A 72089-nucleotide genomic window follows, 5' to 3' on the forward strand; every position below is an offset into this window, starting at 1 on the left:
CTAGGATTCAAACTCCTAAAAATAGGATAGAGTTCTACTATGATTTAAACTCCTAAAGATAGGATCCACAAGCACTATAAATAGCCATTGTAACTCACTATTGTAACACGATTTACAGACAAAATACAGAGGAAAGCACGGAAAATACAAAGGCAAAGCTATTGTAAACGATTCGAAAAGAAATAAAAGGTAGCATTTTTTTAATTCGTTCATTTCTCGCATGTGCATGTTATTTTTCTTGAGATTTGGTTTGAATAACCCAAAACGTGGGTTGCGCCGATGACCAAAAATGGGTGGGGTTCCATTGTTACACAATTGTGTTACTTCGGAGTCGTATGCTTATTTGATTGAGATGGTTAAGACTAAATTGTTTGAATGGGCAGCCAAGAACTTGGTGGGTCGCATTATGTTAGCTAAAGCAGCCTTGGTTGCTCTCTCGATTTACACCATGCAAACGACGGTACTGCATTGGAAAACTTGTACGGAATTGGAGCGTTTGATTAAACGTTTTGTGTGGGATATTTCTCAAGATGGGAAGGATGTGTAATTGATGCGTTGGGAGGATCTATGTATGCCGATTTCTCAAGGTAGGCTTGGATTCTGTAGTTTAAGTACTCTAAACGAATATTTTTTTTAATGAAATTGACATTCAATCTTGTATGAAATAAATATGGCTTGTGGGTCCAGTTCCTTCGAGCGAAATATAAGTGTCAGGAATTAATGTCTGATAAGCTTGGTACGCATAATTGCTCATGGTTATGACAAGGTATTTGCATGGCTTGGAATGACATTTGTGAGAATGTTTTTCATTGCATTGGTGAAAGGCGTGACTGGTGGATAGTTGAACTTGATCCGTTGATTTCTTATGTTCTCGATAGGTTGGCTCAACGTGTAAGGAGTGCTACAGTGTCAAGCATGGGAGATGATACATGAAATTGGCTTTGGGATCGTTTTAACCAGCTTCTACCAACGAACGTTTTGCTACGAATTACTGCAACAAAGGGTCCTCTTTCAGTACTGACAAGCGATATGGTTGGGTGGCAAGCGATGTGGACCGACAATGGAAGTTTATGACCGATTGTGGAAGGTGATTCATAGATTTAAAGGAGTTCAAAAGGTTAAATTTTTTTATGACTTGTGTGTGCTAAAAAAATCATGACGAATGAGCAAAGGGTTATGAGACATTTGGCTACTGATGGCCAATGTCCTATGTGCTTTGCAGCAATTGAGGATTTAAACCATGTTTTCCGTGGATGTTCGAAGGCTTTAATGATTTGGGCTCTCTTTGTTCGAACTGATAGGTTAAATGAGTTTATTGTGATGGAATTTAATGAGTAGCTATTGGTTAATCTTACCAACATTTCCTAGTTTGTGTATAATACAAAGGATTGGGATATCCTTTTTGGATCGCTTTTATGGTATATTTAACTTGATTGAAATGAGAGGGTCTTTAATAACCCTTTAGACCAGTTTGGTTCTATTCTCGAAAGGAGTTCAAGGTTGCAGTCGCTGTGTAGAGAAGCTCGACATGAAATCATACATGGTCGTAGTTCCCAAACAAATTGCACCAGTATGGCTACTATACCCGTTGTATGGCGTCGTTCCAATGCTGGGTGGGTTAAACTGAACTTTGATGGAGCACACAATCTTAATGATGGCCATGCCGCCTGTGGGGGAGTCATCCGTGACAGTGCAGGCCAGTGGATAATTGGTTTTTATAAGTTTATTGGCATATGTTCGATAGTGAAAGCTGAGTTTTGGGGTGTTTTCATCGGCCTATCGTGTGCAATAGAGAGGGGGCTTTGTAATGTTGAGATTGAATTGGACTGTCAAAAAGCGGTTCGTCTTCAATTTAATGGAGTCCGTCGAGTTATTATTTTCATTCTCACATTCAAGTTCTTGTCCAAAGGGACTGGTTTGTTATCTTCCGACATGTTCTTCTCATAGGTAATCAAGTGAAAAATTACTTGGTTAAACTGGCTAGTGATGTTGGCTTTGAAATTCATCACGTGGATTATCGTCAGAGGGAGTAGTTGCTTTACTGCTTGGACCCTTTAGGGAGTTGGTTTCATTGAATTTTTTTTCAATTGTTATGTGTGATTTTTTTCTCGACATAGGTTTATGTAGGTTTTTAATGAGTCACGCACGATACTACTTAGGACTGTTCATGGACGGTTAATTGTACCGTTTAACCTAAACAATCGGTTAACCGTTATAATTGTTATGTTTTTTCTAATCATGACTAACTGTTATTAACGATTCAATTATAGATTAACCTATTACAATTCATATTACAAAATATAAATAAATTTAACACATGCTTACACCGATATAAATGAATAATATAAAAAAGTGTAGCACTTAAAACATACTTACACCGGTGTAAGTGAATAAAATAAAAAAATGTAATACTTAGCACATACTTACACCAATGCAAGTATGTACATCTCTAAATATTTTAGTACATAACAAAAAACACATAATTATATCAGTGCAAGTATGTTTTTATATTTTAAAGAAATAAAAACTTAAAAATAATAAAAATATATATTAAATTAGTTGTACACAAATTTTATTAAATGTATAAAAATTATAAATAATAAAAAATTATATTAAATTATTTGTGTAAAAATATAATAAATTAAAAATACAATTATAAATTTAATTTATTAGTTATTAATTATTGATTAACCGTTTATCAAAAATCGTAACCGTAACCTTAACCGTTAATCATCATTTTTAACGGTTTGGTTAACCGAAACCGTTAAGTATTAATGATTTAATTACTTAACCATATCAGTTAACGATTACAATTAACGATTCCGAATTTTTGAACACCCTAATACTATCCCTGTATGATTAGTCCTTATAATCCTACATTCTTCAAAAATAAAAAATAGAAACATTATCAAAATAATATATAATGACTTTTAATAATATTAATTTCGATTAATTAATAATAGTTTAGTCACACTTTTTAAATATATAAAAATAAAAATTATATTTTATAGACAAAAATAATTTTTATGAGTTAATAACAATAAAAAATGACCATAATTAAGTAAATAGATTTGTAAGGCAAATATGAGTCATCAGACTCGGGTTAAAAAGAAAAGAAGAAAAAATACGGAAAAGCAACCCGATAAAGACGGTCCAAGCGGTGAAGAATTCACCATCCTGGAAGCTATTATATTCCTTTTTCTTTTTCCTAAAAAATATATATTATTTTAATCATAATATTTCTTTGCTAATGCACATTAGAAAAACATATATAAATATCTAAACAGCCTCCGCCTCGTTATTCCTTCTTCACTTCAGGGTTTCAGGATTCTCGGCCTTTTAACCTCTACCCCTCACAAATTCACCCTCAATTGATCATCGAAATCTGATTTCTTTAATCAAACTAAGATTAAGGCCTGGTTTCCTTGATCGTTTATTACAGGGTGTTCACTTTTATCCGAATTGTGATTTGCTTTAATCTCATTTCTAGGGTTTCGAATTTGGTTTTCTTTCGATGCAGGTAGCAATCGGATCAGGAATCGCTTGATCTTGTTGCGGTGACCTTCCGATTAACACAGGGGCGGTGGTCCCCTTTGTATGGAAACTCGGAACCGGAAGTGGGTGGAGGCCTCCTCAGCTGCCCCTTCATCTTCTCCCTCTGGACCAACCACTCGTTCTAACAAGCGCGCACGTCTTTCTTCCTCTTCTATCGCTGTAACTACCGCCACGACTCGCCCTCCCTCTTCCCGCGCTGCTGTTACTTTAATGGACTCCACCACCACTGAATCTTCTTCTGGTTCTCGCCGCGATCGCCGTTCCAGCAAAGCTAATCAGACCACAACAAGTGACAGTCCGAATCTCGCCTCCGATAGGGGCAAAGAGAAGGAGCATGATCCTAGTGTTCGTGACAGAGATAGAAATAGGGATAATAGAGACAATAACAATTCTAACGACCCTGACAGAAATTTAGGGTTGATTATGGATACCTCCGGAGGCGATGACGATGATAATGATAGCGAAGGAGGTGTAGGTATTTTGCACCAGAATCTGACGTCAGCAAGCAGCGCGTTACAAGGCTTGTTGAGAAAGCTTGGTGCCGGGCTTGATGATTTGCTTCCGTCATCGGGTATGGGTTCTGCGTCTTCATCTCATCAAAGCGGGAGGTTGAAGAAGATTCTCTCCGGGTTGCGTGCTGATGGGGAGGAGGGGAAACAAGTGGAGGCGTTGACGCAGCTGTGTGAGATGCTTTCGATTGGGACTGAGGAGTCCTTGAGCACATTTTCTGTGGATGCATTTGCTCCCGTGCTCGTTGGGTTGCTTAATCATGAGAATAACCCTGATATCATGCTTCTTGCGGCAAGGGCACTGACTCATTTATGTGATGTTTTGCCTTCCTCCTGTGCTGCTGTGGTGCACTATGGTGCAGTTTCTTGTTTTTGTGCTAGGTTGCTCACTATAGAATATATGGACTTGGCTGAACAGGTTGGTTTTTGTTTGGTTACTTTCAAAATTATTGATTATTAGATAATGAGGAATATTTTTTGTGATAAACATGAGCTTCCTTTAGTGAATGATATCTTGTATTTCATTGCAAACTAGAGTGTAGCAAGCTAATTGTACTAGAAATTAGGTTCAATTGGTATGAATGGAGATAAATTTGAGATGTTTAAGCATTTTGCTGAGGGCCTGTGTCATGTAAAATTGGCTTGTTTCTAATTAACCAAACCATTAAAATTATCTGCTTTCTGGTTTTCTAATAACAAAGAGTTTACTACATTGTTCATAGCTGTAAACTCGAATTAGAAAGTAGAATATTGTAGATTTGCTTTAGTCCACATTCTTATTTTTCTGGTTGAAATGCTGGAAACAGTCTCTCCAAGCTTTGAAGAAGATATCTCAAGAGCACCCAACCGCCTGTTTACAAGCTGGTGCTCTCATGGCTGTGCTTTCGTACTTGGATTTCTTCTCCACTGGGGTTCAGGTAATTAATTTGGAAAAGTTTTGACTGTTAATTTATAAAGAGAAATTCTGGCAAATTTGAATCTGTTTGATCTGTTTCTTATGTTTAATACCATGTTCCAGCGAGTGGCACTATCTACTGCTGCAAATATGTGCAAGAAACTCCCTTCAGATGCATCTGATTATGTCATGGAAGCTGTACCTTTATTAACAAATCTTTTGCAGTACCATGATTCGAAGGTGACTTGGACGTGCATATTTGACGATTCTTTTGTTGTAAATTATGTTTCCTTTTCATCTTGTACACATTTATTATGTATATAGGTTCTGGAGCATGCTTCTGTTTGTTTGACTCGCATTGCTGATGCCTTTGCATCTTCCCCGGATAAATTAGATGAGCTATGCAATCATGGCCTGGTTACTCAAGCTGCATCTCTCATTTCTGCAAGTACTTCTGGAGGTGGGCAGGCTTCTTTGAGCACGCCGACATTCACAGTGAGTTGTTTTCATTTGCTTATTCATATGCCAATGCATTTTATGAGCAACATCATGAAAGTTGGGGTTTTTGAATTTAGGGCTTAATTCGACTGCTTTCAACATGTGCAAGTGGGTCTCCTTTAGGAGCAAAAACTTTACTACTTCTTGGGATCAGTGGCATACTTAAAGATATACTATCAGGTTCTGGGGTTTCTAATAACTCATCAGTTCCACCAGCATTAAGCAGACCAGCAGAGCAGGTAACAAATTTAATTCAAGGTGATAACATGGTAGTTGTCATCGCTTTGTTGTTTACCGTGAACATGTGGTGTGTGACGTGTGCAATTTTATATTAAAACTTAATTAAAATATAGGTATATCACATAAATTTCATAACTCGTACCTTCTTGACAATTGTCCAAAACACTTTCTGATATATATCTTAGAAATCTCATGTAAAGCCAATACCCAAAACCATTCAATCAATAATATTGCATTAAAACCCTAATCTATCACAAGTAAAGCCACAATCATTTTTCTAGAGGTAAATCACTAAAGTTTTAAAAAAGAAGAAGATTTGTTACCAAATTAGGGAGAACTTGAGTACCTATCTTGTAACAATTCTAAATAGAGTTGAATAAGAGAAATTTAGGACAGATGTGATGAATGCTGAAAAAAATAAAAATATTGGGGATTTTAAAAATGTTTAGTGGGTGAAGAGAGACTAATTTATTTTTTTATAAATTAATTTTTTTATGAATTATCTTTTAAAATGTGGCGTCTAAATTGAATACTTATATAAAGTAATTTCCACTGTTTTGTGGTTTCAATTGGTGTAACCGTTAATACGCATGGTATCAAGTCATAGTTTTAGATCTGTTAATATGAGTCTTAATGTAGGTTCTTTATTTATTTATTTGTCGAAGTCAGGGGCATGGCCATCTAAAGCAGGCAGGGGCCTTGGTCCCCTGGCTAAACAGTGCATTGCAGTTTTAACCCCTCTTAAACATGAAATATTTTATTTAGTCCTTTTTAAACCTTAAATAAATGGAAAAAGATTGCATTTTGGCTCCTCCCAGAAATAAATGGTTCAATTTAAGTCACTTTTAACACAATCTTTTGCTTTGCCTCGGTAAACATAAGATTATTGGGTTTTCCTCTGGTATATAAGTTACTTGTTTTGAATATATTGCCTATTTCTTGGGTTTTATATTATTGCGAGGACTTAGTAAGTTTATAATAGCTTATGCATATTATGCCCATCCGTTTGATGGTCATGTAATTCTTATTTTACTGTGTAGATTTTTGAAATTGTCAATTTGGCAAATGAACTTCTTCCTCCGACACCACAAGGAACCATTTCCATCCCTGCCAGCTCTAGTATATTTGTCAAAGGATCTATTGTGATGAAGTCTCCTGCTAGCAGCTCTAAAAGCAAGTAAATACTGATGAAAATGCTCCTGAAATTTCAGCCCGAGAGAAATTATTGAGAGATGAGCCCGAACGTCTTCAGCAGTTTGGAGTGGATCTTCTTCCTGTTCTCATAGAGGTGAGTTTTCTTTGTTTGAGCCTTGTCTTGCTTATCTCTTGATTATTGGTACTTATCCCATGTCTTTACCATGATTTTCTCTTGTTTTCCTGGTATTTATGGTCTTATCTTTTTTCCCATTAGATCTATGGTTCCAGCGTCAGTAACCCTGTTCGCCACAAATGTCTCTCAGTTATTGGAAAACTAATGTACTTCAGCAGTGCAGAGATGATTCAGAATTTATTGAGTGTGACAAATATATCAAGGTGTCCACCTTAAGCAAAAGATAGCAATTTACATATTTGTGTATGTTTGGTTACGGGAACTTACTGTTTGCTTGATGTTGTAGCTTCTTGGCTGGTGTTTTAGCATGGAAAGATCCACATGTTTTGGTTCCTTCCCTCCAAATAGCTGAGATCCTCATGGAAAAACTTCCTGGAACCTTCTCCAAAATGTTCGTCAGAGAGGGTGTGGTTCATGCCGTGGATCAGCTCATCTTAATTGGTAATCAAACTGCCGCTCCTGCCCAATTATCTCCCCCTGAGAAGGATAATGATTCTGCATCTGGAACATCATCACGCTCGAGGCGCTACAGACGACGCAGTGGTAACTCTAAACCTGAAGGAGGTTCTCTGGAGGAGTCCAAGAATCAAGCATCTTTAAATATTGGTTCACCTCCTAGTACAGTTGAAATTCCTACAGCCAATTCCAATCTTCGTACTAAAGTTAGTGCATGTGCTAAAACATTTAAAGATAAGTATTTCCCCTCAGATCCTGGAGCTGTTGAAGTTGGTGTAACGGATGATCTTATACACTTAAAAAGTCTTTGCATGAAATTAAATGCTGGTGTTGACGATCAAAAGATTAATGCAAAAGGAAAATCCAAAGCTTTAGGGTCTCGTTTGGCTGACTTTTCTTCTGGCAAAGAGGAGTATTTGATTGATGTAATTTCTGAGATGCTAGCAGAACTGAGCAAGGGGGATGGGGTATCCACATTTGAGTTTATTGGTAGTGGTGTTGTTTGGCCTTGTTAAACTATTTTTCTTGTGGGTACTTCTCCCAGGAGAGGATTTCAGATGCAAACCTGCCTATGCTTCGACACCAAGCTCTTAAAAGATTAAAATCATTTATTGATGTTGCACTTCCTTCAATTGTTGATCAAGGAAGTATCGCTCCTATGACTGTCCTGGTTCGGAAGCTTCAAAATGCTTTATCATCTGTAGAGCGTTTCCCTGTAGTTCTCAGCCATTCATCGAGGTCTTATGGTGGGGGTGCACGCCTCTCTTCTGGATTAAGTGCATTATCTCAGCCTTATAAGTTGCGGCTCTGTCGAGCCCAAGGAGAGAAGTCTCTCCGTGATTATTCTTCGAATATTGTGTTGATTGACCCATTAGCAAGTTTAGCAGCTGTAGAAGAATTTCTTTGGCCACGTATTCAACGAAGTGACACTGCTCAAAAACCCTCTGCATCTGTAGGAAATTCGACTCTGGGAACACACCTAGTGAGGCTGGGGCTTCTTCACCATCTACCTCAACTCCTGCTTCAGCCACTCGTCGTCATTCTTCAATGTCAAGATCATCTGTTAATATAGGAGTTGTTACCAAAAAGGAAACATCACAGGAGAAAAGCACAAGTTCATCAAAGGACAAAGGTAAGGCTGTTTTGAAGCCTTCTCAAGAGGAGTCTAGAGGACCTCAAACAAGAAATGCTGCTGTTCGTAGAAGGGCTGCTCTCGATAACGATTCTCCAATTAGACCTGAAAATGGTGACTCCACTTCTGAGGTATGTGTTTTGATTATTATATATGGTAGCATGATGTGATTGAGTTATTTGTAATTTATAAGCTTACGTGACAAATTTAGTTTAAATTTATGATCCTTTGTTAAGAACCCTTTTATATGTCGTATTTCTCTCGTCTTATGTTTGTATGTAACTATGAACTCCACCCCCTGTTTGAAAATGGTGATGTGCTGCTTTTTTTGGTAGGATGAAGAATTGGATATGTCTCCTGTGGAGATTGACGATGCTTTGGTGATTGAAGATGATGGTATTTCTGATGATGATGATCATGAAGATGTAAGTCATATTGTGCCTCTTCAAATGGGAAGCTATTTTGTGTTTAATAAACTTCATTTGACCATTGGTTGATGGAACTATCATTCTTTTCCAGGTGCTCAGAGATGATTCTCTTCCTGTTTGCATGCCAGATAAAGTACATGATGTTAAATTGAGTGATTCAGCTGAAGATGGAACACCTGCGGCAGCAGCAGCAGCAGCAGTGATAACCAAACTAATGCTGCTTCTGGATCTAGCAGCAGAGCTGCCGCTGTTAGCGGTTCAGACTCTGCTGATTTTAGGAGTGGCTGTGGCTCAAGGGGTGCAATGTCGTTTGCTGCTGCTGCCATGGCTGGGTTTGGATCTGCTAATGGTAGAGGTATTAGGGGAGGTAGAGATCGACAAGGACGACCTCCATTTGGTAGTTCTCATGAGCCTCCAAAGTTAATTTTTACTGTTGGCAGTAAGCAGTTGAACAGGCAGTTGACCATCTATCAGGCCATTCAAAGACAGCTTTTGTTGGACGAGGATGATCATGAAAGGTATGGTGGTAGTGATTTCACATCTAGTGATGGAAGAGGGATGTGGAGTGGTATCTACACAATAACATATCAGAGGGCAGAGAGCCAATCTGACCGAACATCAGTAGGGGGTTCAGGTTCTTCTACAGCGCCTGAGTCTGCTAAATCTTGTTCTCACGATTCCAGTTCAGAACCCTCGACTCAGAGGATGTCACTGTTAGATAGCATCTTGCAAGGGAAACTTCCTTGTGATCTTGAAAGATCTAATCCTACTTTCTCTATCCTGACACTGTTGTATGTGTTGGAGGGGTTGAATCAGCTGGCATCTCGTCTGAGAGCTCAGATAGCTTCTGATAATTTTGCTGAAGGAAAAAATTTAAATCTGGATGAGTTGAGTACCCCCAGTTATAGAGTGCCTTATGAGGAATTTATTAACGGTAAGCTCACTCCAAAACTTGCTCGACAATTACAGGATGCCCTTGCTCTATGTAGTGGAAGCCTTCCTTCCTGGTGTTATCAGTTGACGAAGGCTTGCCCCTTTTTATTTCCTTTTGAGACACGAAGGCAGTATTTCTATTCAACTGCCTTTGGGTTGTCTCGTGCATTATATCGTCTGCAGCAGCAGCAGGGTGCTGATGGCCATGGATCAACTAATGAAAGAGAGGTGAGGGTTGGGAGATTACAGCGGCAGAAAGTTCGTGTCTCTCGAAACCGCATTTTGGACTCTGCTGCAAAAGTAATGGAGATGTATTCTAGCCAAAAAGCCGTGCTTGAAGTTGAATATTTTGGAGAAGTTGGCACTGGATTAGGTCCAACCTTGGAGTTCTATACACTATTAAGTCATGATTTGCAAAAGGTTTGTCTTGGAATGTGGAGGTCTAATTCTACATGGGATAAGTCAACAAAGGTAATTGATGGAGATGAAGAGAAAAATGAAAAAACTGCCGGTTCTGTTATTATTGGGGGAGATTTAATCCAAGCTCCTCTGGGGTTGTTCCCTCAACCTTGGCCACCAAATGCTGATGCTTGTGAAGGAAGCCAGTTTTCTAAAGTAATTGAATATTTCCGGCTACTTGGACGCTTGATGGCTAAAGCTCTTCAGGATGGAAGACTTCTAGACCTGCCTTTATCAACACCATTTTATAAACTTGTGCTTGGTCAAGTGAGCTGATTGCATTGTTTTAACTTGTAGAATAACTTGAATCTTATTTAAGCTTAGATTGTATATTTGTACGCTTATAACATTTCCACTATTGTGTCATTTATTACTTTTTATATAATATTGCAGGAGCTTGATTTGTATGATATTCTGTCTATTGACGCCGAGTTTGGGAAAATTTTGCAAGAACTGCATTTCCTTCTTTGTCGAAAGCAATACTTGGAATCAACTGGTGGTGAAAATAGTTCTGCAATTGCCGATATACGCTTACGTGGGGCCTCAATTGAAGATCTCTGTTTGGATTTTACACTTCCAGGCTTTCCAGATTACATACTGAAACCAGGGGATGAAACTGTATGTCTTTAACTTTTCTTTCTAGTCCTTTTTTTATTCCTTTTTCAGTAGACAATTCCAACATCCTGTTAAATGCATCAGGTGGATATCAATAACTTAGACGACTACATATCCTTGGTGGTTGATGCAACTGTCAAGGCTGGAATTATTCGGCAAATGGAAGCATTTCGGGCTGGATTTAATCAGGTACAGTTGCTTTATTTGTTCCGAGTTTTCTCAACTGATCTCAACTTGATTTTTTTTTTTGGATTTCCTTGTTAATTATCGGCATATGAGGAGGTGTTTCTGAGATTCATTGCAATGTTAATATATGCTTTGTATAACAAGCAGGTTTTTGATATTGCATCATTGCAAATATTTACCCCACAAGAGTTGGATTATTTGCTGTGTGGTCGCAGAGAGCTGTGGGAGGTAATTTGACACTTAATGTGATAAGATTGCTAATTTCTTTGGTTAGAACTGGTTTTCTGTTTTGATTTTGATGTAACTTAATGCTGCAGGCTGAGACACTTGCTGATCACATAAAATTCGATCATGGATATACTGCAAAGAGCCCTGCTATTCTTAATGTATGTTTGTTTCATGACACTTCTTTTAAGTATCTTGAAATCTATATTCTACTCATGAGAATGTTTGGTTTTGTGATTTTGCAGTTACTTGAAATTATGGAAGAATTTACAACAGAGCAGCAGCAGGCATTCTGCCAATTTGTTACCGGTGCACCTAGACTTCCACCAGGCGGTCTGGCAGTGCTGAATCCAAAGCTTACAATTGTTAGAAAGGTAACTGGCTTTACATTGGAACTTTAATATCAATGTTTATTCTCTTCTATATTGTTGTCGACATATAACACCACAACCGACTTTGAAAATTAAGATCAAAGTCCGGCTGAAAGAAGCGTTACATATTAATTTGTTTATGCCAATTATTTAAGTGCTCAAGGAAATGGCTTTCATTATTTTGAAGTTGCCCCTCAAGGGAGAGTACACATTAGAAAATGGATGCATAGGTATAATCTTCCAAATGTAAACTATATGAGAAACAAAATTAAGCATGCTGCACACTCGTTGCCACATTGACATCTCGAAGTTCGAGTAACAGATATTCACGAGTATTGTTGTCTTAACAGGAAATGTTTCATTCAGGTGTACATTAAGCTGGGTTCTTGTTTGCGGTTCTAATGTTGTATTTGTCTGAAATATGGTTGCAGCATTCCTCTTCTGCAGTTGCTGCTACTTCCAATGGAAGTGGAACCTCAGAAACAGCAGATGATGACTTGCCCAGCGTCATGACTTGCGCTAATTACTTGAAGCTTCCTCCATATTCAACCAAGGTATTATTAATGGTACCATTTTATCTATATATTCATTCGCAAATGATTTTCGTACCACATTATTTCCTCATCGACCACTGCTGCCGCCTTAACAGGAAGTCATGTACAAGAAATTGCTTTATGCAATCAATGAGGGGCAAGGATCTTTTGATTTGTCGTGATCCCCCGGTATTAGCAACAGAAGTGTAGTATATTTCCGAACAACCACAAAGTGGGTCTACTTTTCTCACCTGCTGCTGTCATTTTTGACGTTATGAAGTAGCGTATTAATTATCCTCAAACAATAATGGCTTATCTCTACACTGGTGTTCCGTACAATTAGTGGCATTGGCAAAGCTCGGTTTCTACATCAATGGTGGATGATAAATTTGCATCCTTAGCCATTCCTAATTCTGGGTAATTAACTGAGCATGATTTTCTGTGTTAAATGTATTTTTTCTTCAGGTGTTGCAATGAATAATTTTTTCCCCAGATGAATGGACAGGGAAATAAATGGAGAATCTGATGCACAGCAGCCGGCTTTGCTAAAACTTTTGTATATAAATAGGATGTTTATGTTTCTTTTTGTTGGTTTGACAATTTATTTACATATATATCATTGCATCGGCGTAAATGGTTTAAGGAAAGTAAATAAATGATTATAGTTATAGTTTTACAAAATTCAAATGACCCTTAAAACTCTCCATTTTCTCCTGTTTATTTATGCTTTTACGCAAAATTAGCGTTTTACCTTTAGTATATAATGTTTCAGTCTAAAATTATATTTTGTATAAGTGTTAATGACGTTAATGTATGATAATGAAAATATCTGGTATGCATATATGTATGAGATAAAAGTGTATGATATGTATAATGATCGATACAGATGAAACTAGAAAACATGTTAGTTTTATTAACTTGATTATATGAATATGTTTTGTTTGACAGGTTGATAATGTTATCGTGTAATGTTCAAGTTAAATGATGTGCCAAATATTTTTGCCGTGTAATCCTGTTTGTATATATAATATTATTGAAATATGATTTATATAATAAAGTGATTATATGTATATATTTGGTATGTTTATAAGTTTGAATGAATAAAATGATCACAGATATAAATTTTTTTGAAATTAAATACTTCAAGAATAATTAAATTTGGTTGTCTTATGTTTTAAATTATATGATTGCGATTATATGGCAAATTGATATTTTGTCTTTAAGGTATATAACGTATTAAAAAATAGAGAAAATAACTCTAGTGACTAAAAATGTCTTATAATATATGATTTTAATCAACTTTTTTTGGATTTGCCAAAATGACCAACTAAATCGCAATGCGATCGATAATTCGCAACGCGATCTCCGATATCGCAAATCAGTTTCCAGATTCGCAACACGAACTTCGACTATCGCATTGTGATTTACATATTTGCATTGCGATAGTCCAAGTTCGCGTTGCGATTTATTCCAAATTCATTACGACTGGTGGTATTGTATTTGTTTTTTAAGAATTTTCTCTAAAAAGATAGTATTCACGCGGACGTGTCGAAGACACGTATTACCACGACCACGGCCACGGACGAGACGAGACGGACGACGGCTGCAGCGGCGCGCGAGAGTCACCCTTGTTCTCTATCACTCAACAAGGAAGTGGGAAAGCCAAGCCTTAAATACCATTCCCAATAGTGTTTCCAATACTATGTGAGATTGAGCATTACCAACACTTGTTTCCAATACTATATGATTATTCAGGAAACAATTAACAATCATGCACCTTAAAACAACTGAATCAGCAACCAATTGCATTAGTATTATACGATTAAATATGTCATAATTAAAAGTCAATCTACAATCAATCGCGATTATTGTAATTTTAAGCAAAACATTCAAAAAAAATTGCATCACTCGCGAGAATAAAAAAAATTGTTATCGTGCAATTACAATAAATTGAAAATAAATTAGAATTGCATGAAAACTAAACGAACCACAAATACTTTTCATACAAATACTAAAGTCATTAACTATAATTCACAAATAATATCACTATTTAAGGCTCAATCCCACATAGTATTGGGAACAAGTGTTGGTAATGCTCAATCCCACATAGTATTGGAAACACTATTGGGAATGGTATTTAAGGCTTGACTTTCCCACTTCCTTGTTGAGTGATAGAGAACAAGGGGGACTCTCGCGTGCCGCCGCCGCCGCCGTCTGTCTCGTCTCGGGTCGGGGTCGGGGTCGTGGTCGTGGTCGTGGTCGTGGTCGTGGTAATACGTGTCTTCAACACGTCTGTGCGAATACTATCTTTTTAGAGAAAATTCTTAAGAAACAAATGCAATACCTCCAGTCTTTGCGATTTTGGACTATCGCAACGAATTTGGAATAAATCGCAACGCGAACTTGGACTATCGCAACGCGAACTTGGACTATCACAACGAATTTGGAATAAATCGCAACGCGAACTTCGACTATCGCAACGAACTTGGACTATTTTGCAACGCGAACTTGGACTATCGCAACGAATTTGGAATAAATCGCAACGCGAACTTCGACTATCGCAACGAATTTGGAAAATCGCATTGCGGTAGTCGATGTTCGCGTTGTGAATCTGGAAACTGATTTGCGATACCGGAGATCGCGTTGCGAATTATCGATCGCATTGCGATTTAGTTGGTCATTTTGGCAAATCCAAAAAAAGTTGGTTAAAATCGTATATTATAAGGCATTTTTGGTCACTGAGGTTATTTTTTCTAAAAAATATTACCAGTATTATATTTTTTGATTGAAAATATAATTCATAAGTATATATCATAGTAATGAGTGATGGTTGAAGATTTTTCTGTTCAAATTTTTAATACTACTAATACTTTAATTTTATTTTTAATATTTATTTTTTAACATTTTAATATTTTATTTAAAAAATAATAAACATAAAAACAACAATATTAAATTTAAGGGAAACAATGGTGGCGTTTGGTTCGTAATAATCCATTAGAATTAGGGGAAATTAAAATCCAATTCTACCACTTTCCCATGTTTGGTTCAAGTTTTCAAAGGGAATTGGAATCCCTAATGACTTCAACTTTCCATCAAATGAGGGAAAATGAATTCCATCATTTTTATGATAGAATTCAATTCCCTTGTTGGAGGGAATTGAAATTTGACCATACTACCCTCATCAATCTTTTGGTAACTTATTCATATATTGAATAAAAATATTTTTTTATTATTTCGGGTCGGGTCGGGTTTCTAATTCATATATTCGGGTCGGGTCGGGTGAAACTTTATTTTGGTCGGGTCGGGTCGAGTTCGGGTTTAGGGTGAAAAATACCCGACCCGAATATATATATAATTTTACCTTATATATTTAGGAATAATTACAATAATACCCCTCTCTATATAATTTTTTTCAATTAAGTCACTGTTTTTATTGAATAAAAATAATTTTTTTATTATTTCGGGTCGGGTCGGGTCAGGTTTCTAATTCATATATTCGGGTCGGGTCGGGCCGGGTGAAACTTTTTTTAAGTATCGATACTATCTTGAATATCAATACCAAAATTGCCTTTGATGCTTTGAAAATACCTCGGTATCAATACCCCTATGGGGAGTATCTGTACTCTACCCTTGGTATTGATACTCCGTGAGTATCGATACTAAAACTACTTTCGATGTTTCTTGTCAAGGCCCGAGTATTGATACCACCTGAGAAGTATTGATACTTTTTGATGAGGCATCGATACTCTCCTCAAAAACCTTTGGAATTTTGCCTTTACACGACCAACAGTATCGGTACTGTAAGAACATTACCGATATCCTATGCATATAAACCTTTGTTTTAGTCGCCTAAAGTCCTTCAATTCTCTCCTAAAGTGTCCCCAAGACCCCTAAATGGTGTTTAAAGATTATTTAGTACTTAAGGAATATGAAAGGTCATTACTTTACACATGAATAACAAAAAAAAATCCTATTTTCATGCTTAAACTCCCCAAGTGCACACAAATGGCACACACACGCATACATACATCAAAACTGCACATGCTGATCTACAAGAAGTAGAGAAATGTTAGAAATGTGTTACCTTACACCTAGTAGTCTTAAGAACACCCTCAATCTCACCTAAGAACCTCATTATCCTTGCCTTTCACTTTTGAGCTTTCCCCCACTTCTCTTATTAGTTAAAAACAAATGAATGGATTACTAACTTGCTTGAAGGCTTAATAAGAGTAGAAACATGAGTCTAGATGTAATACCCCAAACATCATATCAGTGACTAAAATGTAAGAATTTAAAATTTAGTGGTTTAATTAGAATAAATTGAAAAGTTTAATGACTGATTTTGGAAATTTGTGTTTAGGATTTATTAGCAAAGATGGACAAATGGAAGGGCAAGAGGTCTTTTAAGATGAAGTGAATTTAAAATTCATTTCAAATGATATTTTAAGCATGTAGGTTTTGAGAAAGGGGAAAAGAAATATCTGAAAGCATTTACCTTCTCTTCCTCGTAACTTCATTTCCAAGGTAAGTTATGATTTCAAGTTGGTTGTTTCTTTAAATTTTGGTTTGGTTTTGAAGCCTTGAGTAGTATATAAGCTTAAGGATAAATAAAACTAAGAGTTTGGTGATTTAATGATAAATTGTGAAATAGGGTTTCAAGGGATTTGATGATATGGATTAGTATTTGAATTTCTAATGATATATTTGACTTGTCAAAGATCTAATTAAGAAGTTAGAAGCATTAGAAAGGATTAAGAACATTTTTGAATATTTGGTGTAATTTTTAGATCTAAGTGTTCTATGGAGAAATTGGATGTTATAAGAGAATTTATGGAGGTAAGTTAGTTAGGATAAGTGATAATAAGTTTGAGAGTACGAATAGAGTTAAAAGCTTAAGATTTAGGTAAGTGTGGGAAAATTTTGAAGTGAAAAAGGTAAAATCTGGGTTCGGGTATTGGTACTAGAAGAACAATACTGATACTATAGGATTAAATTGAAAGAAATTGTATGAATCAGATGAACAATATCGATACTGATTAAAGTAGTATTGATACTGATGTGGGCATCGATACCAAAGGTAAGGTATTGATACTGTAAGTAGAGATGAAATTACAGAATGCCAAAATGGTATCGATACTGATGTGGGTATCGATACCATATAAGAGAAGTATCAGTACTGTAGGAGGGTACTTATACTATTTAGCCTGAAATGTTGAATTAGGTGTTTCATTTCGTTTATGTAAGTGCAAATTGGTTATTCGTTAATGGAAAGTTGGTATTGATCTTAGATATATTGATGTGTAGATTTGGAACAAAATCGTACTGATTGAAGCAATATAGCAAGAGACTGAACAAAAGTGAAAAGGATTTTGTTTAAGGCTTATGTGAGGAAAAGGTGAGTGCAAGTTATTTATTTTATAATAGATATGAGGAAAACTTACGATAAGCCAACCTCGAAGTTTTCGATCGAAAACATTTTAATTATTTTATGAAATATTTATATGTTTTACATAAATTGTATTTATGAATGCATTGGCATGATGTTTACTAGTATGTGAAAATTATATATGTGAATATGTTTTATATGGAAATGTGTTAAGTGAAAATGTTCTACGTGAAAGTACCTTATGTGAATGCGCTCTATTTGGAATAAAACACATTGTGAATAATGAATTGAAAAATAATTATATGGTTAAAGCCTAAGGTATATGTATGAGAATTAAAGGTATAGTTGGCATGCCAAGAGTCGATGGTTCTACGCGGTCCTTGGGGACAAATCTATGTGGTCCTTTGGGAAAATTCTACGTGGTTCTTGGAGACAAATTCTACATGGCACTTCGGTGCAATTTATATGAGTAGTGGTGACTGCATTTTTGCACAACCTCAATGCACTCAAATACCTAGAGTTTTAGTAATATGCATTGGGCCATTAAACAAAGTGATATTAACTGAACAATGTATAAAAGTATATATTTTTTTCATGAAAGGTAAATTGGGTTCAATATGAAATGTTTTCTATGAGAAGAATAAGCAAATATTTTACAATGTTTTGTTATACTCGTATTTGCCTCACTAAGTTAATGACTTAGCGTGTGATTGCTTCACATATAGGTTCAAAGAGATCATAAGACTAAATCTAGGAAATGACAGCATACAGTTGTTGAAGATCATATCAGAACAATTTAAACTGTAGGTTTCTTGTTATTTTGTAAATTGTTGGCATGTATTACCAAGTTTTAAATTGTAATGCTCTGATCCATTTTGTAATTATACAAATTTACATTTATGTAAATTATGAAATGTTTATTTTTATTATAAATTTTCCATAGAAATTTTGTTATAAGGGTTTCACCACTTAAATATAAGTAAGACTTTTGATACTTTTTTACTCACTTTTAAAGAGTAAAAGTTTTGAAAAGGTAATGTGACACCTCAGATTTGTATCCGGGTTAGATATGGGTTGGAAGTGTTACATTTATTGGTATCAGAGCTATGGTTTAACCGATTTTAAGTTTAAAATAAAGCAGTTTTTGTTTTAAAAAGAGTACATGTCAACTAAAAGTTAAAAATCTCTAATATGATAAGGTAATTAGTATGTTGTCCTTATAGATAGAATATTGATTTTATCTTAATAGATGTCGGACGACGAGGGCTCCCGAAGTGAAGCGGGAGATGGACATGAGGGAAGTAGTAATTCACCTGCCTCATTAGGCATGGTGAAGAGCATGCGCATCAGGGAGTGCCTATGCAAGATCAAGGGATCTTTTTTCGGACATTGGACGCGATTCTAACGCGTTTCCAACCATCTACTCCCTCAACTCCTAGGATGAATGTGGATAAAGAGCTAAGAAGTTTTGAAACACCTGAATTTAAGGGAGAAGCTGAGAAATATCCTGTTTCTACGACTTATGGTTAAACGATGTGAAGATAATGCTAGATGGTCTTCATTGTTCCGAAATGGAGATACTAGATAGAGTAATCTCATTGTTACGAGGACAAGCACAGATATGGTGGACTAACGTGACGATGAGAGCTACTAGAGACCAAGTGACATGGTCGTTCTTTATTGAAGAGTTCAAGAAAAAATATATCGATGATCAGTTCATCCGCCAAATGTAGCAAGAATTCACGACTTTGAAGCAAGGGAATCGCATTGTGTATGAGTATGAGTGTGAATTTAATAAGTTGATCAGATTTGTAGTAGAATTGGTTCATATGAAAAAATTACTCATGTAACTGGTTCGTAGAGGGTTTGCACCCCAGATTGAAAGAACTATAATTAGCACTGAACCTTTCTACATTTCAAGAGGTGGTGAATTGAGCTAAAGCCATAGAGCGAGATCAGAATGAAAAATATGGGGAGCAGAAGATCCAGTGGTACAAGAGAGCTGGTGCCTCGTTAAGTGCATCACAATCAAAGAAAAGTCGAGGTTTGAGTTTTAGACCTCAGTCTAGATCAGAGTCAGTTGCATCCTTAGGTAGAGGATCCAATCCTATAAGAGCTAAGTAGACTCAATCAGTTGAATTAGGAGCGGGAAAGTCCACTCAATGTCAGAGTCGTGGAAAACATCATAGTGACATATGTTGAATGGTCTCCGGAGCATGTTTTAGATGTGCGGAGACATGACATTTTATCCGGGATTGCCCATTGATGACTGGAGAGCCTGCACAGTTTGAGAGATCTGCTACTGTACCTTAGAGATGTAGAGGATGAGGCCGAGGAAGGAATCAGTTTGAGTCAACCACTCAACCTGAAATGCACTCGACTGCTCGGGTCTATAATCTTAAGACATGAAGATTACGATGACCCGAAGATTATTACAGGTACTTTCTAGTTATTTGATAAACCTGTTTTGGTTTTAATTGACCCGGGATAAACCTATTCTTATATTAGTAGCAAATTGGTGAAAGATTTGATAATTAAATTATAAGCTATCAGTAGTGATGTGATTGTGACTAACCTATTAGGGCATAGTGCTCGGGTGAAACAGAATTGTCGAGGGTGTCCTATAAGGATTCATGGAATTGAATTCCCTACTAATCTAATGGAATTACCCTTTGACGAGTTCGAGGTTATCCTGGGAATGGATTAGTTGTATTATTATTATACCAATGTTGATTATCGATTGAAGCCAGTAGCTTTGATAAGTTTTAATGGATCAGAAGCAATAATGATTAGTGAAAGATTTAATCCATTAGTTAATATAATATCGGTATTGTTGGCTAAGAAGTTAATGTTGCAAGGATGTCAAGCTTTCATCGCCAATATGATCGATACTCGAGTCAAAGAGAGAAGATTGGAGGACATTATGACAGTTAGAGAATTTACATACGTATTTCCAACTGAGTTGTCAGGATTACATCCAGATAGTAAGGTCGAGTTTCAAATAATGCCTGGAACGATACCAATTTCGATGGCTCCTTATACAATGGCTTCGAAGGAACTAAGTGAGTTAAAGACTTAGTTGTAAGAGTTATTGAATAAAGGATTTATAAGACCTCGTGTGTCATCTTGGAGTGCTCCAGTGTTATTTGTAAAGAATAAAGATGGTTTGATGCATCTTTGTATTAATTATCGACAGCTAAACAAGGTGACAATAAAAAACAAGTATCCTCTCCCAAGAATCGATGATTTGTTTGATCAACTCAAGGGAGCTCGGTGTTTTCCAAGATTGATTTTGTTCTGGTTATCACCAGTTGAAGATTCAAGAAAATGACGTTCCCAAAACGGCTTTTAGGACTCGGTATGGGCATTTCAAATTCGTAGTAATGTCGTTTAGGTTAACTAATGCTCTGGCAGTATTTATGGACCTCATGAATAGAATGTTTCAATCGTACCTCGATCAATTTGTGGTTGTATTTATTGATGACATCTTGGTGTATTCAAAGACAAATGAGGACCATGACGCCCATCTTTGGGTGATTCTTCAAACACTACGAGACAAGAAGCTTTATGCTAAGTTTTCTAAGTGCGAGTTTTGGTTACCCGAAGTGGCATTCCTCAGACACATGGTTTATACAGAGGGGATTTAGGTAGATCCTCATAATATAAAAGCGATATTAGATGGAGAAGTCTCAAGAAATGTTTATGAAGTATGGAGTTTCTTAGGATTGGCGGGATATTATCGAAGGTTCGTAAAAGGCTTTTCAATGGTTTCCTTCCCTTTGACCAAACTGTTATAGAAAGATGTGACTTTTATATAGATGGAAAAATGTCAAGAGAGTTTTGAATCCTTAAAGAATGTACTAACGGAAGCTTCAGTGCTAGTGCAACCAGAATCGGGCAAGGATTACACGATTTATATGATGCTTCCCATAATGGTTTGGGATGTGTTTTAATGCAAGATGGAAAAGTAGTGGCCTATATTTCGAGACATCTTAAGCCACACGAGAAGAATTATCCGACACACGATCTTAAGTTAGTAGAGGTGATGTTTGCACTAAAGATTTGGCTCAACTATTTATATGGTGAGTGTTGTTACATTTATACGGATCATAAAAGTTTGGAATATTTGCTGACTAAAAAATAGCTACTTAAAGACTACGATCCAATCATAGATTATTACCCTGGGAAAGCTTACGTAGTAGTTGATGCACTTAGTTGAAAGACTTTTGCAGCTCTACGTATGTTAGATGCCCGACTTGCATTAAATGATAATGGTGCTTTAGTGGATGAATTAAAGTTAAAGCCGCTATTGATGGAGCGAATAAAGGAATCACAAAGGAGAGATGATAAGTGCTTAGTTAGATTCAAACAAGTAGAAAAATATGAAACTAAGGACTTTAAAGTAAAGTCAAACGGATGTTTATACCACCGAGATCGAGTTTGTGTTCCCAATGATGAATAGTGAAAAAAGGTATACTTTCTAAAGTGCATTGTAGTCTGCTGACTATGCATCCAGAAGGGAACAAGATGTATCAAGATTTAAAAGGAAGATATTGGTGGCCAGGAATGAAAAGAGCTATTATAGAGTTTGTTTCAAAGTATCTAAGTTGTCAACAAGTGAAAGCTGAACATCAAGTGCCTTCAGGACTTTTACAACCAATATCTATTCCTCAATGGAAATGGGAAAGAGTTACGATAGATTTCGTAACTAGGTTACCTTTGTCACCGAACAAAAAGAACTCAATATGGGTAATTGTGGATCGCTTGACAAAGACCGCGTATTTCATTCCTATTCGAACTAATTATTCAATGGATAAGTATAATGATCTTACATCAAGGAGATAGTTTGATTAGATGGAGTACTAGTTTCCATAGTTTCTGACAGAGATCCAAGATTCACTTCGAGATTTTAGAAATCTTTACATAGAGCATTGGGTACCCGATTGAAATTTAGCACATCTTTTCATCCACAGACTCATAGTCAATTGGAGCAGACGATTCAGGTTTTGGAAGATATTCTAAGATCATATGTGATTGATTTTCATGGATCTTGGGAGAAGTATATGTCGCTTGCAGAATTTACGTACAATAATAGTTATCAATCGAGCATTAAAATGGCACCGTAAGAAGTGTTATATGGAAGGAAATTCAGAACGCCACTTGATTGGTATGAATTAAAAGATCGGGACGTTCATGGTCCTGATTTGATTAAAGAAGTAGAAGAAAAGGTTTAGGTGATTCATCATAACAATAAAGTGGCAACAGACAGACAAAAGTCTTACGCATATTGGAAAAAAAAGATTGAGTATCAAGTAGGAGATAAAGTGTTTTTAAAAGTTTCTTCGTGGAAGAAAGTGCTTCATTATAGACGAAAAGGAAAGCTCAGTCCTAGATTCATTGGACCTTGTGAAATTATAAAGAGAATTGGACCAGTGGCATATCAATTAGCTTTGCCACCAAAATTGGAGAAGATACACGATACTTTCATGTTTCGATGCTAAGAACATATCGATCAGATCCTTCACACATAATAGCACCAGAATAAATAAAAGTCCAATCTGATCTGGCCTACGAAGAAGAACCAGTGTAGATTTTGGCATATGAAGTCAAACATCGAAGGAACAAGACAATTCCATTAGTTAAAGTTCTCTGGAGAAATCATAAAATAGAAGATGCGACATGGGAACGTGAAGAGGACATAAGAAGACAATTTCCTCATCTCTTTGTACAGTGGAAATTCGAGGATGAATTTTTTAAGGGGAGAATTGTAATATCCCAAACATCGGGTCAATGATTAAAATGTAAGAATTTAAAATTTAGTGGTTTAATTGAAATAAATTGAAAAGTTTAAGGACTGATTTTGTAAATTTGTGTTTAGGATTTATTAGAAAATATGGAATAATGGAAGGGCGAAGAGGTCTTTCAACAGGAAATGAATTTAAAATTCATTCAAAAGATATTTTAAGCATGTGGGTTTTGAGAAAGGGAAGAGAAATATCTGGAAGCATTTACCTTCTCTTTTCTTCTCTTCCCCGTAACTTCATTTCCAAGGTAAGTTATGATTTCAAGTTAGTTGGTTCTTTAAATTTTGGTTTGGTTTTGAAGCCTTGAGTGGTATAGAAGCTTAAGGAAAGCTTAAGGATAAATAAAACTAAAAGTTTGGTGATTTAATGATAAATTGGTGAAATAGGCTTTCAAGGGATTTGATGATATGGATTAGTATTTGAATTTATATATTTGACTTGTCAAGGGTCTAATTAAGAAGTTAGAAGTATTATAAAGGATTAAGAACATGTTTGAATATTTGGTGTGATTTTTCTTTCAAAGTGTTCTATGGAGAAATTGGATGTTATAAGGGGATTTATGGAGGTAAGTTAGTTAAGATAAGTAATAATAAGTTTGAGAGTACGAATGAAGTTAAAAGCTTGAGATTTAGGAGAAGTGTGGGAAAATTTCAAAGTAAAAAAGGTAAAATATGGGTTCGAGTATGGTACTGCAAGAATAATATCGATACTATAGGGTTAAATTGAAAGAAATTGTATGAATCAGATTAACAGTATCGATACTAATTAAAGTAGTATCGATCCTGATGTGGGTATCGATACCAAAGGTAAGGTATCGATACTGTAAGTAGAGATGAAATTTCATAATGCCAAAATGGTATCGATACTGATGTGGGTATCGGTACTGATGTGGGTATCGGTACCATAGAAGAGAAGTATCGGTACTGTAAGAGGGGTGCCGATACTATTCAGTCTGAAATATTGAATTAGGTGTTTCATTTCCTTTATGTAAGTGCAAATTGGTTATTCATTAATGGAAAGTTGGTATTAATCTTAGATATATTGATGTAGATTTGGATCAAAATCGTGCTGATCGAAGCGATATAGCAAGAAACTGAATGAAAGTGAAAAGGATTTCGTTTAAGACTTACGTGAGGCAAAGGTGAGTGCAAGTATTTATTTATAATAGATATGATGATGGCTTGCGATAAACCAACATCGAAGTTTTCGATCGAAAACAATTTATTTATTTTATGCAATATTTATATGTTTTGCATAAATTGTATATATGAATGAATTGGTGTGATGTTTACTAGTATGTGAAAATGAGATATGTGAATATGTTTTATATGGAAATGTGCTAAGTGAATGTTCTACGTGAAAGTACCTTACGTGAATTTGCTCTATTTAGAATAAAACACATTATGAATAATGAATTGAAAAATAATTATGTGGTTAAAGCCCAAGGTATATGTATAAGAATTAGAGGTATAATTGGCATGCAAAGAGTCGAGGGTTCTACGCGGTCCTTCGGGACAAATCTATGTGGTCCTTCGGGACAATTCTATGTGGTCCTTCGGGATAGATTCTACGCGGTCCTTTTGGACAAATTCTACGTGGCACTTCGGTGCAATTTATATGAGCAGTGGTGACTGCATTAGTGCACAACCTCAATGTACTTAAATACCTAGAGTTATCAGTAATATGCATTGGGCCATTAAAACAAAGTGATATTAACTGAACAATGTGTAAAAATATATATTTTTTTCATGAAAAGTAAATTGGGTTCAGTATGAAATGTTTTATATGAGAAGAATAAGCAAATATTTTACAATGTTTTGTTACACTCGTATTTGTCTCACTAAGTCAACGACTTAGCGTGTGATTGTTTTACACGTAGGTTCAAAGAGATCAGAGGACTAAAGCTAGGAAAGAATAACATAAGGTTGAATAAGATCAGATCAGAACAATTTAAACTGTAGGTTTCTTGTTATTTTGTAAATTGTTGGCATGTATTACCAAGTTTTAAATTGTAATGCTCTAATCCATTTTATAATCATACAAATTTACATTTATGTAAATTATGAAATGTTTATTTTTATTATGAATTTTCCATGTAAATTTTGTTATAAGGGTTTCACCACTTAAATACAAGTAAGAGTTTGAATACTTTTTACTAACTTTTAAAGAGTAAAAGTTTTGAAAAGGTAATGTAACACCTCAAATTTGTATATGGGTCGGATACGGGTTGGGGGTGTTATACTAGACTTTTAGGGATGTATTTAGAATACCCAATAGTTCTATAATCCCAACGCCCTCCTAAAACCCAACTATGGCCACCATGGCCAAACTCTAAGGTTGGGGGCTTATGAAGCTTAGAGCATGAAGATTTCCACACTTACCTCTAGAATATCAGACTTAGAATATAGGAAAACAAGGGTTTCTCCTTTGTTCACTAACTAAGGAAAAAAATGAGGAGCTATGAAATGGAGAAGAAGACAAGAGTAGGGTGAAAATGAGATCACTCACAACTTTTCCTTGTTTCTTCCCGGGTGACATCACCAAACATTAATGTTTTCAGCCTTTAAAAAGACCAATTAAAACCCTATTGATGCTTTGATGGTCTCAAGCCCAAACCATAATAAGCCAAACTTTAATCCAATACCTCTACATGGTCTCTTAGCCTAAATTAAAACCCACATGAGTTTACCCGAAACTACTAACCCAGAAATCAGGGCATTGCAACTCTCCCTCCTAGAAAGAAATTTCATCCTTGAAATTTACCTGAGTAGAAGAGGTGTGGATACTAAGTTGCATGTCCTCCTCGGTCTCCCACATTGCTTTTTCAGTCCATGGTTCCTTCACAAGACTTTAACTAAGGGAATCCACTTGTTTCTCAACTCCTTGACCACTTGATCTAAAATATTTATGGGTTCCTCCTTATAGGTCATATCTTGACTTACTTCGATTTGTTTTAGCGTGATGACATGAGAAGGGTCAGAATGGTACCTCCTAGGAATTGACACATGAAAAACATTATGGATACACTCCATCTTTGGTGGTAATGCTAGTCAATAAGTTACAACATGACCCTCTCAAGGTTCTTATAGGTTCTGATAAAGCGCGAAGTCAACTTCCCTTTGCACCCAAAATGAAGCACTCTTTTCCAAGGTGACACCTTTAAGAAACCTTGTCACCCACTTCGAACTCTATGTCCTTGTCCTTCAAGTTTTTGTATGATCTTTATCAGTCAAAGTCTTCCTTGAGTTGAATTTGAATCAATCAGATTTTATCTTCCATTTTTTGATCAAATACTGACTATCTACACCTCACTAAGCTCTGTCCAATACATGGTGGCTGAAGGTATTGTGTTGGGTCACAGAATTTATTACCATGGCATTGAAGTGGACAAGGTAAAAATTGAACTGATCGAGAAGTTACCTCCACCTACCAACGTGAAGGGTATTCGAAGTTTCTTAGGACACGTGGGCTTTTATAGGAGGTTCATAGATGATTTTTTGAAGATCTCAAGATTTTGTGTACCCTGTTACAACAAAGTATTTTCTTCATGTTTGACAAAGAAAGTTGTAGCTCTTTTAAGGAGCTTAAGCAAAGACTGATCGCAACACCTATTATGGTGACCACATATTGGATAGCCCCATTTGATTTGATGTTCGATGCAAGTGACTATACCATAGATGTTCTGCTAGGGAAAAGGAGATGTAAAATTTTTCATGCCATATATTACACAAGTCGCACCTTGAATGAAGCACAAGTAAATTACACAACCATTGAGAAAGAATTACTTGCTGTGGTATTTTCTTTTGATAAGTTTAGGTCCTACTTAATAGGAACTAAGGTCATTGTGCACAGCGATTACTCAACTATTAAATACTTAGTAAATAAAAATGATGTCAACCTAGACTTATTAGGTGGATACTCTTTTTGTAGGAATTCGACTTAGAGGTTAGGGATAGGAAGGGTATTGAGAATCAGGTAGTGGATCACCTATCTAGGTTAGAGAACAAGGTTGCATGTGATAATGGCTTAGAAATTAAGGATAAGTTCTTTGATGAGAAAACGCTATTTGTCGTGATAATATCGTGGTACACTGACATAATTAATTTTATTGTTAGTGGTGTTTTGCCTCCAGATTTAAATAGCCATGGGAGAAAGAAATTCAGACATGATGTGAGATTTTACTATTGGAACAAGCCTTATCTTTTCAAGCAATGTGCTGACCAAGTCATCCGAATATGCGTCCCTGAATAAGAACAAAGAGAAATTATATTCCATTGCCACACTGCCCCTAGAGGTTACTTTGGCAGAGTGAGAACTGTTGTAAAGGTCCTTCAATCAGGCTTTTACTGGCCCACACTGTTTAAAGATGCACATGACTTTTACAAGATATGTGATCACTGCCAACGCACGAGGAACATATCTAAGAGAAATGAAATGCCATGGAAAAACATTTTAGAGGTGGAGCTCTTCGACGTGTACGGAATATATTTCTTGGGACATTTCCCATCCTCCTTTGGTGATCTTTACATACTCCTGGTGGTAGACTATGTATCCAAATGGGTTGAGGCTGTGATAACTCCGAAAAATAACTCCAAGACCGTGCTCAAATTCTTCCACAATAACATATTCACAAGGTTTGGAGCACCGAGAGCTATTATTAGTGATGAAGGCACCCACTTCAACAATAAATTGATGGTAAAGCGTTACAACGCCATAGGGTACAAAATAAATATTGCCAAAAAATATCACCCACAGACCAATGGACAGGTTGAAGGCTTCATTTGTGAGATTAAGCAAATCCTGGAGAAAGTAGTAAACCCAAATAGGAAAGACTGCATTTAAGACTACTAGAGCTGAATGAATTGAAGGAATTTCGAGCACAAGCATACGAGAATGTACGGCTGTATAAGGATAAAACAAAGAAGTGCACGATCTAAAACTTTTACCGAAGCATTTTTATATCAGTCGACAAGTCTTCCTATACAACTCCAGGCTGAAACTATTCCCAAGCAATCTCAATTCTCTTTGGTCTGAACCTTTTCAAGTGCACCACGTCTTTCGCCATGGGACAATTGACATCAAGAACTTGGATGATGAGACCATTTTCAAGGTCAATGGATAAAGCATGAAGGCTTATAATGGATGCCCCATCATGCACGACAAGTCTGCACTCTTGGTACTTGATGCATAATAGTTTACCTTACCTTCTAAAAAACTTTTGCTATAACATTTCTTTATGCAATCTATTCATAAATAAATTAATTATTTTTCTTTACACATGTTTTACTTTACCTTTTTAGTTTCCTTTTAATCTTAATTTGTGTTTCTTAGTTTGGCATCAGGACAGGTGGCAGCTAGGGTTAACGCAAAAAATGTGGGAATACAAAACCCTGTGTTTATTTGTTTGGGTGGCAAACAGGGGGAAACAAATACCCTTTATTTATTTTATTCATTTTTATTATTTCAAACCAACCAATCATATTCTCCATCATAATTACACCTTTTTTCTCTTTTCTATTTTTCATTAATTACTCTAATAAAAACCACCCCACTACCCACCGTTTTCTTCAAAAAAACAACCCTATTTCTCTCTCTTCTCTACTTTACCTTTTTGTTTTTCCCTCTTTTCTTTACTTCTCTCTTTCCACCTTTACCCCACTATTAAACCTCATTGCAACCGAAACAAATATTTTTTCTCCCATTATCTTATTTTTCTTTCCCTGCTACCATGGTTCGCTCAACGAAAAACCCAAAAGCCTCTGCTTCTACCAACAATGTCGATCGATTCCAGTGATTCAAAGACGTAACCGTAGAGGTACATTTTTAAACCATCAAAACTCACTCCGTTACATGATGAATGTATTCGTCTTTCCGGATGAAGGTGAAGAACCGTTTGACCCTAAGGTTATGAAGGTGATAAAGAAGCACAAATAGGAATATTTTGCAAAACATCTCAGTAATGTTGCTACTCTATGGTGAAGGAGTTTTATGCTCACTACATTGACCATTCCCAATAAGTTATCTATGTTCGAGCTGACACCGTAACATACAATGTGGTTTTGGAAGATCTATGCTTCCAATGGGTCAAATGGAAAGGCAACACACCCAATAGAATGAGTGTGGAGTGGAGTTATCTTAACCTCACGTGAAGTTATGGAACCACTTCCTCAATATTCATTTAATGTTGACCTCTCACCACACAACAGTGTTACTACAACGCTTACTCCTCATACACTATATCATTTATGGGCGACCAATCAATGTAGGGGAAATTATCATGAAAGAAGTTTACGAGTGTGTCAAGAGGAATAAAGGCACGTTGAATTTTCCCAATTTGATTACCACGTTGTGCAAGAAGAAAAAGGTCCTTGAGGAGCTTATTCCAACCAAAAAGGGGATTACCAAGAAAAAAATCCCTAAACTCATGAGCTTTGATGAGGAAGCCTCAGGGGCAGCTTTAGAGAAGAGAGCGAAAACTTTTGCCACATCAAGAATAGCTATTGTGGTGACTACTTCGAGGGAGACAGAGAAAAGTTAGACCGACTAGAGAGCCAAATGCACACATTCTTCAGCTATGTCGAGGAAAGAGATGCCATGATCTCCTCATTTTTTATGGAGTTGTTACCTATAACCACTGATGAACTTCCACCCTTTTCTAATGAGCTCATAACCTCTCAATAGAATACTACAGAACAAAATGCCTAGGACACCCAAGAAAAAATATTACAGCAGAAGAAGGTCAGCCTGACTCCCTAACCCCAGTTGAACAGACCCCTCCACATCATTCCCCAGTGGTAGAGGTTGATGTAGAACAAGCTGATGATTAGAGTAGGTCAGTGCCCTCTAACCATACTCAGGTGCTAGAGCTTAAATTATTCAATGACGATGAAATAGCTCAGCCAGAGCCCACTGAGCCAGCCACTGAAAAAGCTAATGAGCACCCAATACCAAGAGATTTACCACAACAAGTTGGCCCACATAGGACAAGGCACCGCCTAAAATGATCTACTGGAAGAATATTTCCAAACCTTGCGAAAGAACATGTTGTTGCCCCAACCCCGCACATATTTGAGAAACACAAACCAAGCAACCCCCTCCACTGAAAAGACGTTGCAAGCATACGACAAGCAAACCCATTCCATCACATTGAGGTACCTCTAATTCATTGCATTTACATTCATGTAGGATCATTTAGTTTAATACAATCTTTATGCATTGAGGACAATACATCTCTCAAGTATGAAGAAGTATTGTCCTTACTTAGACATTTACATTGTTAGTATTAGAAGAAATTTTTTCTACGACATTAGTTAGGGTTAAGATAGTTGTTGGAACAATTTGATGATGCCCAGTGATGATAAAAAAAATTTGTTGCTAGAATTAAATGTGCATAATTGTTAAGAACGATAAAACTAACTTTAGAACTTAATTCTTTATGATACTTGATACACAAGTGTATGTTTTCTATGCTTAAAAAACTTAGAAAATTCCTTGTGAAAGAACTTTTGAATGTTGTAGCATAATTTTTTAGCAATGAACTTGAATGCTAAATGATAGCTTAAAGGATATATTAAAACTCCCTTATAATTTTGAATTACGAATAAATGCTTCTATATAATTGTAGAGGGATACTCCTCTGTGATATTGCATTGCCTAGACACTCTTTATAAATAAATGGCAGCTGTAGCATACGAATGAATGAAAGTAATCACATGATGACTTTACCTACTAGCTCGGGGATGTAATGTTTGCTCCATTTCATCTAGAGTGTGAGATGGTAGTTGTGATAGGTTGACTCCCCCAGAGCAGTGTTTAAGGAAAAAATGGGAGTAAAAGTTGTGCTTAATGGAAAATAAATGATATAACAAAACAAGAGAGCTTACCTAAAAAATTTCTAATTTTGTTAAGCATAGACTAGATATAATCACGCACACACAAATATAAAGAATCTTGTTCTAGAGTAGAGTACTTGAATTCTTAATAGTGTCTAGTATGTTGAAGCCAGATATTCTGAGGGCCGAAAATTCATTTCCACATAACTATCTTGATCTAAAATTTTTTACCATAACATATTTTTCTAGGATCTATTATCCATTGCTTGAGGACAAGCAATAGCTTAAGTTTGTGGGTGTTATAACTCCGTAAAAGACCATGTTTTAAGGCATTTTACTTAAGTTATTGATTGTCTAAAAGCCAATTTCATAGCATTTATAAGCATTTAGTTACATTTAGATCATTAGTTGCATGTATTTTAATGGACATATAAAGCAAAAAATAATATATAAGTATTAATAATATTATTTAATATTAATATTAACATATTTTATATGCATTTAGCACCTATAACTAACCGAAGCTCATATATATACATAATTTTAATATAATAACAAAAATAACCCTTATGTACATAAAAAATAATAGAATATATAATAATTATGATGACAACTTATATTTAATATTAATAAGTATTAAATTACAAACTAAAATAAAATACAAAATCATAAATAGAAATTATCAATACTAATAACATGAACAAAGATTAAATAATGTTAATAGTTTGAATGGAAATAAAATTAGAGTCCGGATAAAATATAGTGTATACAAGTAAGTTTTTTAGCGATCCCTTCACAAAAGGATCAATCCTTCGAGAAAAAAGATCAATCTCTTCACTAAAAGGAACGATGAAAAAGATTGATCACTTCTCTAAAGTATAGATCCTTTTCTTACAACAATTTAATTATTTAAAAAATGATCGATCCCTTTCACAAAATAATCAGTTATTTGTGCATTAAATGTTGTTTTTAGTTGTAGGTAACGGCTAGAACAATCCCTAACAACTCTAAATGACTAGAATTGATGAAGAAGGTATAAATTAAACAATCATACCAACATCAAAGAAGACTTGTGCTTAATTTTTCAATCTTTTCATTATAATACACTTGTGAGCTTTATTGTTTAGTTTGCTTAAGTGTGTGCTAAATTTGTAATTCCTCTTGTCAAGAGAGTGTAAGCAAGGTTTTAGGTATAAACTTGTTGTAAGTTTACACCTTACCCTCAAAAGTTATAAAATCTAGTGAATTTGAGAAATCCCTAGTGTAGATGCTAAGGTAGTGAATGTAGACTTTGTTTAGAAGTTGAACCACCCTAAATTCCTTGTGCAAATTTTTTATTTTTCAGTTGCTTCTACCATGTTTTTTAAAGGTCAATTCACCCCCTCTTGACACATTTCAGTTAATCAATAAAGCTAACATTTTGGGAGTAAATGTGATGATGATAATCAAAATAATTGAGTGATCAAAATGAAATGAAGAATTATGTTTAGTGATGATTTATAAAAAAATTAATAATTTAGTTGTTAAACCTATTTTGATATAACAATTTTAAGGACAAAAATGTTTTTGGACTAAATTGAATTTATTCAAAGTTTTCAAAAAATAATTTAAAGTCCGTAAAACTTGAAATTGAACATAAAAATGATTTTTTAGAAAAGAAGTATTGATATTGTTCTTACAGTATTGATACCACTTGAACAAAATCAATATTGTTCTTAAAGTATTGATACCCAAGGTAAGGGACACATTGATACTCTCATGGCAATATTGATACTGTCTATTTGTTTTAAATGTGTTCAGATTCTAAAGGCAATTTTGGTACCGATACTCAAAGGAGTATTTGATACTACTTTGTATAGTAGTATCGATATCATGAACTCAGTACTGATACTCTCAGCCCAATGGTTGAAAAATGACTAGTTTTTATTAGTGTATTATCGATAATCCAAGCCCGAATACCGATACTCCCTAGTCTGGGTAATTTTATTTTGCAGTAATTAAGTCCCTAACGGCTCTAAAACATCTTCAACGGCTAGAAATTGTCACAAACATATTCTAACATATAAAATAAAGTTCAAGACACTTGAAGAAGGCTACACAATACATATCCAAACATTGATCATCAAGAGAAAAGCTTTCATTCTTTATTCTTCATTTTCTCTTATAAATAGTGTGTTTTTAATGAGCTTATTTTGTAAACACATTCTTTGAAAGGTTTAATGTTTACATTCTTTTTATCCTTTTAAAAAAGGGATTAGTTTCTAGTTTAGCCATTGAAAACTATTGAATTGTAAAAGGTTACTCTTAAGCCTAGAAAAAGAAAAAACAAATTAGTGAATTTGTCAGAAAACCTTAGTGTGGAGCTAAAGTAGTGGATGTAAAATTCATAGAGGAAGTTGAACCACTCTGAATACTTGTGCACATTTTCTATCTTTTCTCTCTATACTCTTAATTTTTTTTAGCCAATTCACCCATCTTGGCACTTTTCCGGTTGATCGATAGATATTATAAATCCTAACAATTGTATCAGAGCGAGTCACAAATTGATAGTTTAACAACCTTGTGAAGATATTTGAAGCTCTCTATTAATTCCAATGCAACCGAGAAGATGACTTTAACATCCGACGCATACTACCTTGAAGACTCACACTCCATTCATAGGCCTCCTTACTTCAATAATGACAACTACTCCTATTGGAAGAATATGATAATGTTGTTCATCCAAGTCACCGGTCTTGCGGTTTGGGATGCATCATCGACAGTTCTCCTGTTCCTCCAAGAAATCGAAGGGATTGGACCAATGAAGATAATAAACTTGCCCAACTAAATGCCAAATCCATGCACATCCTCTTTTGTGCTCTTATCCTGGATGAATATAGTAGAGTATCTTCATGCTCTAATGCTAAGGAGATTTGGGACAAGTTCGAGGTGACTCATGAAGGAACAACCCAAGTGAAGAAGTCCAATATTGGAATTCTTACTTTTAACTATGAGAACTTCAAGATAAATCCCGATGAAGACATTAAGATGATGTCCGATCGTTCACTTCAATCATAAACGAGTTGAAGAGCTTGGGAAGGTTTATCCCAATGAAGAAGTAGAGAGGAAGATGATTGCCTCATTAACTACATCATGGGAAGGCAAAGCAACTGCCATTGAAGAAGCCAAGGACACCCTTGATGAACTAATCGATCTTTACTCACTCATAAGGTGAAACTCTAAAAGAAGAATGAAGAAGAAAGAAGAAGAGAATAACAAGAAAATGAAGAAGGTTAGAATCGCCTTCAAGTCCACCAATGATAGTAATCAAGACTCAAGTGAAGAGGTAGATAAAGATGAAGAGATGACCAAGCTCTTCAAAAGATTCACAAAATTCATGTATTCCAAAAGAAAAGAAGTGAAACATGAATCGATCAAGAAGAATGGTCCCTCGATGTGCTTTGAGTGCCAAAGAATGGGACATGTCAAATATGAAGTAGCTAACTTATGTCTCATGGCAATCGAAGAAGATTCAAGAGTAACTTCTAACTCTTGTGATTTAAATTCTTATTCATTTTTAAGAGTTACAAGATGTCTATGATGAATTGTATTTTGACTTTGAGACCATGAATTCCAAATATAAAAAATTAATTTCAAAATTTAAAGTTGAAAATGATTTTCTTTTGAAGGCAAAAATAGATTTTGAAAAACAAAATGAAATTTTGAATAATGATTTTGAGATTTCAAAATTCAACATCAATGATTTAGAGAAAGAAAATCTTGATTTAAAAGTTAAACTTGAATGCTTAACAAAAGAAAAAGAAATAATTTCACAAAACAATTCATCATGTTTAAAAATGTCAAAATGCTCGTATTGCCATTTTCATGGTCACTTGGAACATACTTGTCCTTTAAAACTTAGAAAATATTTTAAAAACAAACAAGTGCGGGTTCCTAAGGGAACAAGAGACTTTTGCACTAAAATTCAAGGATTCAAAACAATTTGGATACCCAAAGCTATATAAATGTCTCTTGTAGGTGTGTGAGAGCAATGGTGTCACGAGTGAAGAAATTCAAATGTTCTAGCAACACATAATGAGGAATAGGTAACCTCTAAGCTTAATGTTTTATGCATGCATGAGTTTTAAACATAAATGATTATATGTTATTTTCCCACCTCATGTATGTTAAAATGTGTTATGGTGAATATTTTAAAGTGTTACTGATATTTTTTTATTTTATTTTAGTTCATCATATTTTTAGTCAAATTTGCTTTTAATGTTTTTTTCCTTTCAAAATTTTACTTTTGACCTTAAATTTAAATGTTTATGCATGTGATTTTATTGCATATGATGCCTTTCTAACAATTGATATCAATTTTTCAAATGCATAACATTTTTTTGGATAGCTTTATGCATATGAACTTTATTGTCTAATGTTAATGTTGCATAAAGTAGTATAGACTTGGATTTATTGAATTTCATGTGTTACTAACATGTTTACTCATCTTTGTTAAAATTCAATAGTTTTTAAGTGTCAAGCTTTTAAAGTTAAATTTTTTTTTGAAATGTATTTGTTGAGGGGGAGCTTTTGATTTTTCAAATGGTCTTTATGTTAAAATTTTTACTTACTCTCCATTATTGTTTTTGAACTTAAATGTTTGAATTATTTTTGATATAAAAAAAGGGGAGAAGTATATGTTTGAAAAATTCAATTTCAAGAATGAAAAATGGGAGCTTTAATATCTTTCCAACATAATACTCTTTTTCATTAAATGTTTTATTAAGGGGAAGTTTTACCTAGACAAATTTTCAAATGTTTTGTTATATCAAAAAGGGAGAGATTGTTAAACCTATTTTGATATAACAATTTTAAGGGAAAAATATTTTTGGACTAAATTGAATTTATTCAAAGTTTTCAAAAATAATTCAAAGTCCGTAAAAATTGAACACAAAAATGATTTTCTAGAAAAGAAGTACAGATGTTGTTCTTACAGTATCGATACCACTTGAACAATATCGATACTATTCTTACAGTATCGATATTGTTCTTTTAGTATCGATACTCTTATGGTAGTATCGATACTGCCTATTTGTTTTAAATGTGTTCATATTCCAGTAGACATTTTTGGTACGATACTCAAAGGAGTATCAATACTACTTTGTATAGTAGTATCGATACCATGAAATCAGTACTGATATTTCCAACCCAATGGTTGAAAAACGACTAGTTTTTATTAGTGCAATATCAATAATCCAAGCCATTGAAAACTAGGGAGTTGTAAAAGGTTACTCTTGAGACTAGAAAAAGAAAGAACAAATTAGTGAATTTATTAGAAAACCTTAGTGTGGAGCTAAGGTAGTGAATATAAATTTCATTAAGGAAATTGAACCACTCTAAATACTTGTGCAAGTTTTCTGTATTTTCTATCCATACTCCTAATTTTTTTAGTCAATTCACCCCTATTCAGTGGATCAATAGAGTGTCATAAATCTCAACATTATTAATCAAAATTGAGTGATTAAATATGTAATTTATCATTGTTTTTTAACATAGTTAATAGTTTGAGGTAGGGATGATCAAAATTGACTTGAATAAAAAAAATCAATTTTTTTCCAATTTTGAGTTATTTAGGTCAACACAAATTATCAATTCGATTTTTGAATTTGAGTCAAGTTGAAATTTGGAAATTTCAAGTTTCTCGAAAAACTAAAAATTTGATTGATTATTTTATGATTTAGTCTTCGATTTCCTTATTCCATCAATTCGTTCTTCATTTTAAGCTTATTTTTATCAAATTTGAATATCGTGTTCATAAACCATATTAGAATACATATGTGCTTTCCTTCGTATTTTTTATAATTTTTTTTGAATTAGCACTCACCTTTTAATAATTTCCTTATATCTTCCATTATCCTACATTTTAAGCCTATTTTCATTAAATTTAAATCACATGCTTCTATACTACTACAAAATACCTATGTAACTTCAATCTTATTTTTTTTATTAAAAACATGCTATATTTTTTTAATTATTCGTTTAATTTTTCATTTTACTTAATTTTTGGTCTTTTGACTGCTATTGTTTACAAATGCTTTCTTTTCGTCAATTCTTTGACTCTTTTTATACTCTCATCAATATTTTACCCATATCTTATTTAAAATATAATATTTTAAATATATTTTATAATATTAGATTGTATTTGATATATTAAATAAATTTATAATGTTAAAAGAATATATATATATATATATATATATTATATGGTTAGAAAAAAATCAAAAAATTGAAATCAATCATTAACATAATAGTATAAATAATTATAATAAAATTTGTATAGAAACTCAAATAACTCAACTCGACTTTCTTAAACGTGACTCGACTTGAAAAAATTCTAATTAAGTTAGAGTTATAGAATACAACTCATCAATTTGAAGAACTCGAATTTTTTAATTTACATCGACTCAATCAAATATTCACCTCTAGTTTGAGGCAGATAAAATAACGATATAAACTTTATGAATTAGGAATTAAACGTCTTAAAGAAATACTTCAAGGGACAATTCTACAAAAGTGTATAGTTTAAGAGTGCAATGGTGCATTTAAGCCAAAAAATAAATATCTAAACTGCCTCCGCCTCTTTATTCCTTCTTCACTTCAGTGTTTCAGGTTTCTCAGCCTTTTAACCTCTACCCCTCACAAATTCACCCTCAATTGATCATCGAAATCTGATTTCTTTAATCAAACTAAGATTAAGGCCTCGTTTCCTTGATCGTTTATTACAGGGTGTTCACTTTTATCCGAATTGTGATTTGCATTAATTTCATTTCTAGGGTTTCGAATTAGGTTTTCTTTCGATGCAGGTAGCAATCGGATCAGGAATCGCTTGATCTTGTTGCGGTGACCTTCCGATTAACCCAGGGGCGGTGGTCCCCTTTGTATGGAAACTCGGCGCCGGAAGCGGGCGGAGGCCTCCTCAGCTGCCCCTTCATCATCTCCCTCTGGACCAACCACTCGTTCTAACAAGCGCGCGCGTCTTTCTTCTTCTACCGCTGCAACTACCGCCACGACTCGCCCTCCCTTTTCCCGCGCTGCCGCTACTTTAATGGACTCCACCACCGAATCTTCTTCTGGTTCTCGCCGCGATCGCCGTTCCAGCAAAGCTAATCAGACCACAACAAGTGACAGTCCGAATCCCGCCTCCGATAGGGGCAAAGAGAAGGAGCATGATCTAGTGTTCGTGACAGAGACAGAGATAGGGATAATAGAGACAATAACAATTCTAACGACCCTGACAGAAATTTAGGTTTGATTATGGATACCTCCGGAGGCGATGAAGACGAAAATGATAGCGAAGGAGGTGTAGGTATTTTGCACCAGAATCTGAATTCAGCAAGCAGCGCGTTACAAGGCTTGTTGAGAAAGCTTGGTGCCGGGTTTGATGATTTGCTTCCGTCATCGGGTATGGGTTCTGCGTCTTCATCTCATCAAAGCGGGAGGTTGAAGAAGATTCTCTCCGGGTTGCGTGTTGATGGAGAGGAAGGGAAACAAGTGGAAGCCTTGACGCAGCTGTCTGAGATGCTTTCGATTGGGACTGAGGAGTCCTTGAGCACATTTTCTGTGGATTCATTTGTTCCCGTGCTCGTTGGGTTGCTTAATCATGAGAGTAATCCTGATATCATGCTTCTTGCAGCAAGGGCACTGACTCATTTATGTGATGTTTTGCCTTCCTCATGTGCTGCTGTGGTGCACTATGGTGCAGTTTCGTGTTTTTGTGCTAGGTTGCTCACTATAGAATATATGGACTTGGCTGAACAGGTTGGTTTTTATTTGGTTACTTTCAAAATTATTGATTATTAGATAATGAGAATATTTTTTGTGATTAAACATGAGCTTCCTTTAGTGAATGATATCTTGTATTTCATTGCAAACTAGAGTGTAGCAAGCTAATTCTACTAGAAATTAGGTCCAATTGGTATGAATGGAGATAAATTTGAGATGTTCAAGCATTTCGCTGAGGGCCTGTGTCATGTAAAATTGGCTTGTTTTTAAACCATTAAAATTATATGTTTTCTGGTTTTCTAATAACGGAGAGTTTACTGCATTGTTCATAGTTGTAGACTCGAATTAGAAAGTAGAATATTGTAGATTTACTTTAGTCCGCATTCTTATCTTTCTGGTTGAGATGCTGGAAACAGTCTCTCCAAGCTTTGAAGAAGATATCTCAGGAGCACCCAACGGCCTGTTTACGAGCTGGTGCTCTCATGGCTGTGCTTTCGTACTTGAATTTCTTCTCCACTGGGGTTCAGGTAATTAATTTGTAAAAGTTTTGACTGTTAATTTATAAAGAAGAATGGCAATTTTGAATCTGTTCGATCTGTTTCTTATGTTTAATCCCATGTTCCAGCGAGTGGCACTATCTACTGCTGCAAATATATGCAAGAAACTCCCTTCAGATGCATCTGATTATGTCATGGAAGCTGTACCTCTATTAACAAATCTTTTGCAGTACCATGATTCAAAGGTAACTTGATTATGCATATTTGACGATTCTTTTGTTGTAAATTGTGTTTCTTTTTCATCTTGTACACATTATTATGTTTATAGGTGTTGGAGCATGCTTCTGTTTGTTTGACTCGCATTGCTGATGCCTTTGCATCTTCCCCGGATAAATTAGATGAGCTATGCAATCATGGACTGGTTACTCAAGCTGCATCTCTCATTTCTACAAGTACTTCTGGAGGTGGGCAGGCGTCTTTGAGCACGCCGACATATACAGTGAGTTGTTGCTCTTTTGCTTTTCCATATTTCAATGCATTTTACGAGCAATATAATGAAAGTTGGGGTTTTTTTTTTTTAATTCAGGGCTTAATTCGACTGCTTTCAACATGTGCAAGTGGGTCTTATTTAGGAGCAAAAACTTTACTTCTGCTTGGGATCAGTGGCATACTTAAAGATATACTATCAGGTTCTGGTTTCTAGTAACTCGTCAGTTCCACCAGCATTAAGCAGACCAGCAGAGCAGGTAACAAATTTAATTCAAGCTGAAAACATGGTAGTTGTCATTTCTTAGTTGTTTACCTGTGAACATGTGATGTGTGACGTGTGCAATTTTATATTAAAACAAGCATGGGTGAAAGTATACACTAACTCATTAAATACCAACTCTTAGTTTCAGAATCAGTTTATGTAATCTTTGAATGTCAGTGATTTTTTATTGTGGGTGAAAGTTACTTATTTTGAACTGATTTTAATTCAAGCTGAAATGATGGTAGCTCTTACTGTTGGTTTTTCGTTTATAACCTTGTACATGTGACCAAGGGTGGTGTCAGAAAGTTTTGAGAATGGGGTCGAACTTTGAGGAATTAAAACATCTAAAAACACCATATAAATTAGTACACTTGATAACAATGTATAATATGGTTAGTGTCAAAAGTGACTCGATTCCATTGTTCATTTCATAGTAATTTTACACTGGTTCATATAGACCTAATAAGCCTAAATTAGGAAACTCTAAACTAGGAAAGAGACTGACTCTAGGAATATTTGACCTAAAATAAATCCCTCAAAGTTGGGGATTACAATCACTAACATATTTACAAAATATCCTAGTTAATACAACCAGCATTCCTTACTTAGGAAATTGGAAATTGCTCAAGCTGGGAAGTGGATATCATCCATTCTCAACTTGCTCACTAACTTCTGAAAAAATTTCACAGTTAATCCTTTGGTAAGTATATATTTCAGTTGACCATCAGTGGACACAGAAGGTGTACGAATTAGGCCACTGTCAAGTTTCTCCTTTATAAAATGTCTGTAAACTTCAATGTGCTTTGTAAGGTCATGTTGCACTAAATTGTGGGTAATATTGATGGATGACTTATTATCACAATGCACTTCATTAGAACTTCCCACTTGATTTTCTAATCTTCCAAAATGATTTTTAACCATAATAACTCGCAAATTCCAAGTGCCATTGCGCTAAATTCAACTTCTGCACTGGATCTAGCCACAAAATTCTGTTTCTAACTTTCCAAAGTCACAAGGTTGCCCCCTAGGAAAGTACAGTAGCCCAAGGTTGATCTTCTGTCAACTTTAGACCCTGCATAATATGCATCAGTATAGACCTCAAGACCTAGCTTCTCCCTTTTCTTAAATATGATTCCTTTGCCTACTGTGCCCTTTAAGCACTGTAGGATCTGGTACATAGCCCTAAGATGCGACTCTTTGGGGTTGTGCATGAATTGACTTACCACACCAACTGCATAGGAAATATCCGACCTAGTATGTGATAAGTATATAAGCTTTCCCACTAGCCTCTGATAGGAACTTTTATCTACATATGCTTCTTCTAATGTATCTCCAAGTCTGTGGTTGACCTTTATAGGAGTCTTTACTGGTTTGCATCCCAACTTGCCTGTTTCTGTTAACAAGTCAACAGTGTATTTTTGGTGAGATGTGAAGATTCCTTCCCAAGAATGTGCTACTTCGATGCATATGAAGTATTTCAACTTACCAAGTTCTTTGACTTTAAATTCCTTTACTAGGCATTTCTTCAAATCTTCCATTCCTTCCAAATCATGTCATGTCACTATAATATGATCCACATAGACTAACAAGGTTGTCACTCCCCCTGAAGACGAGTGTTTTACAAATAAAGTATGATCAACTTGGCTATATTTATACCTAACTTGAGCATTGCCTTGGTAAACCTTCCAAACCAATCTTTGAAGAAATCTTTCAATCCATATAAAACCTTTTTAAGCCTGCATACCACCAGTCTAGTATTTGGATTGAACCCTGGTAGGACATCCATGTAGACTTCCTCCTCAAGCACACCATGTTAAAAGGCATTCTTGATTTCAAATTGATGCAATTTCCATCCATGATTAGCAGTTATTGAAAGCAACGCTCTTACAGTGTTCATCTTTGCAACAGGGGCAAATGTTTCGAGGTATTCCATTCTATGCATTTGAGTATATCCTTTAGCAACTAGCATTGATTTGTATCTCTCCAAAGAACCATCAGATTTGTACTTAACTGTGAACACCCATCGGCATCCCAATGATTTCTTTCCCTTTGGCAGCTTCACCAAGTCCCATGTCTTATTCTTCTCAAGTGCTTCCATTTCAACTGAAAGATCAAGGAGGAAGAGATCTTTGTCCTTATCTTCTGTGAATGAAATCTCCCCCTGAAGATAAGGACGGGTAAAGTAATTTTCTCCTTCTGCAAAAGTACCATCAGCAGATACAAAGTGTTTTTTGTGGGAGGATGGTAACACTTGTATCCCTTTTGGGTGGAAGAATAAACGAGAAAGATGCATTTGATTGTATGTGGATCAAGTTTCCCCCTGTTTTGAGAATGTATATGGATAAAGGCCACACAACCAAATGTTTTGGGGGTGAGATTATTTGAGACATTGAAATTAGGAAAGAACGTTATTAGAGCTTGCATAGGGCTTTAAGACTCAAGGACCTTTGTAGGTAGCCTATTTATCATACGAGTAGCAGTTGGGACAACCTCCCCTCAATATTGTTTAGGAACATTTTTCTGGAATAAGAGAGCCATTGTAATAGTTAAAATATGCCCATTTTTTTCTTTTGGCTACACCGTTTTGTTGGGGTGTACTAATGCACGATGATTCATGTATGATGCCTTTTTTTTGGAAGTATGGTGAGAGAAATTGATTGAAATAGCCTTTGACATTGTCTGATCGAAACCTCTTAATTTCAGTACCAAATTGGGTTTTGATCCTATTGTAAAAAGTTTGGAAGGTCAAGCTTACATCAAATTTTTGTTTTAGGAGGAATATCTAAGACACACGGGTACAACCATCAATTAAGGATACAAACCACCGAGCCCCATAAATATTTGGAATAGAGGAGGGTCCTTAGACATCACTATGAGTAAGAGTGAAAGGAGTTCTTTTATTGCTTGCTGGAAAAGAAGTGTGTTTGTGTTTTGCAAGTTCACAAACATCACAATGAAAGTTTTCAACTTTTGATTTTTTTAACAGTAAAGGAAACATGATTTTAAGGACTCTAAAGGACGGATGGCCAAGGCGAAGGTGATGGAGCTAGATTTGCTCTTTATTGGTCTTAATAGATTCGGAGAGGAAAGATAATGATAAGGAGTTCAAAACATTAACTTGCCCACTGGATTCTTCAAAATAGTATAATATATTTATTTCCTTAGCATGTCTAATCATCCTCCTTGTACCCTGTTCCTGAAAAACACATCGAGTAGGGTAAAAAACCACATTCCAGTTAGAATCTTTGGTAATTTTCTGGATAGATAGAAGATTAGTAAACAATTTTGGAACATGGAGAACATTTTTAAGGGTGACGGTTTCGCTTAAAACATCATCCCCTTGAATTGCCACTGTAATTTTCGAACCATTAGCAACATTAATTTTTTATTACTAGGACAAGTTGTATACGAGATAAAGTTTTGTGAGGAGTGGGTCATATGGTCCATGGATCCTAAGTTAATGATCCAAGAACTTTTGGTGGGTATATCCGAGACTTTAGAAGTTTGAGAAGAGATGTACCTAAAAAAGCTTCTCAATCTCCTCTCTATTTAACTCAATAGGTGATTCTTGAGAATTGCTCTCTCTAATCTACTGTTTTGTTGTATATGCCTGCCCTTGTCCCTTTAGTTGCCCATTTTTAGCTAAAAAAATTCTATTTGTTGTTTGTGGTCTTCCATGGAGTTTCCAGCATTTCTCCCTAGTATGGCGAGGTTTTTTGCAATATGTGCACCAGAGAGAGTCTTTGTTGAGTGGCTTTGTGAATTCCATTTGTCTACTGTCTTCACTTGTTGTTTGTTCCAGGCCCCCAAACCTTTTTTCATTTATAGCCTTTGTAACCATGGCTGACCCTTCCACCTGACTGTTCTCAATCATAACACCTCTTCTTCCTTCCTCAGCCGAACAATTGCTATTGTCTCATTTAGTGCTGGTAGGTCCTCCTTTCCAAGTATTTGAACTCTTACTGCATCAAACTCAACATTTAGTCTCGCAAGAAAATCATAAATTCAATCCTTTTCAACAAACCTTTTAAGAAGTGTTGCATCTTCACTACATCTCATTTGGATGCATGGTAATGGTTCATTTCCTGCCATAGGCTTTGCAATAGATTGGAGTATTTAGTGATCGAACGACTTCCTTGCTTGGTAGATGAAATCTTAGTCTTGATTTCATAGATTTGTGCAACGTCTCGAACCTTTGAATATGTCTGCTTCATTGTTCCCCATATCTCTTCGGCTTTGTTAAGGAACTTACAAGTGTCACTGATTTCGTGCACCATAGAATTCCACAGCCAAGACATTACCAATAAAAATATTGGGGATTTTTAAAAGTTTAGTGGGCGAAGTGATAAATTAACCTTTTAAGAAGTATTTTTTTTAAAATGTGGGGTCTAAATTGAATATTTATGCAAATTATTACGTATATAAAGTAATTTTTGAAATTTTTGTGGTGTCAATTGAACCCACATTCTTACAGTGGCTCCGCCACTGCATGTGTCATGTTGAATAATTGCTATATTTTGTTAATACCAGCATTGCTTTGAAAATTAGAGTAACCGTTAATACACATGGTATCAAGTCATAGTTTTAGATTTGTTATTATGAGTCTTAATGCCAGTTCTTTATTTATTTATTTTTTGTTCTAAGTCAGGGGCATGGCCATCTAAAGCAGGCAGGGGCATTGGCTTGGTTAAATAGTGCAATTGCAGTTTTAGCCCCTCTTAAACATGAAATATTTAATTTAGTCCTTTTTAGACCTTAAATAAATGGAAAAAGATTGCATTTTGGCTCTTCCCATAAATAAATGATTCACTTTAAGCCACTTCAACACAATTTTTTGCTTTGCCCCGCAAACATAAGATTCCTGGGTTCGCCCCTGGTAAATAAGTTGTTTTGAATATATTGCATATTTCTTCATTTCTTGTGCATTATATTATTGTGCGGACTTAGTAAGTTTGTAATAGCTTATGCATAATATGCCCATTTGTTTGATGGTCATTTAATTCTTATATTTTATTGTGTAGATTTTTGAAATTGTCAATTTGGCAAATGAACTTCTTCCTCCATTGCCCGAAGGAACCATTTGCATCCCTGCCAGCTCTAGTATACTTGTCAAAGGCTCTTTTGTGATGAAGTCTCCTGCTAGCAGCTCTAACAAGCAAGAAAATACCGATGATAATGCTCCTGAAGTTTCAGCCCGGGAGAAATTGTTGATCTCTCAACCCAAACTTCTTCAGCAGTTTGGAGTGGATCTCCTTCCTGTTCTCATACAGGTAAGTTTTCTTTGTGAGGGCCATTCCTTGTTTATCTCTTGATTATTGATAATTATCCCTTGTCTTTACTATGATTTTCTCTTGTTTTCCTGGTATTTATTGTCCTATCTTTTTTGTCCATTAGATCTATGGTTCTAGCGTCAATAGCCCTGTTCGCCATAGATGTCTCTCAGTTATTGGAAAACTAATGTACTTCAGCAGTGCAGAGATGATTCAGAATTTATTGAGTGTGACAAATATATCAAGGTATCCACCTAAGTAAAAGATAGCAATTTATATATTTGTGCATGTTTGCTTATGGGAACTTACTGTTTGTTTGATGTTGTAGCTTCCTGGCTGGTGTTTTAGCATGGAAAGATCCACATGTTTTGGTTCCTTCCCTCCAAATAGCTGAGATCCTAATGGAAAAACTTCCTGGAACCTTCTCCAAAATGTTCGTCAGAGAGGGTGTGGTTCATGCTGTGGACCAGCTTATCTTAATTGGTAACCAAAATGCCACTCCTGTCCAATTATCTCCCCCTGAGAACGATAATGATTCTGCATCTGGAACATCATCACGTTCCAGGCGTTACAGACGACGCAGTAGTAACTCTAAACCTGAAGGAGGTTCTGTGGTGGAGTCCAAGAATCAGGCATCTTTAAATATTGGTTCACCTCCTAGTACGGTTGAAATTCCTACAGCCAATTCCAATCTTCGTACTACAGTTAGTGCATGTGCTAAAACATTTAAAGAAAAGTATTTCCCCTCTGATCCTGGAGCTGTTGAAGTTGGTGTAACAGATGATCTTATACACTTAAAAGTCTCTGCATTAAATTAAATGCTGGTGTTGACGATCAAAAGACTGAGGTAAAAGGAAAATCCAAAGCTTTAGGGTCTCGTTTGGCTGACTTTTCTTCTAGCAAAGAAGATTACTTGATTGATGTGATTTCTGAGATGCTGGCTGAACTGAGAAAGGGAGATGGGGTATCCACGTTTGAGTTTATTGGTAGTGGTGTTGTTGCTGCCTTGTTGAACTATTTTTCTTGTGGGTACTTCCCCCAGGAGAGGATTCCAGATGCAAACCTGCCTAAGCTTCGACAACAAGCCCTTAAAAGATTAAAATCATTTATTGATGTTGCACTTCCTTCAAGTGTTGATCAAGGAAGTATCGCTCCTATGACTGTCCTGGTTCAGAAGCTTCAAAATGCTTTATCGTCTATAGAGCGTTTCCCTGTAGTTCTCAGCCATTCATCAAGGTCTTCTGGTGGGGGTGCACACCTCTCTTCTGGATTAAGTGCATTATCTCAGCCTTTTAAGTTGCGGCTCTGTAGAGCCCAAGGAGAGAAGTCTCTCCGTGATTATTCTTCGAATATTGTGTTGATCGATCCATTAGCAAGTCTAGCATCTGTGGAAGAATTTCTTTGGCCACGTATTCAACGAAGTGACACTGCACAAAAACCCTCTGCATCTGTAGGAAATTCCGACTCTGGTAAATTACCTAGTGGGGCTGTTGCTTCTTCACCATCTACCTCAACCCCTTCAACCACTCGTCGTCATTCTTCAAGGTCAAGATCATCTGTTAATATAGGAGATGTTGCCAAAAAGGAATCATCACAGGAGAAAAGCACAAGTTCTTCAAAGGGCAAAGGTAAGGCTGTTTTGAAGCCTTCTCAAGTGGAACCAAGAGGACCTCAAACAAGAAATGCTGCTCATAGAAGGGCTGCTCTCGATAAAGTTTCTCCAATTAAACCTGAAAATGGTGACTCTACTTCTGAGGTATGTGTTTTGATTATAAGATATGGAAGTATGATGTGATTTAGTTATTTGTATTTTATAACCTTGCATGCCAAATATAGTTTAAATTGAAGATTATTTGTTAACAACCCGTTTTTACGTCGTATTTCTCTCCTCTTATGCTTGCATCTAACTATGAACTCCACCTGCTGTTTGAAAATGGTCATGTACCGCTTTTTTTTTGGTAGGATGAAGAATTGGATATGTCTCCTGTGGAGATTGATGATGCTTTGGTGATTGAAGATGATGGTATTTCTGATGATGAAGATGATGATCATGAAGATGTAAGTCATATTGAGCCTCTAGAAATGGGAAGCCATTTCCTGTTGATTATAAACTTCATTTGATCTTTTCCATTGTTTGATGGAACCATCACTCTTTTCCAGGTGCTCAGAGACGATTCTCTTCCTGTCTGCATGCCAGATAAAGTGCTTGATGTTAAATTGAGTGATTCAGCTGAAGATGGCACACCTGTGGCAGCCGCAAGTGATAACCAAACTAATACTGCTTCTGGATCTAGCAGCAGAGCTGCCGCTGTTAGCGGTTCGGACTCTGCTGATTTTAGGAGTGGCTATGGCTCAAGGGGTGCAATGTCCTTTGCTGCTGCTGCCATGGCTGGGTTTGGATCTGCCAATGGTAGAGGTATTAGGGGAGGTAGAGATCGACAAGGACGACCTCCATTTGACAGTTCTAATGAGGCTCCAAAGTTAATTTTTACTGTTGGTAATAAGCAGTTGAACAGGCAGTTGACCATCTATCAGGCCATTCAAAGACAGCTTGTGTTGGACGAGGATGACGATGAGAGATATGGTGGTAGTGATTTCACATCTAGTGATGGAAGAGGGATGTGGAGTGGTATCTACACAATAACATATCTGAGGGCAGAGAGCCAACCTGACCGAACATCAGTAGGGGGGTCAGGTTCTGCTACAGCGCCTAAGTCTGCTAAGTCTTGTTCTCCCGATTCCAATTCTGATCCCCAAACTCAGAGGATGTCACTGTTAGATAGAATCTTGCAAGGGGAACTTCCTTGTGATCTTGAAAAATCTAATCCTACTTATACTATCCTGACTCTGTTGTATGTGTTGGAGGGGTTGAATCAGCTGGCACCTCATTTGAGAGCTCAGATAGCTTCTGACAATTTTGCTGAAGGAAAATATTTAAATCTGGATGAGTTGAGTACCCCCGGTTTTAGAGTGCCTTATGAAGAATTTATTAATGGTAAGCTCACTCCAAAACTTGCTCGACAAATACAGGATGCCCTTGCTCTATGCAGTGGAAGTCTTCCTTCCTGGTGTTTTCAGTTGACAAAGGCATGCCCCTTTTTATTTCCTTTTGAGACACGAAGGCAGTACTTCTATTCAACTGTCTTTGGGTTGTCTCGTGCATTATATCGTCTGCAGCAGCAGCAGGGTGCTGATGGCCATGGATCAACTAATGAAAGAGAGGTAAGGGTTGGGAGATTACAGCGGCAGAAAGTTCGTGTGTCTCGAAATCGCATTTTTGATTCTGCTGCAAAAGTAATGGAGATGTATTCTAGCCAAAAAGCTGTGCTTGAAGTTGAATATTTTGGAGAAGTTGGCACTGGATTGGGTCCAACCTTGGAGTTCTATACACTATTAAGTCATGATTTGCAAAAGGTTGGTCTTGGAATGTGGAGGTCTAATTCTACATCGGATAAGACAACAATGGTAATTGATGGAGATGAAGAGAAAAATGAAAAAACTGCTGGTTCTGTTACTAATAGGGGAGATGTAATACAAGCTCCTCTGGGGTTGTTCCCTCGACCTTGGCCACCAAATGCTGATGCTTCTGAAGGAAGCCAGTTTTCTAAAGTAATTGAATATTTCCGGCTACTTGGACGTGTGATGGCTAAAGCTCTTCAGGATGGACGACTTTTAGACCTGCCTCTATCAACACCATTTTATAAACTTGTGCTTGGTCAAGTAAGCTGATTGCATTGTTTAAAATTGTAGAACCACTTGAATCTTATTTAAGCTTAGATTGTATATTTGTATGCCTGTAAAATTTCTACTATTGTGTCAATTGTCTTACTTTTCATATAATATTGCAGGAGCTTGATTTGTATGATATTCTGTTTATTGACGCTGAATTTGGGAAAATTTTGCAAGAATTGCATTTCCTTGTTTGTCGAAAGCAATACTTGGAATCAACAGGTGGTGAAAATAGTGCTGCAATTGCCGATATACGCTTTCGTGGGGCCCCAATAGAAGATCTCTGTTTGGATTTTACACTTCCAGGCTATCCAGATTATATACTGAAATCAGGGGATGGAACTGTATGTCTTTTAACTTTTAATTCTATTCCCTTCTTTATTCCTTTTTCAGTAGACAATTCCAACATCCTGTTAAATGCATCAGGTGGATATCAATAACTTAGACGACTACATATCCTTGGTGGTTGATGCAACTGTCAAGGCTGGAATTATTCGGCAAATGGAAGCATTTCGGGCTGGATTTAATCAGGTACAGTTGCTTTATTTGTTCCGAGTTTTCTCAACTGATCTCAACTTGATTTTTTTTTTGGATTTCCTTGTTAATTATCTGCATATGAGGAGGTGTTTCTGAGATTCATTGCAATGTTAATATATGCTTTGTATAACAAGCAGGTTTTTGATATTGCATCATTGCAAATATTTACCCCACAAGAGTTGGATTATTTGCTGTGTGGTCGCAGAGAGCTGTGGGAGGTAATTTGACACTTAATGTGATAAGATTGCTAATTTCTTTGGTTAGAACTGGTTTTCTGTTTTGATTTTGATGTAACTTAAAAATGCTGCAGGCTGAGACACTTGCTGATCACATAAAATTCGATCATGGATATACTGCAAAGAGCCCTGCTATTCTTAATGTATGTTTGTTTCATGACACTTCTTCAAGTATCTTGAAATCTATATTGTACTCATGAGAAATTTTGATTTTGTGATTTTGCAGTTACTTGAAATTATGGGAGAATTTACACCAGAGCAGCAGCGGGCATTCTGCCAATTTGTTACCGGTGCTCCTAGACTTCCACCTGGCGGTCTGGCAGTGCTGAATCCAAAGCTTACAATTGTTAGAAAGGTAACTGACGTTACATTGGAACTTCAATATCAATGTTTCTTCTCTTCTATATTGTTGTCAACATATAACATCACAACAGGCTTTGAAAATTAAGATCAAAGTCCGGCTGAAAGCAGCGTTACATAGTAATTTGTTTATGCCAATTATTTAAGTGCTCAAGGAAATGGCTTCGTTATTTTGAAGTTGCCCCTCAAGGGAGAGTGCCCATGTTTGGCACCTGCGCTTGACACATTAGAAAATGGATGCATAGGTATAATCTTCCAAATGTAAACTACATGAGAAACAAAATTAAGCATACTGCACACTCGTTGCCGCATTGACACCTCCAAGTTCGAGTAACAGATATTCATGAGTATTGTTGTTGTCTTAACAGGAAATGTTTCATGCAGGTGTACATTAAGCCAGGTTCTTGTTTGCGGTTCTAATGTTGTATTTGTCTGAAATATGGTTGCAGCATTCCTCTTCTGCAGTTGCTGCTACTTCCAATGGAAGTGGAACCTCAGAAACAGCAGATGATGACTTGCCCAGCGTCATGACTTGCGCTAATTACTTGAAGCTTCCTCCATATTCAACCAAGGTATTATTAATGGTACCATTTTATCTATATATTCATTCGAAAATGATTTTCGTACCACATCTTATTTCCTCATCGACCACTGCTACTGCCTTAACAGGAAGTTATGTACAAGAAATTGCTTTATGCAATCAATGAGGGGCAAGGATCTTTTGATTTGTCGTGATCCCCCAGTATTAGCAACCGAAATGTAGTATATTTCCGAACAACCACAATGTGGGTCAGTTTTCTCCCCTGCTAATGTCATTTTTGATGTTTTGAAGTGGCGTATTAGGTATGTTTGTTTTCGTTTTCCTCATTTTTCAGTATTCGGTTGGTGAAAAACAAATTGGTCAATATAATTCATTTTCTTGATCAACAAAATTTCTTTTATATTTTCTAAAAAATGATTTTCGGTTTGATTTTTGTTAGTCATTTTTTTAAACTTTTTACTTCAAATCATAATTTTCTTAAGTCTTCCTAAATATGCTTTTAATAAAAATATTCACCAAAGGAACAGAACTTTAGACCGAAACATTATAAACCGAAGGTATATAAGGCCTACTTATGTGTAAAAGCATATAATATTCTGGGTAATTTGTCTTTGCGTCTATATGTTTTTTGTATATAATGTGGTATCTATGATTCAATCGAAATATGAATTATATGCTAAAATAATTAAATGGTTTTATTTGAATAAATGAGTGGGATATTATGAAATTATAAAAAATTAAAGTGATTTGATTATAAGAATAATTAAATATATTTATTATCTCTTATGATTTATATGGTATGAGTGATTATATGACAAATCGCATTGTTATTTTGGCATATATTGATGTGGCAATATTTAAAAAGGTTAATATTTATGTTTACCCTTAAACTACTGCTAAATCAACGAATAGATCCTTAAACAATGATTTTACATCAAGTTTATCCCCAAAAATTTTCTAATTTTCATTTTTTTTTCAAACACATGATCACCTTCCTTACAAAACAAAAACCATTCTTAACAAACCCTCGCCCGTTTAGAGGATCGAGTTTGCCAAATCTAAAGGGGGATCAATATGGTGATGTGAGCGAGGTTTTACGCCCGCACTAAATGAGATTGAAGGTTCTTTATGACTGTTGACCAAAACTTATGTTGTTGTAAATGATTCTGGTGTTCATGAGCTCATAACCCATTGCTAATTCATATCTAGCAAATAATATGCGTTATCAAGTTTAGCTTCAAATTTGATGAGAGGAGGGCATATGAATATGGTTTAAATAATTTGATTACAGGTTGAAAACTTATGCAATAATAGAGTCATTTGTGATTGCGACGAATCGGCAGCTTAATGCGGTTTATCCAATTCATAAGTTTCTCAACCCACACTTCCTTGACATGATGTTGTATCATATAAATGCATTGTTCTAGACCGTTCGGACAACTAGAGTTGACAGTTTTCTTACAAAATATTTCATGGAATTAACGTTAGAAATATACGAGGATTGAATTTTTCTTGATCAAGTCAGGCCCTCTCCACTGATCTCAAAAAAGGTAATAACTCTAATCAATTCAGACAAATTGACAAAGTTAGTCTGATAAATCTACAGCATATTAATTCCATTTTGCTTTATTCAAAGGACTAGCAATCGATGATAAGGATTCACCAAATAGTCTTTGATTACTGATAGAAGAATATTCATATGTTGTTGATGGATTGGAGATTTGGTTTGCAATTGAACAATGGGTTCAAGACCATTGATCTTTTTAATACAGGAACGATGAAATGGTTCGATAAGACCCAGAGCTCAAGTCTGGTGGAAGAAATACGAGCCATGGTGGCCTAAAATGCAAACTCGCGAAGACATCATGCATTCATCCACCGTTACCATATGATAAAGTTTATTTGGGATAAAGAGGCTCATTCAACCGAATGGACGTCCGATAAAACAACGTTACTATCTTCTAAGAAATTTGGGAACATGTGTTACATTACATGGAGAGAGTTTGTTCAATTGTGGTTTTTGTTTTGTAAGTAAGGTGGTTCAAATATAATGGAGATGATAGGATGTTCGAAAAAAATAGAAAATAAAATTTTAAGGGTAAATTAGATATGAAATCATTGTTCAATGACTTATTTGATGTTTTAGCAGTAGTTTAGGAGTAAAACTAAATATTAAACTTTTTATTAATGCTGTCACATCATCAATTTGACGGGAATGACTATGAAGTGACTATTTTATTATAAATCAATAACGTTAGCAATCAATTTGTAATTTTTGATACTTTAATGGAGAAAGAAAACTTACTTAAATATTTGTGACAACATCACTTTCAAAATTTAATGATAAAGATGAAAACTTATTACTAGTCATTTTTTAAAAAATGAAGTTTTTGTTATATTAAATATGTTAATGATAAAAAACTATGAAATATATTTTAAAATCTATAAATAAAATAGTTTTTAAATCTATTAATTATAAGATTAAGAATTTTAAAATATTTAAAATAATTATACTCAAAATTAAAAAATATTGTAATATTTTATTGAGACATAGTGAGTAAAATAGTGAGAAAAATATTAACTAAATAATATTGTAGTATTTAGTTGATGGCTTATAAATATTTGTGGATTATTTAACTTAATATTTTTTTATAAATTTATAAATTTGTAGATAAATAGTATTTAATTTAGAATATTTTAATTATTGTCTGTAATATATTTGAAGTAGATGTAAATATTAATTTTATTTTAAAATTTTCATATATTAATGGTTATAGAATTAAGAACATGACAACATTATATATTTTAATTAATTCATTAAAAACAAAATACTTAATAAATTAAAGTAAATATACTAATACATAGATCTGACTTGTATTATTAAATCTCGTTAATTTTTTTCTTTTTTAAATTGAATTTCATTAATAAAAAAACTTAATTAATTCTTATCTTAAATACTGCAATATCGGATTTATTGAGAGCACTAACATTGGCTGATCCTAGCTCAAGAAAAATGGGGAAAAAATTCTCAATCTTTTCCATTCAAGCCCTCTCGCCATACTCTGTCTAGCCTTTTATTTACCACAAATCACTTGAACGGCCAAAATCTTGGGTGTATTAGGCGGACATGCACCGCTCATGTTACCGAATTCCGCAGCATCCACCGGGATTTTGCACGTTGGTTTCCCCATGCAGAGCTTCTCGACAACTTGCTTCGTCGCCGGAGCGGTGCAGTTTCCTTGAACGAAGGCTGCGCAGCTTCCGAAAGGGTCACCGAAGCTGGCGAACTCGACTACCGAGATCACCTTCTGGTCCGGACATTTCAGCTCAGCCTTCGGTTTCAAGTCATTCACCAGTGGTCGGATGACGCCGCCTTTGTTCTCGAACAACCTCGGTGACGGCGGGTGGAGTTCGGACACGACACTGCATGTTAAGTCCCTGTTAGCTGTTGATATGTAGACTTCTTTAGGGCTACCTTGTTCTTCCTCGAAGATAACAATCAGGTTGTCCTTTGGCTTTATAAATGATCGTGGGATATGGTACCTGACATTATAAAACATTCTTAGTGTCTTCGTATCCGGTTTAGGGTTTAGAATTCATGGTTTAGGGTTTACGTACTCAGATTGAGAGGGCTCTTTTAGAGGAGAGAGATAAGACATCCAATATCTGCCAATATTGTTGCCATTGATCCACACAAAACCTTTCCCCATACCAGTCATTGTAATGGCAACCGGATTGTTTCCTTCTGGTGCATCGAAATGTCCCTTGTACCATGTAATAGCTCCTCCTTGGTCAGGCTTGGTCCACGTGACAGACTTGGAGCCTTCTTCTGTATATATCTTCTTCTTTTCTCCGCTAACTCCGACCTGATGGCTCCAACCGTTTTCGGTTAAATCGAGTGTACCGGTGTTGAGACCGAGGATGGTGATCGAACGTGGACCGGCGTATCTGCGTTCCATGTAGGCTCCGCTATCAGGAAGTCCGACCACGAAACTCAAGATCGCAACATGGTTAGTCCCTTCCTTGAAAGGTGCAGGTTTCTGGAAAACAAAATTCTTCTCCACTTTGCTTCCGTGGTCTGTGCCAATGTATTCACCATTGACAAAGGCATGGATTCCATGGCCCTCACTTGCGACTCGTAAAGTCGGGAGGACTTGTTTATTCAACGGCAAGTCACGTGCTTCCAAGTCGAGTTTAGCCGTGAACCATACGTAGTCGGTTGTATCTTTGCTCAAAATCCAATGCTCCTTTGGTCCCGGGGACTGCATTGCAGTTTCAGTAGGAGGGACTTCCCTGTACATCTCCCAGTTAAAGTTCTTGTTCGCAATTTCCGATATTACGAAGTTTCTACTGTTATGTTGAGTTGTGATCTGTGTTAAGCAAGAAAGATAAGTGACTTGCAGTGCAAGTAAACCACAAATGATTTGGAACTTGAAGAAGAATTTGAGTTTACCTGGTTAGTGTTGAACACCACGGTCTTGCAATCGGGGAGGATACTAATGGAACGAGGCGGCAACCGATATTGCTGGCCCTTGAAATTCATTGTTTGTGTCTGCTTAGTGTCGTTGTTGGCCAAGAAAGCTGCACACGCCTGAGCTCCAGGTTGCTGCCACACTATAGCCTGCATTGCACATTAAACTAGTATCGATATCCCCGACCGAAAATCGATTCAATTAATCTACATTAACACGTGCTTACCTCTAGTTGTGCACCCAACTTTTCAACAGTAGGAACCCCCCAAAGCAGAGCCCTCTTGCACAAATTCAAGGCCTTGTGAACATCCTTTAGATGACCCCACTTTGGTTCCCTCAAAAGACCTACAGTAAGAACATTTTGAGAGTCAGCTGCAGACATGACTTCAATCCATAGATCATCGGATCTTAATCCTACCATATTCATCAAGAGGGGCTTCATCATAGTATCGAGTCGATGTAAACGAAGAGCTCGTTCTGCCATAGTTTGTGCCACCATAGTACATATAGTAATTAACCATGCTTCCATTTTTAGAGAAGAAGCGAGCGACTGAGTATGCCAAATCTTCAGCTGATCTTTGGGATGGTGGATCCCCGAATACTCGGAACCTGAATCAAGAGACAACCGCAGCATTAGCCAATATACACCAACATATTCGTTTAAATTACACTACTTACTGTGCAGTCCAGTTCTCGGTCCACAATGCGGGCTTGTTCGGCTTATTCGGACCAGGGAAAGTATCTCCACAGTGCCTTCCATTGCATGTATTGATCTGAAGAACCAAGTGTATGCATATTAATACTTTTTTTCCTTCTTTCTTATTAATTATATATATTTATGGCTTACAATGGGATCTGGGGCATCCATCTGCTTGCACATGATCCATGGAACGTCGACATCCAAACCGAGTGCCGTTTTCGCGGCCCACTTAATGTAGGTTTCGCCCTTTTCTCTGTATGCTAGCTGAATCGTGTTGTATTCGTTCTCGATCTGTGTTAAAATAATAGGCCCTCCTTGTGGAGCAAACAACTTCTCCTCCTTCATCTTCTTGACAATCAGGGTGATGAACTTTTGCATGTGTTCCTGCACAAGTACAAATTTTTGTCAGATACGAAATCTTGTAATCTTGTCATATACACTTGGAAAAGCATTATTACCTTGTACGGTTCGTTGTCAGATCGAAATATAATGTTCGGGACTTCTCTTAGCCAATATGGTAATCCTCTGATTTGAGAAAAGAAGATCCATTTCAATAAGAATATGGTAAGAGATTATAAACCTTGGGAAAATTTTATCTTTACCCGTTGTTCCATTCAGCCTGGACAAAGGGTCCCAACCTAAGGACTGCATACATATTATGTTGATGAATCAACTTGATGAACTTCACCAAGTCATACTGTCCCTCAAAGTTGAACTGACCCTGAACCGGTTCATGTCCGTTCCAGAATACGTACGTCTCGATCGTGTTGATGCCTCCACGCTTAGCCTTCTGAATCAGGTCAGGCCACATGTCCGGGGTGCTCCGGGGGTAATGAATAGCTCCCGAAAATAGAAGCACTCTTTTACCATTGACGATGATGGACCTTGCGTCATACGTCACCGGACCCTCGGCCTTATTTTCCTCTTCTTCCTCTGCCTCGGCATTTCCGGCATCCGCGGCGGCGGCGCAATAAGCGACCAGCAGTGTCGACAGAAAGAACGTGGACAGTAAATGGCGGGGCTTCACCATGGTGGTTTATGCCAGTTGAAGGGGGTGTAGGGAAAGGGGTGGGATAATGTAAGGAGCCTGCCTAGCTTTTTATTAGGAGCCTCTTTGGCATGGAAAGAGGAGCTCATCTAATAACGAACATAATGTCAGTCATTTATATCGAGTTTTTAGCCTCTGAACACTTCTGGTTTTGCGACTTTTTCTCGAGAAAAATTCTGCTACTTCTTGGAATTTTTGGCAGAGTCAAATGAATTGAATACCCATTGCTTTTCTATTTATATCAATCATCAAATTAAATTAACTATGTCTAAATTTATTAAATTTTTTCCAGAATCCATTACAATATTTCCTATTCCCAGAAATATAATGTCAATTAGTTGTAGAATCATAAACCCTGTTGACAACATCTTATTAACTTGGATTCTTGGGGTTTAGGGCCAGGCTACTCTTCTACTAGTTACTTTGATCAACTTATACACAAACCGACATATTTGTTAAGCTGGGAAAGTTCCGGGTATTATTATAAAGGCATAATGCCAAAATTAGCCCCTCCACGTTTACAAAATGATCATTTTGCCCTATATTCTATTTTGTTTTGAGATTCTGGCCCCTAACATTTCATTTTAGTTAAAACAAATCCCTAACATTTGATAGAATAATCACTTTGTCCCTTATTCTTTTTGTTTTTGGTATTCTACCCTTAACGTTTCATTTTAGGTTAATAAAGACTCTTATTTTAGAGCGTTAATTGTGTGTTAACTAATATTTTTCATTTATAAGGGTGCGTTTGGTTCACAGAATGCAAGATTACCAGTGGGAATAAAAGATTACCAGGGAATAGGATTACTGTGAATGTTGTATTTTGTGTTTGGTTGGTTTAGTAGGAATGTAAGATTGGTTGGTTAAAGGAATAAAACATTATTGGAATGTATATTTGACCAAATTGTCCTTATTATATATTTGTATAATATTACAAATTGTAAAATATTTATATATTTTCTTTAAAAAATTAAATTCATAATATTTATATAATTTTTTTACAAAATTAAAAATATAAAGAATGTTTAATGAAAGGGTAAAATTTTTTTAACCCCTAAACTTCATATAAAATTTTAATTATAGATTTTTTTTGTAAATCTAAAATAATTTAAGGATAAATTTGTAATTTAACCTTCGTAGAATTTTTTTTATTCAATGACAGAAGAATGATATTTTTGAAAAAAATAAAAATTTAAGGGTATTTTAGTCCAAAACGCCGGTAATGTTATAATACCTAAGGGAAGAGATGTAATGACATTCCCGGTAATATACCCCAAAAAATCTATTATTGTAATAAAACATTACCGGGAATGAGATTCCTGACCAACCAAACACCCCCTAAGAGATTTTTTGTCCAAAGTAAATGTTAAGAACCAAAATGTCTTAAAAATTAGAATAGAAGGTAAAGTAATTATTTTGGTAAACGTTGAAAGCTATCTCTAGTATTATGCCTATTGTCTTTTGTTTTAAGTGTTTGATTTATTCTTCGGTAAAATAATTGTATAATGTGCCATCCCACAATTATTTTTAGATTATCGGTTCAAACAATTTTCCTCAATTAATACGACGATATTTAATCATCTTTTTTTAATTTTCTAAAATAATAAATAAACGGAAAATGAAAGAAAAATCTGTGAAAAATTGATTCGTTCTAGAAATAAAAAAATTTGTAAGTCTCAAACACTTTAATTTAAAAAAAAAACAGTTTACACATGATGTGTTAAGTTTAATATGTCTCTTTATTTTTTTTTATGAAAATAAAAAATCATAAGTCTAAAAAAACAGTTTATTCATGATGTGTTAAGCTTGTAGGAAATATTCAGAAAAAACATTTTGTGTAGATGATATTCTAGTATTTTCAGAATCAATAGAATTACATAGAAAACATTTAAATATTATTTCACAATAATTCATAAAACATGGAATTATACTTAGTCCTAAGAAAATAGAATTAGAAAAAACAGAAAGAGAATCTTTAGGATTAAAATTATCTTCATATGGTCTTAAACTACAATAGCATATTATAATCAAAATAAAAGAATTTCATGGGAATATTGAAGATAAAAAAAACTTCAACAATTTTTAGGAATAGTTAATTATGGAAGAACTTCTTTCCAAAATTATCTGAAAATAGGTATATTATACGTAAATTAAAAAAATGTGCTATTTTCCTACACTAAACAACATTTGGAAGTAGTTAGAAAATTAAAATCATAAATAATAGATGTTCCAAAAGTTTATCTACCTAACCAAGGTGATAAATTAATATTAGAAATAGATGTCTCAGAAAAAAAAATTGGGATGTGTTTTAAAAGCCAAAACAATGGATAATCAAGAATTAATATGTGGATATGCATCAAGTAAATTTAAACCAAAAGAAATTAATTATGTAATTTTTGAAAAATAATTGTTAGCCATAAAAAATGGTATACAAACTTATTTATTTAGCACCTGAGAAATTTGTAATAAAAACAGATAACCAAGCAGTTAAACAAATTTTCACCAATAAAAAAATCGAGACAATACCAAGAAGAATTAGATGGTATAATGAATTATGTACATTTAATTTTGAAGTTTTATATATTAAAGGCACTAACAATGTTATTGCTTATTTTCTTAGCGGACCTAATGGATAGAGGAAAAAAACCTCTAGAAACAGTAGGAGAATGGACAATCGTCGAAAAAAACCCAACAAAGGGATTCCTAGACAACAAAATCCTAACCAAGGATTTGTGCCAGTACAACCTCCGATAATGTATTATCCTAACCAATGATATTATATTTCCTATCCGAAATGAGCTACACAACAATTTTCGATGACACCTTCAGTAAGCCAACTGCAGTGGTCACAAGATCCAAATTCAGAATATCAAGAAAGTTATACTGAAATTATAAAAAAGGTTGAAGCATTGTTGAAACCACAACAGTCAAAAATCAAAAAAGAAGAAATAAAATAATTTTATAATTCCGATTTAGAAACAAAAATATATAATTTGATTAATGAGGTATGGAAAAACAATGTCACCAATCAAAACAAATTTTTTGAAAAATCTCTTACCACAATTTCAAAAACTTTAATTGAAAAAACAATTGAAGCAGAAGAATTATTATTGAGATCTATCATATACAGATATTGGTTTATCCTAAAAATAAGTTTTTTAACGATAAAGGAGATAAACAATCTTCTTGATATATGCCAATATTTTTTTTGATAAAGAGAAAAGAAATCCTATTTTAGTAAAAGTATATAGATTAAGTTTACATAGTAAAGCTTATCATGTCTTACCTACAGAAATATTTTTAAATATTCATAGAAAAATTTGCAATCCGCAAGATCAAATTAAAAATATGTTTTCCAAATATTATAATCAAGCCTATTTAATTATGAATATTTCAGAAGAAACGTATCATATTATAAAGTTCAGGCTTGATCATGAATCGTTTGATATAAACAATATTGAATAGGGATTTGTTAGACAACTAGTATTACATAAATCTTCTTTACATCTTATAAAAGATTTTCCAGCTTTTATTACATCTCAACTAAGAGATTTAGCAAGAAAAAATAAAAAAGAATAGTATTTTCATATTGCAATAGATAGTCTTATTGGTATTTTTGACAAAGAAAAATTTTGTCAACCATATCAAATTTGACATGTTAATATGGTATCAAGTCATTGATGTCTTCTTAGTGCAATAGGAGAACATCCACAATGATTGAAACAATCAATTGATAAATGCATTTATGATCCTGCCTATTAACAAATACAAGCAGGAGTTGATTTGAAAGTCACAACTGAATTTATTCTCCATGAAAGTGAAATAGACTTCGAACTGATGGGAAAAGAATAATTGTTGAAGATTTTACTTTAGAAGAAACCATATCTGATGAAGAGTCCATACCGCTATTAAAAAAGATAACAAATATGGAAATTGAAGACTATCCCTATTTCATAGTTGAAGAAATCAAAAGGACACCAACATGGAATAGAGCAATGTTAACACCTCTGTTACCATCTCTGGACGAATATGAAATAATAAATATAGAGAACATGCAAGAAGGGTGAACATGAAAAAAGTCAGAAAAGTTGTCAGAGCCTTAAAAAGAAGAAAAATAGTAATAAATAAAAGTACAAGACATGGAAGCCACCACAGGAAGACAAAAATAAAAGCACCAACACGTGGAAGACTACTAAGGTGGACTTCAAAATAAATTGAAAGTAGCTTGGTAATGGAGTCTATAAAAGGAGAGACAAAATATCACCTTCAGCATCACCTTTTTCACTACCACTCTCCTCTCCAGCTTAGTTCTCTTAGGTTTTTCTTTGTAATCTTTTGTTCTCTTTCTTTCGTATCACCACCCTTGTGTAAAATACTTGTGTAAAATCATTTTTGTACCCTTATTCCCCTGTAACTGGTATCATCCCCTGGAGTTTTCGATATTTGAAGTAATAATATACAAGTATTATTGTAAGTTCTATCTTTGTCTTGCACTTTGTTCATTTCAATATTTTATCTTAAAACTCGTATATCTATTATTCTACTTTACTTTTTCCTCAATCTGGTGAAGTGACGTTTAGGCCTTGTTGTTGTAAAGATTGTGATTTTCACATATAACGGAAGATTTTAGGTACCGAAAATAAAATGATGGAAGAAACAAACTATTTGTTTAAAGATAAAAATTACAATCATACTATGTATATAGACTCTACGAACAAAAATAATATTACTTATATTAGTAAAGGTTTTAATAGCTTAACAGATATGGCCTCTATATATTTTAATAAGATGTATAATAAAGTTAATAAAATAGAACAAAAAATTAGTATTCTTGGAGAGGTAACTCAAATAGACCTAAATGGTGAATCTAAAAAATTACTATTTAATATTAATAAATTAGATCAAGTTGTGATATCTTCAAGAAGATGATATATATTTAGGTCCTTTTTATTATGGAAATGGAAACATCATATTAGTATTATCAGATGAAGAAGAAACTTTATCTAAAGGTTCATCTAAAAAATATGAACGTAAGAATAAACAAAAGAGGTTTAAACCTAAACAAAAATATGATTTTCAATCTTATAAAGAATTAATGGAACATTGGAAATTAAAATTTTCCACTCTTAGGATAAAATGAAAAGTAGAATAATTAAAATTAATAGAAAAACTTTATGAAGAACATAAAGAATTATTTGTTTTGTTTAACTATCATTATATGTTAAATTATGATACTACATACAATAGTACCAATTCTGAAAATAATTCAGAAGATATAGAAGCTATAAATGTTTCAGAAACAACTAAAACATATATATCTAATGAAGAGAACAACTCTTCAACATAAGAAAATATTAATAATATAGATCCTATGAAAACAGATAAAAAAGATCCATATCCAAAAGGAAAAATAAAATTATATCATAATCCTTTTGAAGATGATTAATTAAGATCTTTTAATCGAGACAACGATAGAGAACAAAATACTACTAGGTTAATAGGAGAGTGTTGGGATTTTAGGAAGCTCGAATCGACAATCGGAACGATTTGCAAAGAGGGGTCGGAACGGTTTTGTGTTTAGGGAGTAAGGAGATTGAAAGATAGAGAATTGCACAGCGATTTATAGTGGTTCGACTTTCTCAATCAAAGTCTACGTCCACTACCTTAGCTCCTCACCAAGGATTTTCCAACAAATTCACTAATTTGTTCTTTCTTTTGAGGATAAAGAGTAACCTTACAAACTCCCTAGTTTTTCCGGGCTAAACTAGAACCTTTCCCTAGCTTTTACACGGGCTAAGCTAGAACCTTCCCCTTTACAAAAGGATAAGAATGTAAACAAGAAACCTCTCTAAGGTAGGTGTTTACAAGATTGAGCTCTCAAGAACAAATATTTACAAGAGAAAGATGAATAAGATTGAAAAACTCTTCTCTTGTGTTTGATTGCTTGGATAATTGTTCTCTTACTTCTTCAAGTGTCTTAGGTTGTATTTATAGCTTGGAATGTGTTTGAAGTCATATCTAGCCGTTGGGATGTTTTTGGAACCGTTTGGGAATGATTTTTCTGCAAAAATATTCCCCAATGGGGGAATCGGTACCCCTTCATAGGGAGCGATACCCCTTCATAATATTCAAATATTATGACCGTTGGGCTGATGAAGTGAGAGAATCGTACCCCCTTGGGGGAATCGGTTCCCCTTTTACATACTGGAATTTTGAGCCTCGGTTACTATTCGTAAAAACATTTTTGTGCTCATTTTTAAATTAAAGAACTTTGAATTATTTTTGTAAATTTTGAATAAATTCAATTAAGTCCAAATACATTTTGTAAATTCAATTCAAGTCTAAAAACCATTTTGCCTTAAATTGTTATATCGAAACATAGTTCAACAGAGAGCAAGTATAAAATATTTACACCAATGAAGTCAAAACTGAACAAACATGAAAAACTTTACAACCAGTTTCTTATAGTATAGAAAATCTTAATAAAAGAAATGTTGCTCAAGGAGGAGTATATCTAGACTTAACTAATATTCTTATATCAGACTATGAAAAAACATAGATGATTGGACACAGTCTATGACAATTGTTGTAAACAACAATAATTGGACAAAAGAAAGATTTTTAAATTATTATGTTGGAACTTTGAAAGAGATGTTTTAGGATTTCTTCGTGGATGGGAAGAATCAACAATAGGTATACTAATATGCAAGATCAACATGGTCAAACTAGTTATATTTTATCAAAAATAAAAGGATGTGATATAAGATATTTATGTTAGGAAGTAGTTCTAATAATCAATTAGAAGAAATACCTAATGATGAACAAGAAGCAATAAAATTAGGTAGTATCATTGAAGAAGAAAAAGATCTCTCTAATGAAATGTAACATCCCAAACTATGGGTTAGTGACTTAATTGTAAAGTTTCAGAATTTGGTGATTAAAGTAGAAGAATGGATTAGTTCAATGATTTATCTGAAAATAAATCCTAAAAGTTGTTAGTAATTATTAAAGGAATTAAAGGGCAAAATGGTCTTTTTATCTAAAAGATAATTATCTTATCTCTTTATTAAGAGATAAGCATGTAGGGAGATATTTCTCCAGAACTTCTTCTCATTCTTCTTCTTCTCCTCCCGTATCTCCAAGCTCAAAGGTGGGTCTTCTACTTAGTTAATTATTTGTTAAGTTTAAGATTGGGTTTTGATCATTAGATGATAACTAAGCTTAAGGAAAGCTTAAGTTATCTTAAGATCAAAAGATAAAGGAGATAGAGAAGATTAAAGATTAGAGGTTCTTGAATGAAATATTGGAATAGAGTTCATAACAGAATGAAAGTTGGATTTGACTTGTTATCAATTTAGGTAAGAGATATGAAGTAATGAATTGGATTTGAAACATTTGCAAAATTTATGTAATTATTGAATTACTATGGAAGATAGGATTTTGAGGTTTAAGATGAAATAAATGAATATAGATTGGTTTAAGTATGTGTACTAGAGTTAAGACTGAAAAAGGGATGAATATGAAGATTTATCCAAAAGAATGGATTTTCAGGTTCAAAAAGATTATGGGAGAGTGCATCGATGCATCAAGGTTAAACCCAGAAATCGTTTTGAAGGTGTATTGATGCACAGGAAGTGCATCGATGCACTCTTTTAAAATAAATACATCGAATGCAATTCGTGCATCGATGCATAAGTTGCATCGATGCATCCTATTAATGAAACATCGAATGCAATTCGTACATCAATGCATAAGCATCGATGCATCCCAGTAATATACAACATCGAATACATTTTGCACCGATGCATCAGTAGTGCATCGATGCATACCTTCATTAAAAAATGAAATTGACTTTTCTCTTGGTCTAAAGAGTGAACCATTAGAGTAGTTAGTTATGATACTGATAGATCTATGTATGATTATGTAGATATAGAACGTGATCCCGTTCCGAATCAACTGAAGGATTAGAATCAAATCAAAGCAAGCTAAGGTGAGTGCAATTTAATTTGTACTTATATTATTGAATAAGCATTTGGCTTGCGATGAGCCAGTGATGGAGTTACTATGGTAAGAAGTATTCCTAAATGTTATTTGATTGGTGATCAATGTTATATTTGTGTGATTATGAGATATAAGTTATATGGAAAGTATAGGTGAAATAAGATATGAGCTTATATGAATATGTGATATGAATAAAGCTATAAAAATGATTTATGTGAATACATGCATTTGTGATGCGTGTTATGATATTAGATATATGTTTATACATACATATGGTATGTGATCGAAGAGAATGAACATGTGATTATAAGATCAATGATTACATGAACATTTGGTACGTGACTGAAAAGAAAAGATGTATGTTCATAAGAGAAAGGATATGAATAAGTAAATTGAACTGTTATGAATGTTAATGCCCATGTTATGTGATAAGAGAGCTAGTGGTATAGTTGGCATGCCAAAGGTCGAGGGTTTATCTATGTTCTTCGGAACATATGGATTGTTTACCTAGGTTCTTCGGGATCTATGGACTGGTCCTTCGGGACGAATACTGAACTAAGGTTCGGTGCCCCATGAGGGAATTGATACGAGCTGTGGTGACAGTATTAGTGCAAAACCTCAATGTACTCACATACCTTAAGTTCTCAATAGTGTAAATGGGCTAATAAAGAGATCAAACAAACATACTGAATGTGATATGTATACGATGGGTTTATAAATAGTTATCAAAGGTAAGTGGTTTGAAATGTGTTACATGAACCATATGATGTTATGTATGTTTCTTAATGATAATGATGGTATATGTTTATGTATGCTTTATGTTATATGAAATATTATATGTTTTATATGCCTCACTAAGTCTATGAGTTAGCGTGTAAATGATTTACACGTAGGTACCAAGAAACGAGAAGAAAAAGAATAGAAGTGGCAAAGACAGTATCATTACTAGAAGATCAGATCAGAAGTAATTGACAAAGTATGTACTTAGTTATGTATAGAATGATGGCATGTAATAAGTGTTAATTACGAATACTCTGATCGATTTTGTATTTTATGGTCTTATGTAAATTAATGTATTTCGTTTTAATGAAAGTTTTAAAAATTCCCGGGATTTTCTATAAGAGTCAAAGTTTGAAAAGTCAATGTGACACCTCAGACTTGTATTCGGGTTAGATATGAGTTAAGGGTGTTACATTTAATGGTATCAGAGCTACGGTTTAGTCGATTCTCGACATAAACCGAAGTCTAGAGTGTCTTATAAGGTATACATGCCAACAAAATAGTGGAAACTTCTGATCTGATGGAATATTAAGTATATTTGTTTTGCTAATAGAACTATATGGTTGTATTTTTATAGATGTCTGGACAAGGTAGTTTTATAAATGAAGCGGGAGATGATCGACCAGCGGAAAGTAGTAATTCACCTGTCCTGGCCAGGCAAGGTGAAGAACAGTCACCTACTGGAGTGCCTGTACAAGATCAAGATGTTTTCTTCAGGAAGTTGGACGCCATTCTGATGAGTTTTCAACCTCCTACTTCCTCTAATCAAAGGATGAATGTAACAAAGGAATTAAAGAGATTAGGAGCTCCTAAATTCAAAGGTGAAGTTGAGGAAAGTCATGTTGTTGCAGACCTTTGGCTCAATGATGTGAAAATAATGTTAGATGGACTCCACTATTCTGATGTGGAAAAGTTAGATGGAGTGGTCTCCTTGCTTCGTGGGCAAGCGAGAATCTGGTGAACAAATGTCACTCTGAGAATGAAAAATGACCAAGTGATTTGGTCCTTGTTCTTAGAAGAATTTAAGCACAAGTATATAGGAGACCAGTTTATCAGACAAATGAAGCAAGAATTCTTAAATCTGAAGCAATTAGATTTCACTGTATATGAATATGAGTGTGAATTTAACAAGTTAAGTCATTTTGCAACCGAGTTAATTCCAACAGAGAAGGATGTGTGAGAATGGTTTGTAGAGGGGCTTGCGCCCGAGATTGAAAGAAATGTTAATAGTGTTGAACTTGTCCTCATTTCAAGAAATCATAAATCGTGCTAAAGCTCTAGAGATAGCTCAGAATGAAAGGTTTAAGGATCAAAGAACCCAACCATCTAAAAGAATAGGGGCTTCATCGAGTTCTGCACCACTCAAGAGAGGTAGAGATTTTGGTTTTCAGTCTCAGGCAATATCTGGATCGGTAGTATCCTCCGTTAGAGAATCAAATCAAATGAAAGTGAGACAGACTCAGTCAGTAGGATCTGATGAGGACAGGACACAACAGAGACATTATCAGACTTGTGGAAAATACCATGGTGGAATATGTAGAATGGTTTCTGGAGCTTGTTTTCGATGTGGTGAAACGTGACATTTCGTAAGAGATTGTCCATTAGGAACAAAAGAGTCAGTACAATCGGAGCGATATACTTCAATGTCTCAGAGAGTATGAGGTAGATGCAGAAGCCAACTTGAATCCTCTACTCAACAGGAAATACGCTCCACTGCTCGAGTGTATAATATTAATACTAATGAAGATTTTAATGATCCAGAGATAATAGCAGGTACTTTTCTACGATATAATAGATACATTATACTATTGTTTGATATGAGTTTGCATATTCATCGATTAGAAGTAATTTTGTGAAAGAATTGAGAATATAATTAGAAATTATTTATAGTGATGTAGTAATGACAACCTTATTAGGGCAGAGTGTTCGAGTAAGTAGGATATGTTGAAGGTGTCCCATTAGAATTCAGGGAAAAAGTTAATGGAAGAATTAAGTAATGAAGTGAAGTTTATGATATCACGAAAGATTTATTGAAGAAGTAATAGGTGAAAATGAATAGTAGAAGTATAGAAAGTATTTTAGCTCCTTGTGCAATGAAAATTCGAGGATGAATTTTCTTATAAGGAGGAGAGAGTTGTAACAACCCAAACTATGGGTTAGTGACTTAATTGTAAAGTTTCAGAATTTGGTGATTAAAGTAGAAGAATAGATTAGTTCAATGATTTATCTGGAAATAAATCCTAAAAGTTGTTAGTAATTATTAAAGGAATTAAAGGGCAAAATGGTCTTTTTATCTAAAAGATAATTATCTTATCTCTTTATTAAGAGATAAACATGTAGGGAGATATTTCTCAAGAACTTCTTCTCCTTCTTCTTCCTCTCCTCCCGTATCTCCAAGCTCAAGGTGAGTCTTCTACTTAGTTAATTATTTGTTAAGTTTAAGATTGGGTTTTGATCATTAGATGATAACTAGCTTAAGGAAAGCTTAAGTTATCTTAAGATCAAAAGATAAAGGAGATAGAGAAGATTAAATATTAGAGGTTCTTGAATGAAATATTGGAATAGAGTTCATAACAAGAATTGAAAGTTGGATTTGACTTGTTACCAATATAGGTAAGAGATATGAAGTAATAGAATTGAATTTGAAACATGTTGCAAAATTTATGTAATTATTGAATTATATATGGAAGATAGGATTTTTGAGGTTTAAGATGAAATAAATGAATATAGATTGGTTTAAGTATGTACTAGAGTTAAGACTGAAAAAGGGGATGAAACATGAAGGATTTAATCCAAATGAATGAATTTCGGGTTCAAAAAGATGATTCTGGGTAGAGTGCATCGATGCATATTCATTGTGCATCGATGCATCAAGGTTAAAACCAGAAACGTTTGAAGGTGTATCGATGCACAGGAAGTGCATCGATGCACTCTTTAAATAATACATCGAATGCAATTCGTGCATCGATGCATAAGTAGTGCATCGATGCATCCATTAATAATGAAAAATCGAATGCAATTCGTGCATCGATGCATAAGTAGTGCATCGATGCATCCCAGTAATAATACCATCGAATACATTTTATGCACCGATGCATCAGTAGTGCATCGATGCATACCTTCATTAAAAGATGAAATTGACTTTTCTCTTGGTCTAAAGAGTGAACCATTAGAGTATATTAGTTATGATACTGATATAGATCTATGTATGATTATGTAGATATAGAACGTGATCCCGTTCCGAATCAACTGAAGGATTAGAATCGAATCAAAGCAAAGCTAAGGTGAGTGCAATTTAATTTGTACTTAATTATTGAATAAACATTTGGCTTGCGATGAGCTAGTGATGGAGTTACTATGGTAAGAATAATTCCTAAAATGTATTTGATTGGTGATCAATGTTATGATTTGTGTGATTATGAGATATATAAGTTATATGGAAAGTATAGGTGAAATAAGATATGAGCTTATATGAATATGTGATATGAATAAAGCTATAAGAAATGATTTATGTGAATACATGCATTTGTGATGCGTGTTATATGATATTAGATATATGTTTACACATACATATGGTATGTGACCGAAGAGAAGGAACATGTGATTATAAGATCAATGATTACACGTACATTTGGTACGTGACTGAAAAGAAAAGATATATGTTCATAAGAGAAAGGATATGAATAAGTAAATTGAATTGTTATGAATGTTAATGCCCATGTTATGTGATAAGAGAGCTAGTGGTATAGTTGGCATGCCAAGGGTTGAGGGTTTACCTATGTTCTTCAGAACATATAGATTATTTACCTAGGTTCTTCGGGATCTATGGACTGGTCCTTCGGGACGAATACTCAACTAAGGTTCGGTGCCCCATGAGGGAATTGATACGAGCTGTGGTGACATCATTACTGCACAACCTCAATGTACTCACATACCTTAAGTTCTCAATAGTGTACATGGGCTAATAAAGAGATCAAACAAACATACTGAATGTGATATGTATACGATGGGTTTATAAATGGTTATCAAATGTAAGTGGTTTGAAATGTGTTACATGAACCATATGATGTTATGTGTGTTTCTTAATGATAATGATGGTATATGTTTACGTATGCTTTATGTTATATGAAATATTATATGTTTTATATGCCTCACTAAGTCTATGACTTAGCGTGTAAGTGATTTACACGTAGGTACCAAGAAACGAGAAGAAAAAGAATAGAAGTGGCAAAGACAGTATCATTACTAGAAGATCAGATCAGAAGTAATTGACAAAGTATGTACTTGGTTATGTATAGAATGTTGGCATGTAATAAGTGTTAATTACGAATACTCTGATCGATTTTGTATTTTATGGTCTTATGTAAATTAATGTATTTCGTTTTAATAAAAGTTTTAAAAATTCCCGGGATTTTCTATAAGAGTCAAAGTTTGAAAAGTCAATGTGACACCTCAGACTTGTATTCGGGTTGGATATGAGTTAAGGGTGTTACATGAAATGATAGAAAAAATAAATATGAATAACATTTATAAAGAAGAAATATATAAAATATCAAAATTTAAAAAATTAGAGTCAAAGGCACATTGAAAAAATCAGTGGAAATACAATAGCCAAATACACAAGAGGAGGATTAACTGAAATCTCATTATTTACTAAAGAAAAAATTAAAAGAATTAGGCATAAATATCCACAAATTAGGTATATTCATTTAGGAGTAATTATGATAACCATAAGAACTTTATTTAGGAAGGGTCATTATGTACCAATATTAGTCGTATTGTTAGATAAAAGATTTGAAAACCCCATAAAAACACTTATTGGTGGTGTTCAATCTAATTTACACATGGAATTATTGGATTTAAAGTTAAACCAAACTATTTTATTTCCATAACTGATCCATTAATTGAAGAATGTGTATGTTTAAGAATTAAAATCAAGAATTATGATATTAAAGATTTAGCAGAAGATCTAGCAATTAGTTGGACTGTTGTAAACGAATATACTAATACAACTAAGGTAGAAATAAAAGATGTTAATAATAAAATTATTGAATCCTTTGAACCAAATAAATTTACTTTTAAAATACATCCTAAATTATTACACTTAAAATATTTATGTTTACCGAGAGATTGAATATCAGAAAATTATATTACTCCTAAACCTCTAAATACAATAGAGTATGTTGCTTCAGGAGATAAATTATATTTTAAAAATACAACAGTGATAAATAACCAAAACATGGTTTTACCATATTCTAGTCAAAGAACTGATGATGATGAAGAAGAAAACAATAATACACCGATGGGTATGAAAGCAATTCATATTCTTATTTTCCTAACCGAATCAAGTAGAAGTTATAAAAACACTAGAATGGAAGAAATAAATATATCATCTATAATACAATAAATGAATCTTGGAAAAGAAATAATTAGTTTTTCAAGATTTCAATCTAGAAAATATTATACATATATTAAAATAATATTTTTGTTTAGAGAATATAATACATATTCTTTACATGCCTTATTAGACACAAGAGCTACAACCAGTAATTGCCGGAAAAATACAATTCCTGTAGAAAAATGAGAACCAATGAAAATTCTAATTAGAATGGTAGGAATATATGGTAATGAAACCATTATTCATGTACAAAAATATATAATTTGATTAATGAGATATGAAAAAAACCATATCACTAATCAAAAGAAATTTTTTGAAAAATCTCTTCCTACACTTTCAAAAACTTTAGTTGAAAAAACAACTAAAACTGAAGAATTATTATTGAGGTCTTTCATATACATAGATTGATTTATCTTTAAAATAGGTTTTTTAACAATAGAGGAGATAAACAATCTTCTTGATATATGTCAATATTTTTTTGATAAAGAGAAAATAAATAATATTTTAGTAGAAGTATATAGATTAAGTTTACATAGTAAAGCTTATCATGTCTTACCTACAAAAATATTTTTAAATATTCATAGAAAAATTTGCATTCCGTAAAATCAAATTAAAAATGAT

The 72089-nt window shown here is 34.7% G+C and overlaps 1 protein-coding gene and 2 pseudogenes across 1 annotated transcript; 2 read left to right on the top strand and 1 right to left on the bottom strand.

Moving 5' to 3' along the window:
• Nucleotides 1-3384: 3384 nt before the first annotated feature.
• LOC120211390 lies at nt 3385-12850 on the top strand (annotated as a pseudogene).
• Nucleotides 12851-38051: 25201 nt separating this feature from the next.
• On the top strand, nt 38052-51362 carry LOC120211391 (annotated as a pseudogene).
• Nucleotides 51363-54052: 2690 nt separating this feature from the next.
• Nucleotides 54053-57286, bottom strand: LOC120211392 (beta-galactosidase 13-like). Its single transcript, XM_039209934.1, has 9 exons — nt 56844-57286; nt 56700-56766; nt 56389-56625; nt 56220-56314; nt 55960-56150; nt 55768-55886; nt 55523-55690; nt 54688-55439; nt 54053-54612 (listed from the first exon to the last, which is right to left on the bottom strand). The coding sequence occupies exons 1-9, from the start codon at nt 57269-57271 to the stop codon at nt 54144-54146; spliced, it is 2526 nt and encodes an 841-aa protein (XP_039065865.1). The 5' UTR covers nt 57272-57286; the 3' UTR covers nt 54053-54143.
• Between the last annotated feature and the right edge of the window lie 14803 nt (nt 57287-72089).

Source organism: Hibiscus syriacus, unplaced genomic scaffold (genome assembly GCF_006381635.1).
Source record: "Hibiscus syriacus cultivar Baekdansim isolate YM2019G1 unplaced genomic scaffold, ASM638163v2 tig00109972_pilon, whole genome shotgun sequence".
In the NCBI taxonomy this organism is placed as follows: domain Eukaryota; kingdom Viridiplantae; phylum Streptophyta; class Magnoliopsida; order Malvales; family Malvaceae; genus Hibiscus; species Hibiscus syriacus.

Bases quoted from the DNA above. Each gene is read 5' to 3' on its own strand.
- LOC120211392 (XM_039209934.1), bottom strand. From the start codon at position 57,271: ATGGTGAAGCCCCGCCATTTACTGTCCACGTTCTTTCTGTCGACACTG. The intron at 56,626-56,699 runs GTAATAATGCTT...GTACTTGTGCAG, and splicing joins CTGACAACGAACCGTACAAG to GAACACATGCAAAAGTTCAT. The intron at 56,151-56,219 runs GTAAGTAGTGTA...CTCTTGATTCAG, and splicing joins ACCGAGAACTGGACTGCACA to GTTCCGAGTATTCGGGGATC.